Consider the following 71,735-nt stretch of genomic DNA (forward strand, 5'->3'; position numbering starts at 1 on the left):
GACACAAATACCGACCGAAATAGCCGTACCCTGTCAGCAATTGTGTCAGACGGTAGGTGAGAGAGCCAAATTTACGGCCAACCCACTCTTTCAGCACGTCTTCTATATACCGCCGCGAGAGCCTCAGCTTCCAGATCCCACGGTGGTACACCAGCAAGGACGCAGGCACCATCATAAGATAGCGTTCGATACGCCCGAGCTACTCTAAGCGCTAGGATTCGTTGCGGACGTCACAGTAAAGCCAAGCTGCGAGATCCCAGAGAGTCCACTCATATCGATGCACCGTAGAGTGCCATGGAGCGCACGACGTTTATGTATAGTCGTCGACATGCCCCATCAGGACCGCCAATATTTGTCAGGATCCGCCCGAGACTTCTAGCTGCAGCCACCAGTCTTGGGGCCAAGCGCTGATAATGTTCCAGGAACGTCAATCGACTGTCCAAGACGAGCCCCAAATATTTGATACAGGGCCCAATGACAATGGAGGTACCATCCACAACAATCTTACTATCCGGTTGTGAGCTCGCGTGTCTATGTACATTTTAAGGTAAACATTGGTGACAGATACAAGTACTTACATATTACTGATAAAAAATTTATTCCGTCATTTAGTCGAGCCCCGCCCCAACTGTTAGAAAAGTAACTTTGAGTTTTGAGAACCATTTTAATACAAATCTCAAATAAAACAAAAACAAGCTGAAAGTGTCGTTTAGATTTGTACAGTCTGAAACAATAATTATATTGCAATAATGATATCATCAATGTAATTACCAATTTCTTGAAAGTAGTCAGAATTTTTTATTGCCTTTTTTCAGTTTTATGCTACAGACGTTTGTAAAACAATATAAAAGATTATACACTTAAAATATATGAAAATAGAACTATTTAGGATTCGACAACTAAAACCTTAAATTTCTTCAGTTTAAATAATAATTTAAACCTTCACATAATTCAAAAAATGCTGAAAAACAAAATAGTTAGTTTTCGTAATTTAAAAAAATCCTTTGAACTTCATAACTTAGGTTCTTTAAAATGACAATAAAGTATATTTGTAAAAGCATAAGCACACGTGTTAATATAATATAGACCTTGTCTCTTCGGGTTCCAGCTCTGAAGAGTATTAATTACATAACAAAACTTATAGATGAAGTAATATCAGAGCGTATTAACAAAAGCGACATCTGTGGAGGACCACTCTAACTAGTAAGGACTAAGTCCAAAGGAATCGAATAATAAGCTGTGCTGTCATGGTTGTTGCTTTGTTGACAACCAGAAATAAATTAAAAAGAAGTTTGACAAAATGAATTAACTTTAAATCGGTTTGTAGTTGACTATATTCATCCCATACAAATAATTGTGAAATTAATTTTTACACTTTTTCTATCAACAGTGCTGCCATCTCTTGTTTACCTGAAAAAGTATTAGTTTCCTCAACGTCTGTAGATGGCACTATATTTTCTACAAATTCAGTTAGTAGGAGCGGTAGTTACATACCTACTTTAATTTCTTTAAAATTATAATAAATCTTATCACACGCTGAGTCATGTAATTTTGTTATCAATATATATTGATGTATTTACTATATCTTCTTTATATTTAAAATAATTTAAATATAAAATCTATTTAGCAAAGTGTTTGCTGATACCCTTTCATGACTCGCATGACTTAGTAAATAACTTACAGGATTGAGGATTTATATGTTGCTTTTGGCTTAACCGAGAGAGAACCCTTTGATGAAGTTGTGTGGTGTACATGTGATATTAATATATGGAATAGTTCAAAAAAATCAAAAATACCAATGACTATGAACATTTTAATATCAGTTTGGTGTAAAGGTTTTTACCAGGGAGAGTGACAGGGACAGGTTTAAAGAAAAATCAAACCCCTTGGCAAGATGTTTATTATAAGTAAAAAGAAAAATACAAAATACACTTTAGACTGTTATGAAAAGACCTCGTTCGTGCACCTTATATTGGATAATTTAAAGTGTTGATAGAGACACAGATACACACACAGACACCTCCACACCCACACACATATTCACACACGCACACACACATACTAACAAACACAGACACAGACACAACAAAAAGTTGTCTATAACTTAGTATAAATATATTAATAAATTCGTAATAAAGTATTTACCTATCATCTAAAAAATTAGTTTACTTTGTGTTGTCACCGCAACAAACACGTATTTACATTGTCTTACATTTGAGGAGGACGATGAGCTAGGATGAGCTAGGATGAGCTAGGATGATCTGGGATAAGCTTGTTGAGCACACGGAGCTTTATATTATATCATAACCCACCACCCACTCAGCATTATATAACAATCCCTCAGTTTAGTTGAATCTTTACTAAAGTGACATTCATTGTCGTAATTTTTTTTCTATACATAAGTAGCAAACTTATCTTCATACAAATTATCTTTGGCTCTATAGCTAAGTGTGTGAAACGCTTCAAATATGCAGAACACAAAATATACTTTCATTCAACCTAATACACCGGGATGTACTCAAGTCCTTAACTATAAATATTATTGTGGTATTTGGTTTAATTATTAATAGAGTGACCTAGATCAGCGAGCCTTGCCGGTCGGACGGCCGGGGCACCACGGTTCCCATCACCCACCATGACGGAGGGCCACTATGGAGGGCGACCGAGTCCCGAGCTCGAGTAGAGACCCGATCCAGCGGCGCCATCTAGCGTTGATAGCCTGAAACACAGTTTACACCAATAGATTCGTCGCTAAAGCACTCTTACTAAACACCGTCTCGAGCCCAGAGCAAACTTAGATAACGTAAGACGCGTGCAAATATGCGCCGTGCGATTATTAGACACATAACTAGGGAACGAAGAAAAGGATCGTTAAACAACAAGACATACTGAGAGACTTATCAAGACAGATATTATTGAGAGTGGCGCCCTCGTACCAGGTGGTAGGAGGCCGAAGGGGGTTGAGCTATCGTTAGTGGAAATGAAGCTGACGGCAGAGTCCCTTCATATACTCGTCGCAGTTAGAGGAATATCAAGGAATAGTGCTGGCAACTAGATGGCAGAAGTGGAGCCCATAAAGACGATTAATCATATACAGAAACAGTTAGGCGTTAGGTGAGAGGTGGAAGCGGTCGTGCGAGAGGGCATGCGGCGAGTGCGTGTGAGGGGTACTCACGGGAGGTCCCGCCGTGGGCCCGCGGGGATTGCGGGGGATGCGGGGGGCGCGGGCAACAGCAGCAGAGGCGCCGCGCCCTCCACGGCCGCGAACAGAGGAGGCAGCACCTTGTGCGAGTGTGCCTCCACTGCGCACAAGCACATACGTTATCATTCGCCAGCCCAGGCGCAGGCGGCCCACTCGCTGGCTAGGGGAGTCAACGTACCGGTCAGAGCACCGCGCGCTACGCCCGAGGCCCCGCCGCCGCCCATGCTCTTCGGCTTGCGCTTCCTCGTCTGGATGCCGTCCTTCTTCATGCTTAGCGGACGGTTGACCTGCGAGAACGTACACCTTTAAGTCGCAGTCGCTACCGATGGACGGGGAAGTCCTCGTAATCGAACGTCACGCAGTCCTATCATCCTTTAAACAAGCGTATCTACTCGCGAGGAGATAATTGATAAAAGATTATTTATCTCATTATGAATATGCGTGGTCGCGATGATAATTCTCTATCAGTCGGTAGCCCCGAGCGTTTTATCTCGAGAGATTAGATGAGACCCTGTGTTTTGATTTTTTATACAGGCCCAATATTTGCCGAGGAGTCCCCTGATAACTGCTGCACGGCTCCGATTAGATACCTGGCTTCCTCCGCGTCGTCTACTAATGACTCCACTACTACTACTGTAATCGATGCTCGACCGCGTGTTGTATTGATATCAACTATCTATTATAATATGTACTCAGTTGTAAACGGTGTGTTGCATATCATTTCATTCATTAACTTACGCGAGAGCTCCTGAATGACAAAAGATGTACTGAGATTAACAATTGTTGAATACGAAATTATTGCTAATGACTACTGAATGGTGCTTTAATCTACTCGAGGCGACTCACATTATGCAGCTTGTAGTAGAGGCCACACGCGTTACAGACGGGTTCGCCGTTGTTGTTTCTCCTCCAGAGAGTCGTGTTGGAGGTGCGGCAGTTGGCGCAGGTCACTCCGACACGACGGTTGCCGTTAGTAGGCTTTACGAGAAAATGTTATAATTGATTTTAACATATTACAATCATGCAAAAATTACACTAAAGACGTAATTATCTGATGAAATAGTCTTACGAGAGCCTGTTGTGGCTTCGTCTTTTGTCCTTTCAGTGGTGGTCGGTTGACGCCATTTATTCTGGTGTATAGCCCGCAGGCGTTGCACAAGTAATGACCGGTGCCGTCTCTTCTCCAGAGAGGAGTCGTGGCCGCCGCACAGTTCACGCACTCCTTCACCTCCCCCATACCAGCCATGCCTTGTCAAAGAAGGTACATTTTAAATATTGATTCTGTCGTTAAAATTAAACATTTATATTTTGAACAGTTTCTGACTGGGATCGAATCCATCATCTATATTAAGTATGTTGTGTGCTGGCCAGGGTTGAGGCGCGGCAGGGTAGCTCTCCACCAGCAGACCTCCCTCGTAACCCGACACCGGGACGTATTCCACTCCGCTGCCCTGTCCTAGATAGTGCTCGCCGCCCACTTTATACTGGACGGTATTCCCGTGAGTGTATAGTGTCACCTGGGATCATAAAAGATCGACTTCATATCCTCCACGAGATATAACTTATAGTCTGTTCTATTTTAATATATTTTTCTTTTCAGACTTTCATTAAAAAAATAGGTAAAGAAATCAGTATATATATATTGCAAAACATCTCTTTTGACTCGTGAAAAATCTGTAATGAGTTTCGTGTTATTTTATATATATTTTTCACGACACGACACGACCACTATCAAAAGTGAAAAAATATTTAGTTACAGTAGCGTTACCTGCTGTGAGTTTGGACTGGGCGGTGTCTCGTAGACCGTCTGTGACTGAGGAACCACGGACCCGTAGACGACGTGCGCCCTCGTGTTCAGAGACGAGGAGGAGAGCGTGGGGTCGCTGCGGTAGAGCAGCTGTCCCGGGGGCGAGTCGTCCCCCGTGGCGCCCCGCCCGCACTACCACCCGCGCCGTACAGAGTCAGCAGCTCTTTGCTGCCACCGTAAGCACCATACCCGGCCGCCGCGTACTGAGGACTCTGTCCCGCATACGTGTACCCGCTCGAGCTATGTACCGACGTCACCGGTTGTAGGCTGGCGTACGTCGTCGGCCGGGGCTCGGCTTCACCTCTCGATTCATACTTTACCTGATCGTTAATAACATTTTGTTAGTTTGATTCGATTAAGTGTTCAAGGATAGAGTGTAAAATCGTGATTGGGATGTCTAACCTGTTGATAGGCCACTCCGATCGACTGTTGATTACTCAAAGATGTCGTTTGAATCATTTCCAGCGCTGACGAGACGGCTACCTGATCTCCGAGCACGGCGGCATATTGTCTATTTTCCTGCGCGTTCGCTTCGTTTGATACGTATGCTTGCTGTAATTGTTCTTTTTCTTTTTGCAGATAAACTTCATGCGGATGTTCCTCGGGCTCTCCGTCCTGTGATACTATCACATGGTGAGGAGGTCCATACCGCAGGGACAGCCCTCGGCCATAAGCAGGCCGCGGAGGAGGTAGTCGTGAGTACTGCGGGGGTCGTTTATCTTGTGGGGCGGGAGATGGAGACTGTAAACCTCTGTAGGGCTCCTGTTTAAAAGCGAGATATCGTGCCGTTTCTGCCTCAGCCAGTCTTAACCTTTCTTCGTCGTAATGTGTGGCGCTCGAGCGTTGATCGACTTCCTCCATCTTGGACGGGTACTGCATCTGGTCATGATCCAGCGGCGGTTGTTCTGGAGGTTCGTCTTTGACTCCGTCGTCGCTTATATCCGTTGAATCTGTTATATGGCCCGCAGTAGTTATCGTTCTTTGAGCACGCCTCGATGTGATCACTGAGTGTGGCTCGGCCCCCGTTTCCGCTCCTGACGCTGATACGACTGTTGACAATCCTTCGCCATTTGTATTTGAGTCGTTGATGCTCATATCCGAACGTTCCTCATTTTTAACAAGTTGTAGGGCCTCTGCGTTCTCTCCTCTTTGTTCTTCGTTTCTTTGAATCATTGAAGATACATTTTCCATTTTAAATCTAGAACAAAGTGTCAGTTGAAGCAATATTTTTGTATTCAAGCGAGCTTATATAACTCCTAACTCAAATAATTCTACAATTAGAGCTCTAACATGCCCTATTTGGTTTCGGATTTGTCGGTTAAAATCAATAAGTGTCAATTGCCTTAACCAGACGCAGAGTAAATAAAACAAAAAGGCTTTGAACCGGAAGGCTCGCTTCGGAAATACAAATAGGGAACGAGGCAACGCGGCGCCGGCGCGACCGTTTCCTAGTATAAACGGATTTTCCTCGGTTAAGTCGAATTGTCAAAATATTAAATATAGCACATCAGTCAACAGGCTGCAGGGTGTGTGCTCGCGAGTTTGCTTTCGATCCGAACGACGTAACCGCGCACACACTGTCGTCTTCTATGAGCACATCATGATCAAACATCCACACAAACTTGGAGCTTCACTCGTTTACTGGTACTATTGTCTCATTAACAGAAAATGTTGAACTAAGAAATTTGATCTAATTCGTATAGGACTAGAGTACACATTGTGAGGATGAAGGCGAGGAAGCCGGCGCTGCGCTGGCGGAGCTCGAGGTACTTTATGGCGAGCTTGTTTACTCGACACACTGAGGCCGTGATAACCACACCGGGCCCTACATCATTGATAACGTTCGTATTAATAAAATATTTATTGTAGCTCATAGCTCGTCTGCTGTGTGCTCGCTCAGTCATTGAACCCAGAGGATGTGATGTCGCTAATTTAAATTTAAATATGAAGAAGGCGATTCTTAAAACCTCACACACGTATAATTCTGTAGATTTTTAAAATTGTTAAAAAAAAAACTGAATTTAAAGTTTTCGTTTTAATAAAAGTAATCTGACGAGAGTATAAAAAAAATATTTTCGATAAAACAATTTTCGACTGTGACATCCCGTTAGTTAAATCACTAGGACTGCTTTACTTTCGAGCACTATTTAATTTAAGCTAAACCCCCAAAAAATAAGAAAAATAAGGAGAACATCTTATTGACACAAATAGAATCTTATTACTCATGTACAGAAAAAATTGAGTTTTCATACCGAAACTGAAACGCAAGCGATCGATATAAAGAGAGCAACGGGGAGACGACCACAAATGAAAACGATGACGGCGGCCATCACGAGTGTCAGGAGGCAGGAGAAGTTACACGGATTGAGACATCGACGTTGGCAGTTGATGTTTGTTGGCTTAATGAAATTAACAAATGAATCACATCGACACAACACTCAAAACAGAAGGAGGCGTGCGTCGACTGTTCACTAACATGATGATACGTCGGACACTTAATATGCAGTAATATAAAGATAGGAAACATAACTTAATATTAACTTACAGCTGGTTCTGATCGTTCTGATTACTTTACTAATAATAATAATAATAATAAAAGGTTGGCCGGAGGGTCGCCGCTGAACATCGCCTCGTCGCCAGACCGTCACTATCACTCGCGGTATCTTCACATCGAGTGTTATCTAGTGCGGAGGAGAGAGGGAGGGGACTGGGCCCGGGGGGACCGGGGGACCCGGGGTCGGGGGCCGGGGGGTAGTGAGGAGGGCCCGCCGGGGTGAGCGTGTGTGCGTGACTGCGCTGCCAGCCCATTGGTCGAGAGAGTTCTCGTTTGCTGCCCTCGCAAAGCCCTCGCTACTGAGTCAATTATTCTTTCAGGGATCCGCTAGTACGGTAAGGAGGTATCGGGAGCTCCCTCAGTGATGACTTCACTTAACAATATGTCGTGTGAGATCTCATAACTATCTGTTAAACATTAAAACTTCTAAAACGTTATAATTCAGTACAAACGCTAGCAGAGTCTGCGTCTTCAGTTATCTCTTCTTATATTTGCTCATGAACTGCAAACATCTGTTACGTCTTCTCGGTTTGTAACACAGTAACGTAGCGCGTCTCCCGCACTCGCTGACCGTGTTATAGAATTCACAATATTCTATAATATTTGTGTGTGGACAGCTCCAGCCACGCGCGGTCCGTCGACTCTGTGACACTACCTACTGAAACGACGTAGAATAAAATAACCTCTTCGAGGTTTAAACACGGGAGTGATGAAACGAACAAACTCGAAGGATAGAAACTATATTAAAAATAAGAGAGTATTTATTATTAGCTCATTATATTTACGAATAGACACATAGGGGAACGTTTATAGTATTAACGAGGCAACTTCGTCACTCAATTCTACGGTAGCCTAAGTTCAGATTATCTCTTGATAGTCATTTTAGTTTTTGCGATGTGAGGCTTCTCTATTATGATATTTCTTTTCTCTTTTTGTTCAAATATCATAATCGTCAATAGCCTTCTTACAACATGGTCTCTGCGATTGTCTGAACCGTGATTTGATCTGTATTTGTGTATGTAATGTAAACAACTACTCAGTTTACGTTGTTGTAGTTTATTTTAAAGTACACACATTTTTGTGTTATTTTTATTCTTCAATAGATTTTGTATAACGTATTTTCTTCGTTAGTTTTTTCTTTCAGTTCAGCTCCTCTCTCAATATATTGTAGAGTCGGTTGGTCCCTGATCCACTGCTCCTTACAAACACCTTTCTACTATTCGGTCCACCAGTTATTCTGTCCTAGCTATATTCTAATCTATAGTTTAAATAACATAATGAGTGTTTCAAAAAGTCTTGAAGTTTCAAAATAGAGAATATTTTTTGTGAAACTAAAAACTTGTTTATGTAAATATACACATCCTTGTGATGAAGTCCAGTCATTAACGAGTATAATATTGATGATTTTATTCGTTCCCTGCGAGCTCTATTCAGAAGTACATATTGATATTCATATTGCAGGATTTATAAGTTCCTCAACTTGTTTACCCTATATGTATAGTAATTATTTCAAAGCCTTATTTCCCGGAACCAATATGTTTCTGTAGTCGTTCATGTTCATATTCCTGGGACTTCTGGGACTGAACCGAACGAAAACGAACATTCAAATCTACTATAATCTGGTGTTTTTTTCTAAAATTACAAAACCTTCCAAATTTCTCAACTCGATGGCAATGCTCGGCGAAATTTGTGATTTTGATTACGTCGTTATATATTGTTAAGTCTACACCTATATGTAACAAAATGCCGAGGTGTTTGTGTACACACACATACGTACTTATATATATACATATTTATAAGGTTATTGTTAGTGTTTGTTTTTCAAACTTAAAAAACCGGTAAAACCATAGAAAACGTTGTTTTATTAAAAGTGTTCCGAATGTAATGATTTAATTCCTTCTATAAAGCTGCCCTTCACCCGGACAAACCGCTCCTAGAAGCCGCAGTTCATAGACATGGACCTCTTCAGCTTCGAACATATTCATAAGCGAATTAACACAATTAATTATCATTCAAATTGATCCGAATTAAAAAGTGAGATTAGATCAAATAATTATTGTATTTATTTTTAAATAAATACCTAGAGATTTATACCGCAGATTATGAATTGTACGGTTATATTGAGATGGCAACTACAGCCGATATTCCTCAACGATTCTCATTGAATTGTATTTTTGTATCCCCTCCCACTGACGCTGTAAAAGCCAATGGAGCCAACAGCAAAAGACAAAACCAAAGTAAATATGTTGCTAATGTTTAGGAAGTTACTTCTTAATTACTCTAAAGGTTTGAGGTCTCTGAGGCCTGAAAGACTTTGTTCATGTAGTGTTGCTTTTACGAACTATACAACTGTGGTCGCTACCTCATGTTATTCCAACAATGTATTTGCAACATGTATAGCTCGGAAGTCATTCAAGCAACGTGACGTGATCTTTACAAGCTTATCAGCAAGTGTTCGATGTTCATAGTTCATCAAAATATTAAGTATTTATCGGTTTTTCCTCGACTTTATTAAATATTTACATTAAGTTTATTAAGATGCTAGAGGCTTCCGAGAGCTCACTCACACAACTCCTGCAACATATGTATATACGAACAATAACATTTATTTTTCTAAAAGATTTAATCTTTGTATTATTTTCTTTAACACAAATATTTGCTATAGTGTTCGTATAAATAATATATAACATTAAAGATATAAAAAGTAGTTACACATACACACACATGTAGACACACACACTTACACACATTATATATACATACATATCTATAAACTTCAGTGCCTATGCCTAGATATTATCAGTGGGATATATTTTGATCGATAAGAAGTATACTTACAAAAATATATTGCTGTTAATATATATATATACTAGTTTTGGTCTGCGACCTCGTTGTTTCAGACTTCGGAATTTGGCTTGGAGAGAAATATATACATATATAAAGTGTGTTAAAACATACATGCATGTATATGTTAACCATTCGGGACATCTGATTCTGATTCCCATTGACCTGAAACAGATCTTTCGCCTAAACCCGAGGGCGCTACATTAAGGATCCAGGATAAATTTTAGCCTTTATCCTATACCTTATTCTGATGTCTGAATTACATGATGAACATGTTTCATCAACATCAGTTTAGTAGTTTTTTTTCCAAAGAGCAACAAACATCCATACACGTTGACATTTTTTTGTATTTATTATATGAATAGGAATTATTTATTTAATTTTGCGAGCAAGACTCTTTTAATACAACCTTTTTACTCCACGTTCATCATCTTAACTCCTTTCAGTTGGATGTGGTGTTTAAAACGTCCCGAGTGATTCCACGGTACAACGATAGTTTTGTTTTTTATTATATTTTGTAGAGACACAAGCAACAATACATATTTATCGTTCGATTTGGTGAAACAATATTTTTTACGGTCCGTGATATGGCAGCGCTCGATGGTCGTGTAATGTTCGTCGGTTATCTTATCAGAGATTACTTGAGACATCGATCATCGTCCTATTTACTGTATCGGCAGTAAATGTATGTAGGTAAGGGACCAAAAGGACTAGCTAATGTCACTCACAAAGAAAATGCTCTCACAATACACATAGCTTGTACCACACACAAAATAATCCTTAAAACTTCTGGGACTTTAAGTTATAATATTTAGTTGATGATTGAAGTTCCAGGTGATACCTACACTAAGTCTAAAGACCCTTCAATATTTTCTGAACGCCCAGGATGTTCCCTAATATTTATACAACAGGTCTCCGTGTCACTGAGTTATATTGATAGTTTACAAAACATTAGGACTCACTTCGTTTACGTTACAGGTTGAGAAGAACCGGAAATATCACAAATAATAACATTCATAGTGTACCTTGTAAAAACGAATAAACTATTCTGCACGGAGTGATTTGTTGCTTTGCTCAGAACTGTTATGATTACAATCAACCCAATAAATCAAAAAGCGTCTAACTAATTAACAAAAACTCAAACACATGTTCTTAAAAATCTTAAACATGAACGATAAACTTTCTTTAATATTATTTACTTCTATAATAAACGTTACACGTCTGAAAGCCTGGGTTTCTGAAAAGATTTCCTCGTCAAAGACGTTTCTTTTATGTACCTATTATTAAGACAGCTTTTTTGTTCACAAGTCAAATAACTAAAACTATTTTCAATAATCTCAGCCCTCGCCTTAATGTTAATCAACGGGGTCTTTGTCAATTATTTCAGTTCATTGTAAATTGTTGTCTTTAACCAACTCTTCAAAGATGAATAATGCTAAAGTTGAAGTGAATCGACGTTTGTGAACGTGTTATGTCGAGTGTCTCTCGAACACAGGGACGGGAGAGCTAGTGAGTGTTAAAACAGCCGTCGTCAGAACTGACAGTTAAAACGTTTATCATGCAGAAAACTTAGGATATTATTGTAGTGACATTCGGTTACTTGACATACATAAAAGATAGTCGCCAAATCAAAATACATCATAAATAAATTCAGCCTTAAAAATATTAATAAGACTATTACGTCACCTAGAAGGAGTGTGAGAAGCCAGCAGGTGTGTTTGAGTTATCTTCGTGTGCTGCGTCCGATGATTGACATTTTGACGTTTGTCAATATGGGACGTGATAAACGGACGGACGAGTCATTTTGCAACTACATTTGCTGAATATCTGAAAATATTGCATTCATAGAACAATTCTTATAATACAAGTTCATACAACAGAACCACTAGAACAACATTACTCCTGGCTGTCATTCGCTTGGTTAAAAGCAATGATTTGTTGGTACCAAATGATTCAGGAACCACTCACTGACTCACTCACCCTCATTATGACAGAAGTCAACTCAAACACTCGAGTACGTAGTGGAAAAGTTTGTGAACGCGCTCACAAACAGCGACTTATACATTAGATATTTTGTGTGAAACGATGCTCTCCTAGATGAAGTAAACAATTTTTAAGAACTTTGTTCCGCAGGTTCTTTTTCGTTTTTTTTTATTGTAAGGAAAAAAAACTATAAATTTGATTAATATAAAACTATTATCTAAGCCAGATTGAATAAAACGTGTTCAAAAACAGACAAACACAACGTCACGAATCTTAATGTCTGCTTACTTAAAACAGTCGAAGTATTTTTGTAAAGTGTTTTAGATTCAGTGGAAGGACTCCTATCATAATTCTCTTATTAAGTTTTCAGGGGGCAACTTCCCCTCTCCGTGTGGAGTCGGCGTCCGTGCCACTCCTCTGTTATGCAAAACGTTATCTGTTTTATCTTAACTAGGTGTTAATGCGTGATTGCCTATCTTAGAGTTTGATAATCACACAAACTATAACAGATACAGTATCTCACTGAACAGCTGATGAACCTGTACGGTCATCAGTTTCTCCGATTTCTGATAGCGGCGCTGACTCACTGGACTGTATATGGTGGCTTCGAATGCCGAATAAAGAGAGGCGAACGCGTATGAGTAATGTTTTAGTAAGTAATTGTTCGTGAACGAATTCTGGTTGACGTGGCGCGAGGCCGTGTATGTGTGACATGGTGTGTTGGACCCATCGCTGGGTGTGCTACGAGTGACGCGATAAGGAAAACAAACAGGCCCGACGGGCTCTACGCAAATATTTGTAGGCATCGGCGTCGAGTGCACCAGACACCCTCCCCCACACCCTCCACCGGCTCGACCTACTCTCTGCGCGGCTGGATGTGTCGCACCCCAGCCTCGGCGTGCTATTAAGCCATATCTACGGTAGCTGAGATATCGCGATACCATCCCCGATATGGAGTAATTATCAGATAGAAGGCCCACAGATTTGATTACGAGAGTGCGTATCTTCGCCATTGACTCATTACCAGCGACACTCCGCTTGGAGATAGACCATCACCAGAGAGCAGACGACGCTTCTCTCTCTCGGATTTCGATTTCTGTGCATGTGCAGTGTCTGTAGTGTCGGTGATGTGCGTGGTGTCCGTGGTGTCAGTGGTGTCAGTGGTGTCGGAGAGTGGCGGTAGGCAGGCAGGTCGCATGTGATCCGATAAGTAGGTCCTAGAGTGAGGCGGCGCCGATCGTAATCCCCTCGCGATCTGATAACTTCGACACGTCCACGGATTATTGATGGACGACGTTCGACCTCGTCATCGTCTTATCACTTGTTTTTTTCGTCGAATATGTTCCGTAAAAAGCTAATAAAGTGCGAGAGGTGAGGTGCGAGGGGATCGGTCCCCGCGGCTCCGGGTTGCGGGCTGCGGGGTGCGGGGGTGGACACGTGACGCGATGAGCTCGATAAGACGCCATATTGTTTCAGCAGTACGTTCAAAACACCTTCCCCCCCTTCTGCCGACTACCCCTCAGCCTTTTCAAAGCTGAATCACGAATAGCGGTCGTGTTCAATTACTCATAAATAGCAGCTTAGTACCTACGGCAAATTTATTAACAGGTGAAACTATTTAGTAATAAAGAAGTGAATGTCAAACTCCCGCAGAAAGTCAAGATACTGATTTGTTACAAATTGATAAAAGTAGATCGGTTTACATAAAATACGAAGAAATGTCGAAATGAAGACTTTTCTCGTTCAATACCAAACTTTTCTTGTTCAGCACCGCTAGACACTAGAGAATGTGTATTCTGACAGTTTTACATATGACGTTCAACTTGTTTATAATTTAAGTTGTTTATATCCCTAGAGTTTAACTAGTACTGAGTGGGCCGACGGCCGCTCTCTCCTCACGGGTGTATTCCTAAGACATGTACAATCTAAAAACTATTTATTTTTAACAAATAAGATTTCTTCAATAGTTATTATACTATAATGAGATCTAAGATTTTCGCGAGTATTCATTCAAATGAAACCGCACCTCGTCTGCCCGTGATCACGGTTGCTGCAAAGTAACCGAAACGTCGGGGTTATGTAGTTTTTAAATAATAAAATCCGCGTAGTAAATCCGAATAATACTAGTTTCATTTATTACACTAATTTCAATTGTTTAAAGTCAGATCGGAAAAAAAATTAAAAACATATTTTTTTTATTAGGAGCATGAAGGTAAACCATAACCGTAACATCACGGATAAAACAAATCAAATAGAATAATGAATCTTTATTGAAGGTTCCCTATTCTTACGTAATGTCCATTTTGAAAATCCTTTAAATATAATTATATCTAATAATTAATGTAAACAATTTTCGTGCACATACGTTTCTGTCTGTTGATGAGATCATTATCTCTTTTGCGACCGAGTCTCGTCTAACCTGAATTTTACAAGATGTCGTTTGTGGAAAAGTAATTATTGTCAATTAAAATATCTTTATATTTGTCGTGGATTTTATATTTATTAATGTGAGTTCTATGGAGGTGTCCACGTGGTTATGTATGTATGATTTTCTTATTAATGGTAACTAGGGTGCCAAGTATCTGAAAGAGATTTTTAACTGTAGAGAGGTAACGGCTGTGAGAAGTGAATCTTAAGACTCTCGCAGAGATGCTTTCGATGAAATAAATCTATTAAAACATTTTTAACAAATAGAAAAATATATCAATGTATTACATAATAATAAGAGATTGAAAACGAAATAGACATGTATTTTATGGGACGGAACGGGGGAAAGTCGAACGAGCGAGCAGTCATACAGAACTATTAATATTATATATACATAATTGTATGTGTGTCTCAATATTCCTGAAACAAGATATTCTATTTCGAGCAGATTGACACCAGTCATTGTAAAAGATCGCTGCGTTAACAACCTGCCAGGAGAGACGAAAAGACGAAGAGCGCGGCCTCCCCTTGTGTTCAACACATGAACGGGGTTATTGTTGGAAAGTGAACTGTAGTCGTATATGAAATTCGATGAGCTCATACAGGAGCCGAGACACTCGACGCGCTCATTGTGATGTTATCATTATTAAAAATATTTAAATCTCTTCCCGTTTTATCTTATTCCTTAACATCACTTCCTTAAATAATAAGGAAATGATGTGATGTGTGTGCTGTAATAAACAATGAGACAAATTTTACATCGGTAGCCGTATGAGATGACGCGGGGCAGTTACTAAGGAAAATATCCTGCCACTCATTAAATTATTTTGAGATTTTTTTTTAACTGTCTATATTTTAAATATCAAAAATTATTACCGAAGATATTGAATAACTATGGCATACATTGTTATGTTTAAAAATAGAGACAAAGTGTCCTATTGAGTTTGCAAGAAAAATAACTAACTTCTTAAGTAAATTATTTACTTTTCTTATGATATAATCCTCAGTTTAGTTGACATCGTGAAAGATAAAACACAGTCAGGCCAACATGTTTAAATATTACGTTAGACTTTTGTATATTTTATAAAGAGAAAAACAGTTTCGAGAGAGCCGCCTTGTGTTTATTTGCAAAAAAAAAATCATATACAATTAAGTGTTAAAGTTCTAAAATGAACACTCGGACCTTAGTGATGAGGACCTTACTATCGCACCTTACTATCCGCACTTTTAAGTTTTACTATATATAAAATAGTTATATTAACAGAGGATGATAACATTCATAGCATTAGCGTCACGGTCCAAGATCTTTTATAACTTGTTGGAGTTCAACTTTGAGAAACAACCTGTGCAGAAGGGCTCAGACAAATGATCAGAAAAGCGTTTAGAAAAATACCTAATTAACATTGTGTTACTAACAGATTAGTTTTAATAGGCACATTCTTGGAGTTTCTTTTCCTCTAACTACGAGCATATAAAATACAATTAAAAAGTGTACTTCAACAGTAAAACAGTAAAAAATTATTATACTACTATTGGTGAATAAAATGAGTTATCTTTTACTAGTCGAAGAAATACTTGACCGTTCAAAGAAATTCTTATTAGAGGGGACTGGCGTCGAGGCTGCCATACTGTTGATTGTTCTGATGATGATGATTTGTACCAATAAGTAGACAAGGAAATGCAATTATTCCCCCTTAACAGTCCGAACACGCTCCTGTGTAACAAACAGACCTTTCATAGCTGATGTATCCTTTCACTGCGATCCTTTGATATCATATCGATATTCGCCTGTCGACCGCCAGCCCCGCCCTGCTGCACGTAACGCGCGTGTTTCTTTATTTTTCTTGTGATAAGATGATAACATATTGTAATCACTCGTTAACATCAAAACTCTATAACACAAATCATGTTTTTTTTTTAATTAACAACACATTCACCCTCTATATTTCTGTTTTCTTTTATTTTCTTATTCGTTACTATATAGATTTCATATAAGTAACATTGCTTGGTATAGTAATTTGGTTTTAAGATGTATTTGTTTTTTACTTTATTACGTTTACTTCATTCATATAAGTAAAAATTGAGAGAGAGATGATATGCCAACGCTTCCGTACCTGAAACACTTTCCACAGTCTGCTGAACAAGGAAGCACACACGAAGATTGTCTCACGTGGCTCATGCAATGAACTAAGTTAACATTATAATGTGGGAAGCTTTACAAATTAAAAAGTATCAACGCTCGGTAGGCGGTGTGATTAAATCAACTTGAAGTGGGTTCACTCATGTATGAGCGTATCTGACTAAGAAGCATTCGAGATGTCTTCTCCAGTTAGTGCCTGTTCGGTGTAATCAACAGTAAATGAAGTAACAGTAACATGTTTTTCGTGTTTATCCATTTACAGTCAGCTGACTTATTCATTGCTCTTAATAAATTAAAAATCTCGTTCATCTTTATGGAAGTAAGTGCGAGTGTGTCATAACATCTTAGCGAATTCATAATTCAGTGATGTTTTTACTTGAAACAGCTTATTAGTCAAATACTACTTGAAAGTGATTTTATCTTTGGTTTGAAGACTCCGGGGAAAATCACGAACAGAATTTCGAGGAAAACGTAATAAGGATGAGTCGTACCGAATGCGGACAGCGGCTCCTTCTGACCGTTGACGATGGTTACCTTGATTTTCTGCTTCTTAATACACACACAAACAGTACTCTTATATATTAAGCTCAGCGGATTTCTTAAATGATATTCGCATAGAATGTCTGTTACCACACACCTCCGCCGTGCCTCAAAAATAATTATTATGTATCATTTAATAGTTTTGCTTCTATGAGAGATCTGACTTCAACTGTGAAATTATATCGAAATATAATTTTTCTCTTATTTAACTCAAAGATTATTCAACTAAGCACTCCAGAGATAGAGGTCGCTCGTTGGTCATTACGACTGAACACTTATAATATTAACAAGCGTACATACTCGTACGTGTTTACAGTGCAAGGTATCAAGGTAGGGAAACACCGCTAGCGACGATCGGATATAATAAAAATGCCGACAACATTATCAATAGTTTGGTTTATTAAAAGTGTACTTTGATAGTATTCTTATGTTATATTATATTTACAAGATACAAGAGACGCGGCGCAGGTCGCGTGTCCCGTACCATTTGTTTATTATTATGAGAGGAACGCTCACCGCCACACACACACTTCCTCCGTGAGCAAAGTATTCACAATAAAATTAGTTTATATCTTTAACATGTCGAACTAATTAACATAACGATAAAATATTTATTCATATTTCTATAATATAATCATATATAAAATATATATTCGGCTTGTAGCACATTAGAGAGGCCTCAGATCTCCGTCGAGAGGAGCGAGTTCTGGGCCAAGACGGCCGCCTCGCCTCGCCCGTCTCCCAGCATCAGCTGATACCCCGTGGACTCGATACTTGTATATTCGGTGTCAGAAGTCCATCATTTTATTATACATATATAAGAGACGGAGACATGACGCTAGCCGGGCGGGTGCGTCCCTGGGGGTGTGGGGGCCTGGGGGCCTCTCGACCCTCGCAGACCAGAGAGAGTTTCGCTTATTATACAATGAAAGAATAATTTCATGAGATTCGATTATTATTTGGATGCGATCCCTCCCTCGGCCCACCGGCCCACAGCGGCGACACGGCTGCGACTCGCATTATATACAACAAACACATAACACAACGTGTAACAAACAATTCTTTGATAAAACTTATTCGTATCTTAACTTATAAATTCGTGGAATGCACTTACAAGTCATGGAGCTTAAGTGATAACATAAAAATATATTATGTAGTACAGTCTGGTTCGTGCAGCCTCTGCGGTGCTCTGACCTATACGATACATAGGCTGTATGACGTACATAAAGTAACGTTATATATATATGTATACATAGGAATGTAAAACTTCGGGTAGACCGAGGCACAGTGTTATATGATCTATATATTATTATTTGGTAACAGAAATGGTCAGCCGAGGGAGTGTCCGAGTGCGTCCGTCCGACCGACCCCGCCCGAGTGTGGGGAGTCTTTCGTCGAGCCCGAGCACTCCACCGCCTCACTCACTCACTCAACTTCACTGCTACAATCCGAACGCAGGCTCCGGAGCGTTCTAAATATTTTGCTTTAAATAATTTTCTATAAATGCTTGTACTCATATATTTATTCTTTATATATAAATTTGTCAGGAACAGCCTCCCGGCGGGTGGCGTATATTTGGTCAACTAGCAACTCCTCGGCTCTCACTCTCGCTACACTACATTAACTAATCTTATTCGACTGAGATTCTCAAGGCTGCGGCGGCTGCGGGTGCGCTCAGCTGCCGAGCGACACCACAGTCGGCCGCTCGAGGCGCTCCTGGGGCTCGACGCGGCGGTACTCGTCGTCGTAGTAGGCCTGCTGCTGCTGTTGGTGTTGCTGGTGTTGTTGCTGCTGCTGGTGCGCGTGGGCTGGCGCGGGCTCCTCCAGTTTCACAGTGTGCGGCTGCACGTAGTACCCCAGCGAACGGCCGCGAGCACCGCTCGACGAGGCGCCTATATCCACTGAAACGATACACACACATGTCAGTCTCTCCCTTTAACTTAAGGACTTCAACGGCTCGTTTCCTGTCTTCAGTCTGTACTCACATATGTTCTCTAACTCCGTCGTCCCTACGTTGAGAGTCGAGCGAACGGTGGTTTTACTTATATTGCGCTCCGTTTTCGTATTGTTCTTAGATTTTCGCTTTCTCGTCTGAAAATTATTTGGACATGTACAATACTCGTCTTAAACATATCTAGCTTCGGTGGTCGCGTCCCTGAGTCGTACCTGGATCGAATCCTTCTTCATGTTCTTCGGGCGGTTGATGCCGTGCAGTTTGAAGTACAACCCGCAAGCGTTGCACACGTTCTCCCCGAGCGGATTCCGACGCCATAAAGTAGTGATGGTGGTCTCACAGTTAGAACACACTCCCTGCCGCTTCGTACCCATCTGAACACACCACGTCAACTTAGTTCCGTGTACGTTTACAATTGTAAGTTGAATTCAGCAATGGCAAGCATGTTACAGTTTTCATAGTATGAAATTTTATGACTGTATGTACTATTCCTTTACAACATATTAGCTTTTGTTGAGCAGGTACATATAATGAAGCTCTCAGGAACAGTCACTATAAAATTTCTTACTATAAAAACATCTTATACTCAATATGATGCTTTATCGAATATATTTATGGTTTTGAAAATGGAATAGCAAAATGCAAGCATTTGAATAATCTCAATGTTAATTGATGATGAAGTGATTATGATTGATATGGGATTTAATGAAAACAGGTCATTGGGATATCAAGGATGAACACTACGACGGGTAACAAGAAGGAAGGAGGAGTCGACATAAATAGACTCAACACAAGAAAGAGACAGACAGGGGTTGTTCAGAGATATCACTCGCACGAACGAGAGTTCTGTCGGGTGCATGGAGGGCTCTAGGGATCGGGGGTTCGGGAGGGGCGGACGTACCCCTTTCTTCTGTTTGTAGTCAGGGGGAGTGGAGACGGCGAGCGCGGGCGCACAGATGGGCGAGGGCGCGGGCAAGGCGTGCATCGCGACGCCATTAAACTGGAAGCCCTTGTAGAAATCCGCGCCCGGCGGGGCCCCCTCTGCGGCCACTGCAACCAACAGTCAAGCGTCATCGTCACCGTCACGCTACGGAGCGCGCGAGGCGGACGCTCGGGCGCGGATTCCTCGCGGGCGCGGGGAGGGCGAGGGTCGCGGGGTGGTGGAGGGGGAGGGTCGGTCGAGCGGAGGTCGTGAGGGCGAGGCTGCGTACGTCGGGAGCGGGCGCCGGCGCCTGCGCCGCGTGCCGCTGACGTACCAGCCGCCGCGGGGGCTTCAGCGGCCGGTTCATGCCGTTCATCTTGGTGTAGAGACCGCAAGCGTTGCACAGGTAGTGTCCGGTGCCGTCTCGTCGCCACAGCGGCGTGTCGATGGCGCCGCAGTTCACGCACTCTCTGCCCTCCGTGAATACCTCCGCCATGTCGACTGCGCAACACACCATTAGCTCACACCTGAAGCCTAGCTCACTAGCCCGCGGCCCTCCGCGCAATTCCGTTGGCACCGAGCGTCCGATTTATTAATCACAGCGAGCGATAGCAAGCTCGCGAAACTCAGCGAGCATGTCATCAGAGTTCGATGCTATCATATAATTTTATAAACAAGTCAATCATTTTGCGTCTAGAAGATATACGTTACGACGAATTGTTTTTTTTTTTGTTAATTGATTCGATAAATACGACAATTTAAAGCTCCGTCAGCAAAGTCGCAGCCGATCGTCGAACCTCGTGAACCTTGACAATGGCCACAACGGCCGTTTGGTGAGTCAGGTCCGTCAAAGAGCGCTGAGTCGGCGTCCTGCCGTCGCGCGTGCCTCGCGACCCGCTCGTGACTAAATCCATGCTATTGTGTCTCCGGGTCAGTCGTACTCGCCGTACTCGCCGCTCTACTGGGAAATACACTACTTACGAGAATGCGCCATAGTTTCGTGTTCCATTATAATGTGCTATTGTTACGAGCCTCGTATCGGAGACTTGTAAATATTATTACGTTACGGTGCGAGTATGCGTATGTATGTCGAGGAAGCCTTCGTAACAGTTTCCTTTGTAAGCTGAGAGACTTAAGTCCCCGGAAGTTACAGAGTTGATTTTTATTTTAATTCACTTATTAGTATAAATTCAAATGCCGTGTATATATTGCGCATGTTCTGGCTCCGGGTCAGGCGCGTGTCACGTTACTCCACGTCTGGGGTAATGTTTTATGAGCATCATCGCTCGCTATAAACGACGAGAGGAGAGCCATGTGCGCTCGGATTGTGATTGTATCAAATGTCCTGTGGGAAGTTTAGATATGACGCTGATTATTATACAAACATAAACACTATACGAGTTTTAGGAAATTTAGGAACGAAGAACACCGTTCCACAAAAAGACGTTACTTTGTTAATGATTCATGCTACTTAATATTATTTATGTAAAGTAGTCATTGTATTCCTCATTAGTTATTGGCTTAAAGAACTAACAGAGTCAATGATTACATTTTATTTTTTCAAATGTTTCAATTCCATGGTCTCTATTAGTGGAATCCTTCTCAGTTATCTAGAATAGATGGTAGGAAGTGACGTCATGGTCCAAACTCGCCCTAATGATGTTTATTGTATCCTAACGAGGACTGTCCACTCCGGCTCTGTCTCCACGATAACGACACGCTGACAAATGGCTAACTTATGCTGACTTATCATTTAGAAGACGTAATTGCGGATAAAAATGCAACCAACAAATAAATATGTTACAACAGGCAGAATAATTATTGGGTTACGAACAAAAAATAATTAAAATCTTCTATTGTATTAAAAAAGCATCGATATTATAGAAACAATATAATGTCCACAGTTCCGTGGGACTAAGAACCGCACTGGGGTTACTTTTATGTTTATCAGTATATTTTTTTAGTTTTTAAACTTCATGTCCACATGGCCTCAATGTTTGACGACACAGTGTCCCGTGTGGCGAGAGTGTGCCTATGTAGAGGGTCTCGTAAAGTGGTCACCGGACGTTTGCCGGAGATGTTTGCGTGCGGCACGTGCCTTATCCGATGCCTTATATGGAATGCGATTTTAATGCGCTTAAAGGGAACGAGTTTATTTAGTGACATGACATCGTTTTTTGTCGGGACCTGCGACCTGCGACCTACGTAAACAAAGACAGACGACGCGGACACACGTCAAGGACAACGAAGATGAGCCGGCCCGAGCCTCGACCGTTGACGGGATACTTGCTATGGACATCTATATATATAAGATGATGATCTTTACATACAGGAATTTGTTCTCGTACTGACGGTCCACAACTGACTGACAGTTTAATGAAGTGAGCAACCCTAATGTCGAGTTCGTAATCTAATGATATATGAGTTGGTAATAAAACGAGAAGTCTCTCTATCACCAAAACAAACATATTTGGTAAATGTTTTTATTACGGTTATGAATTCGTCGCTTAAGTTGCAAAAAAGATTTTAAATGTTTATTAAATCACTCGAACACTAGAGAAACCTTTCAAAGAAAAGCCATTCATTATTTAATGGGTGACAAAACTGTAATAAAACCCATTCGGCCGCTGCGAGAACTGACGAAGGTTCAAGTGGCTGTGAAGTAAATGTGAAAAAATCTGTTTCAGCGACGTCGCGTCACACAGTCTTTAGTAGACAATGAAGAGCTGCGATCACTTATCACCGGCTGCTGGAGCTTTAAGACCGTATTAATAATATGTTCTGACAGCGGCGGAGGCGGGCTATCGCGGTCTGACCTCTCCCAAAAGTTATATCATACACGCACACACGCACACACGCACACAGCCACTATGTACGCTTGTTATCGGCGCATTTGGAATATCGCTCTATTGATCGTTTTGTGTGTTATAGTATTATTTTATCGGAGACATCTCTCGCTGCCGTTGTCGTGTCGTTTTTTTCTATTTTTATTGTTAACTACAGTAATGACACCACTCCTGTTACTTTTTCTGTGTACCTACAAAGTTTTTGAAGTGTTTTATTTACAAAGAGCGAGGACTCAATGTTCAGCGCTCGATATTGAATACTCAAACGTCAGTACGTGTGCCGACAACGGAGTGCCGAGCTAAAGTTATGTTTCTAAATATTTAGTAATTACTGCTCCGTTTATGACATGCTCGAAGTTTTCGCTCTCGTACTGCAGCTATGCCAGTATTGAGTGCCTACTTACGTGCTAAATGTGTCAGATGTTTCGCAACACAGCGTACAACATGTTAAAGTTAAAATATTATATAATGTATAGTACATCTCTTCAATATTAACTTATTATTTAAATAATGAAACCTCCTAATACAACATCACATCTTATACTCACTCGCTGAGAGGCTGGCGGCTGCGGAGAGGTGATTTCGTCGTCCACCGTTGAGACCCCACATGTCCTGGAACCATTCCATCATCACATCATCATCATCGTAGTGGTTTATTGATATCATTAACTAATTACTCCTTAACTATTTCTCGAGTTGATGACGTGCCCATTAATCTTTTATGAACACAAAAAGAAGTTATCTATTGAGTATTGTTACCCTAATACTATTATATTCTTTCGAATACTTATCTGCTTACATCCAACTTTTGTGCAATATTTGTTAAATCTTTTGAGAATCCCGTCGTGAGTCACGGGATCTATATATCTTAGAATTCTTTAGTTGTTAAACAAAGTTTCAAACGCTTAGTTCTTATTTTAACATAGTTTAAGAGCTTTACATATAATAGCGTGGCTTACATATGTAAATTGCGTCTAATATAGTCTCTTGACTGTTCTAAAAAGACACTGGAGAAGCAGTGTTTTAATAATCATGTACCCTACATCGGACCGTTTCGTAGTCACTGAAAGCGTCGTACGTTTTATTGTAATAGTTAGGAAAGTCAAGCTTCGATGATCACGGACTTGTTATCGGTGACATATTGCTCGGCGTTGTAACGACTGCTGCGTGTCGAATACTAAGTATCTCTTTAATTATACTAAAAATATGTTAAACGAACTCGTTTTTAATAATTTCAAGAATTATTTCACCGAAATCGACCTTTGGGTCTCGTTCATTTAGCCGCGGCTCGATGTTACATACTTTATTATATCTGGCACATGGCTGGATGTGTACAGTTCTTACAGATTGTCCATAGGCGTTGGAGGCGAGCGTGTTGGCACCATACACGATGGACGGCCGCGATGTGACGGCGGCGAAGGCCGGAGCGAACCGGCTGAAGGCGGGCAGAGCACCCGGAGACTCCGCCTCGCCAGCCTCGCTGTACTCCTCCATCACACCAGTTCCGCCATAGTTGGGAGAACCCCCTGTATCATACGTAAACACGTTACATAATCCTGACTATAGCTTGGCAGTAGACTGAGAAATGTCACTAAAGTGGTGGCGGAGGTGCATCTGAGGAATGCTAATAATTGAGTTTCAATGCTAATTGCTAATCTACATTGAGCTGAGATGTATCAGTGATGGTTACCGGCGCTGGAGCTCCACAGCTGCGTCTGTCCGATGTTGTCTCCGTTGAAGTACGGCGAGCTGGAGGTAGGGTAGGAGCACCGCGAGTACACGGAGTTACTACCACCTCCTCCTCCCCCACTGAAACATACACAGTTACAAATGACGCGCCCTCCTTAGAGCATACTCAACAAACTTAAAACGAAGAAAATACTCTTTAACGCTGAGTTGTACGATCATGTACCTCATATCTCGTATGAAACGTGATACCAGTGGACGTTTTAAGGTTGTATATTTTGCAACAGATATCCATCATAAAAGCTTCCGAGTTCCGCACATCATTCATAGGATGAGATGATTCACGTTGACAAAACACAAAGTTCGAAATGCAAAATAGGCTATCCGACCCGAACCGTGTTCGGAGTCAGCGTGTACGTAATGACTCATAAACAAAGCCTACTCGGTAACAACGAGTTTGGTAACTAGGAAATAAATAGTGATTAGGCTTTGACGAAGTATGGCCTAGAGAGAGCGAGCACCTACAATATGTTAAGGTGAAATGAGAAAAACTAATGTTTTCATAAAATAACAGGTCGTCTGTAGAGAAAGATTTAAATAACATAATATTGATCTAAATCAACCCACGTAACACTCGTCGTGTTCGGTGGAAGGCGTTACGTTAACTGTGGCATCGATTTAACTGAATGCTGTAAATTGGCTTAAAGAGATACAAAGGTGTATTGAAAACAAATATGGCCTTGATAATTTATGTATTTGTAAAGGAAAGTCTTCTATGAAGAGACACTGAAAGACTGATCATCCTAAAACATCTGCAAAAAAATTAATTATAGACGTTTACGAAAATAAAAAAAATATGTCTCACATTTAGAAAAATAAGGAATACTCTCGCAGACAAAGTTATAAAATAAAAATAATATTGTTGTGTTTGAAATGTAATCATGTAAAACACATCTGATTCTTAAAGAGCAAAATATTAAAATGTTATATGTTTACATATTATACACTAAGTAATGTCATCTACAAATAATATTTGTAATGCTATGTTTAAGTACAAGAAGCGCACGTCTAGTGGTCTGGAACATGTAGTTTCGGAAGTGCCAGTTATCTCTGGCTCCTCTCCTCTCCTCTCCCCTCCCCCCCCCCTCCAGCTCCGGCGCCCTCGTCCCGCTTGCATACATTAACGTGTATTTTAATAGTGTAATACTCCTTAGTCATTACCGAAGATCGAAACCCTTCTGTTTAGATTGGCGTTTCGTTTCTATTAAATTATGACCGATATTAAAGTTACTGAAAGTAAAGCGGATGTTTTTATTTACAAAGCACCAATGCTAATGAGTAAAATTCGCTAAGCAGTTACTTTATTTTACAGCCGACTAGGAGATCGTCGGTCGTTAACTTTATTCTCTTATAAATGAAAATAACTTTGTCGATGAACTGAAATTGTAAGATAACGTACGTCGTTAGCGTTTTGTTCGCTATCAGCACATCGAGAACCGAAGCTTAGTAAGTATTAGATATACTTGAAGAAGATATATGATTCGAATGGTACCCTCAGTCGAACCCGCATCCTAGTCACTAGCGTTACATGAAAAGTGAGAACGCCAAATACAGGTAATGTCGGGAGAGCGAGGACGACACCCGCAGCCGTTAATGTGGCACGTGCGCGTCTCCTGCGAGGTGAAGGGACCCGCAGCAAGACGCTCCGGTGAACTGAAGCCATCCTTGTATCCTCCAGCACGTGTCACACGGACGGTCACAGTAATTACCCTTTTCTATTGTTACACTAATAACAGTGTCACTGACCCGTCGCGTTGTTCCATAAACGAAATTTCAGAGGACCTAACTACCCCCATCCCCACCCCTTCCGCAGACTGTTAAAGCAATTTACATCGTCGCCAGCAATTAAATAGTTCTCAACTGTCATATCGCTTGCAGGTCTTTGTGTGTAATTGTGCGCGCGTCATTTTTAGTAGACTCACTTTGCTCTTCCCCGGACCCAACGTTAAGAGCCTATACAAATAACTCATTTGAGACACTTAAGTTGTCACTCGACACGGACCGAAAATAAAAAGTACAAATTTAGAAACGAACGGCTCTTAAAACGTGTAAAATAGCGCCTTCGAGATGACAAAAAACTGAGCTCTTCAAAAGTAAACACGACGCTAGCGCCTCACCTGGCTCGGATTCTTAAAGAGCGTAGATACTTCCTTCCCCTACACGGAGATAATTATCACTGATCATAGATGTTGTACGTTAGACATGTAACTGTTACCATAGCAATAAACAAACAATCATTTCATAATTAGCACGTTTTTCCTTGTATTTTCAGTTAAGGAACAACAGGCTTTGTGTATGTTTTAGAATTAATTAAATCGAGGAAAATTTTGTCTTATGACGAGATCTCACAAATTACATCTGCGATGAACGGATCTGCAGGTGATTAAAAATAGTAAGCAAACTAGTCACAAATGAAATATTTTTTACTTAACATTAAGAAAAAAATAACTATTATATATATTACGTTATTAAGGTTTTGATTTTATCTTTATGACAGATGAAAGAGATGTCACAAAACTTTCAGTGTCTAATTTTACACTGGTTTATTAAATATGATATTTTTCGATGATATCACATAGAGGCCGACCCTAGGACGCGACTCGATGGGTGTAGATGCAGTCCCAATACAAATAATATTCTGACACGACTTGCGGACATACATACATACATATATATCATGTTTGTCGCCTTTTCATATTATCATCGAGGCGAGTATTGTTTTAGTGTTAACAAACACAGCCTTTTTTTTCAATCTTCCGCTGTTCCGAGTCGTTTCTCATTATTTGCACAAACTGTTCCCCTCTCGGGCCGTTTGCTCAGCGTCTTAGCGCATTAGCTATAAATTAATCCCCATATTGACAAACAAATGTATTTAACGAGCGACAAAAAGAGGGTCCTTAGAAGTTCGACGTCGCGACCTGCTTTACCTGTACCTGGTTGATGTTTAGACTGTCTTGCATATAGCACAGGACGGAACATTCACATTCATTTTGTTCTCATCTTACTTGCATCGAACCATCTCATTGAATACTTATCAGGCAGGTTGTTGTTTCTGCTGACATCTTGTCACTTTATTACTGTATGTTTTTTGGTTGCTCTAGACTTGACTTCACTAAAAAATCGTAAGAATATAAGAAGTAAACCATAATGAAACTTGTTTTTTGTTTTCTAAACTTTTTTCTATTTCATTTATAAAAATCCTAAGGTTTTGTATGAACAAGTCCCGTAAACTAAGAATGAAAAATCGAATCGAATATACTGAAGTGTGTTCCTTTTACCAAGGGTAGTCAACAAAAAGTGGAGGGAAGTGTTCGCCACCACCAAATACTTGTTGGAGACAAAATATAATTTTCTGTTGCGCATTTCTGACTGTACAGTATACATAGATATGTTAAACGTACGCACGTGTTTTATAAACGTGGCAAATAAGTTTGTATTGATCAAAACCTATCTCCTTATGTTTCTTTTCATTTAATCAGTATTACATAATTATCTTCACATTTACGGGATCTATTATCGTGATTCATCCGGTCACATTAAACATGTTTGTATCTGCGAGGAATAGAGGGATTGAGAGTGACAGAGATCCGTCTCTTCACTAGCACCGCTATGATGTTTTTGGATGGAAACATGTTTTTTTGCAAACTAATCCATAATATATATCGACACGACAGATACTATGTATAATATACATGAAAAATAAAATCCACTCTCAAACAGACTACGGCACCTGTCACACTCGCTAGACAAAGATATCGCGTAGTCGTTTCCAAAACTAACGCGATGTCTCCGTCGATAGCGAACTTCAGATATTAAGAAACGAATTAAACGAATCATTGTTTCACTGAACATGAATCGTGAATCATTGATTAGCGTTGACCAAAAGAAAACCTGTATTGGATTCGGTGAAGAAAATCTCTATAGGATTTATATCGAGACGCCTTCAGACATTGGAGGAGTATTGCTGTGAGTTCCGATGGACCGCTGTCCGTGAAACGTTCGGAAACAGTTCTACATGATAACGTTCCAATGACAATAAAATTACAAAAATAAATGTCGCTCTGTAAACAATGGTCGTATTATTACTAACGGGCGGGCTGTCTCTGTGTGTGTGCAGTCATCAAAACACCGAGTGAGTCGTGAGCATGTGTGCGTGTTGCGTGTATAGAGGGGAGGGCGTCTGTGTGTGCGTGACTCCGCTAATTGCGCGATAACAACGCGACACCAAAATTGTGCTCCACATTAGTATTTTTAAATAAACGACCAGCGAAATGTACAAACGACCGACTCATCGGAACAGATTACTAAATGAAGAAGGAAACCTCCCAGACGGTGTTATGGGAACGAAACCGAACTATAATATAGGAATCGATTTGTTTTGTTTGAATCGAATCGTTTGAATCGAATTGTTACGAGTCACTAGAACTGGAATCGTATATATATATATATATATATATATATATATATATAGAATAGGCGTGTAGTATAAGCTGTAACAATAAATGAATCACATGTAAAAGTAAGTCAGACTTTTGACTTTACCCTTCGTTTCCGGACGCATAATATTATCGTCGTGAGCAGTCATCGCTAGGGCCGTTGAAGCGGTGAGCGACTGAGCACACTCTGTGTTGTAACTTAGTAGTTACGATACACAACATACATACATACATACATACATACATACATACATACATACACACATACACACCCACATACGTACACAGATCTCGTTACATACTATTGGTTGATTTTACAACAGTGAAGTAGTTCGAAGGGGTGTTACATTCGAAGGAGCGATCGGGTAACAGCGTCGTAACCAGCTTGTACTGTATCGTGATACGGATCTCTCTATCATCAAGCATATCGAGATGATATATTTGCTGACAGTGAGACGGTCTGAGAGGTGTGGTGCGAGCATTGTATCCCCGTGTGTGTCGCTGGAGCTGACGATATCGTCCTCACGGAAAACTACTGCCTGGTGTTCGGTGAAACGGCACGTGGGGATGGAGACGCGAGGAATGCGGCTTGCGACACACACGGCACGGCACGTACTGGCTGATAACATACACACGACACACATCACACACATCACACAATATATGAAGAACGGACAGTTGGATCTGACGGAGGTTAGGGAACGAGCGACATCTTTAAGGATGTTGACGATGCTGGAAACCTGGTGGTGGTGCCTTCAGCCAGGAAGTAAACGGTCAGGGACCAGCTCTTAATGAAAAGATGATGAAACATAGAAAACTATGTACAACAAGAACTAGTAGAAAATCAATGAAGTCTAGTTTGAAGTCCAGACGAGATATTAAAAATTATTATTAGGATTTAATTCTTTGTATTTGACTCTCAGGCGGCCGTCGCATTCCCTCCCTTCCTGACCGTTCCTTAACGTCACTGTCCTAAATGTTCTGGTCTCTGTCTCCGTGTGTTCCGTCACACGTGATGACGTCTTCTTCATCTTCTATCAGCTTACATAACTTTAGTTTACCATATTATATAATAACGTCTCATAGTTTTTGTCAACTTCCGTTTTATATTCAGATCCCTCTTATCTCAGCCTTTAAGTTTATTTCGTTGATTGTTGACGAATTTTTTAACGCCCATCTATGTTAAAAACCAAAATTAATTCTAAATTGCTCACAACAATGAATCTTCCTGAGAGTCTCCCCTCTCATCCAGGTACTAGTCCTTTCTATCAAACGAAGCTTACAATTGCCGGTGTTGAAACAGGGCCAAGCGTTGAGGATAAAGTCTGACACTATTAGTATAATAATAAAACAACAATAAACTTGAAGGAAAACAGCGACCGCGTCGCAGCTCACTGAGACTCGTGTTTGTTTTAATAAATGACATTCTAATTTTATAATATAATTAGGTACAAAGTAAATACACAGAGATAATGACAGCCGTCGACTCGCTTGTGTTCGAGTCTGACAATGTTCCCAAGAAGTGCTAATTAAACTTATGTTATTTTACTTCCAACAAATAACTATTTGTTTTCTTTTAATATTTTGCCCTCTCGTTTGTGATTGAAGTCACGCGTTACTATTGAAATTCATTAAATTATAATTGTCAGTAAGAGGAGACCGTTTCATCTGATGAACTGCTTTTGGGTAGTATAAATCTTCCCTTCTATCTTCGAGTAGGCGTCTGACGTATATATTTTTTTAAAGATATTATATGAATTATGTTAAACGAGACGCAGAATTATTAGAGCATACACCGAGTGGAACCCGTTACCATAGGCCCATAATGACGTGCACTCGTTGTAATACTCGCTGGAGATCGTATTCCGTTAGAAATATTGATTGAAATGGTCTCTTAAAATGTATTACAAAGTTATCGAGCCGACGTGTAGTGCGACCACGTCGGCCGCTGTCTTATGTTACATAGGAACAGGCAATAAGACTACTCACCCGTCAACGTGATGATGGTGTTCGTGCGTGTAGGGCGGCGGGGGCGGTGGAGGAGCGCCCGCGTACGTCTCGTAGTGAAGCGAGCGGTAGTCCTCCCGGCGCTCCGGGGACGGCGTCGGCCGGGGGCTGCGGCCGCGAAGGTAGGCTCCGTCCGTGGAGCCCCCCGCCGGCTTGAACAGGCTCTCCTCGAGGTGCGCGTAGGCCTGCATGTCGCGTGCGTGTGTCGCGTGCGGGTGAGCGTGCGCGGGCGCCGGCCGCAGCTCCTGGTAGCTGCGCGAGTGGGACGGAGACAGCTCCTCGCCGGGGGCGTAGCCGAAAGACGGCGGGGGCGGACTGTCCGCGCCGGCCGCGCTCGCCGCACTCACCGCGCCGCACTCCGCCTCGCCCTCTGAACACACACACGAGGATTCGTCACTGAGGAGCTCCCATTGGCCTCGACTCTCGATATGTTACGACAAACGACCGTCGCACTCCGGCGATACTATACGATCGAATTGGACTGACTGCGGTCGCCGGTGGCTTCAGTCAGTGATCGAGTTGTTCTTGAGGCCACGATTCTAACTACTAATGGGAAATTTAAATAATCAAAAGTGCGGTTTTAAACACATTATGGAGCGGTAACAGCCGCACTTTTGTTTATTTCGATTTAATGCCATACGATGGAGGCGGCGTGTCGTCGTATAGCGAGCGCCAATTGTGCGGAGGACGCACGGGGAGGTTATGAAGCGAGGAGTACGTACCTTTGATACAGTTGTTGTTCACCTCTCCAAATAGTGCATCCAATTCGAAGTTCTCAGTCTTCGGCCAGGCGGAGGGCCACGCGTCGTGCAACATTATCATTAACGAACAACACTACCCGCGACTCGCGAGGTGCGAACTGTGAGCGAGTGATGCGCGTGCGCTCGTGTCGGCGCTTGCCTCGGGACTGACTGGTCGCTGATGAAGTACGGACGACGCGCGACCCTCCCTCGGAGCCCTTCACACGGGGCCAGGGGACACGGGGACGGGGAACACTCCCCCTACCACCTCCACCACCACCCATATACTGTATGTATGTAAAATACGTCACGCAGAGTCTACTGGCGATCATGATATTTTGAACGATCGTATTATATAGGGATGAGGGGTGGAAAATATTAAAAAAATAGACGTGTGCTTTAAACGCTCGAGCGCTCAATATTGTGCTCACTTTATGCACTCAATACTGTTTCAAAAATGAATCTATTCAGTAAATGAAACTCAAAGATATGTTTCCAATAAGCGCCCTTCGTTAGCAATGCGTCGTTTACTAACGCAGAATTCATTCACAGCTGATCGCATACGAGCATAGATAAGCGGTATCAGAGAGCACGTGCAGCTGAGCGTAATGATGCGTTATCAGAACAAGGCGAGCGAACGGGGGGGGGGAGGGGCGGCTCCTGGAAGAAAGGAAGCTGGAACCGCACTAGTTTAAAGAGATGTGGCCTTGTGGCAGCGTCTTAACAGACACGTGATAACAACATCAGGATGAAAGAAATAAAAAAATATTTTACTATCGTTCAGGCCGTTTATAAAAACGAAACCATTTATTTAAATTTAATATGGTTACCGAGACAGTTGATTTGTTAACTAAACAAATAAGATACGAATGCTGTCCCAAAACGAGCAAAAAGAGTAATAAATCCGCAGGAGATAATCATAATATCTGTCATCAGTTTTGTTTTAGTCGAACAATATTTCCATGAACCGAGGAGTGCTCTATAAACATGTTAGTCGCGGGTCGCCTGCGCCCGAACGTCTCCCGGGAATCAATAAATTTTATCGCATTAGCAGCAGAGAATGTTGTAAATCTGCTCCCGGACAGTTTTTCTCATTTCCGAGTAACCCACGAATAAAAAAAGAGTGTGAGAGCTCTGAGGGCGCGGACGCCCCGTCGCGAGCGACCCCGAGTGTCTGATACGACCAGCACCCCAACAAAGCTCGGCCTTTGTTTAAAACCACGGATTACGTTAGACCGACCACAACTCTATACACAAACATACATCCGACAACGAGCTGTCAAATAAAATAACAATTGTTTAAAACAATGACAAAATAATAAGCCTTCGATCCCCAACGGGATGGAGTCGCACATGTCGCGGAGGCGAATGTTGTCAAACACGAAACAAAAAGTGTTCGGAGTGGTCCAGATGATGGTGGACCTGATGCAGGTGGTCCAGGCGCAGCGTCATGATGTAACCTCTGTAAGGTGAGCTCCAGCGATTGTGTTCGTCCTTGCCTCGGCGACGATAAGATAGAACGCGGAAGTGTTCCGACACGGTCTGCTCATATCACCGAAGCAACAATGAACTCGCCGATACTGCGCTGATAAATGTACTCGTAATATTCTCTAATCGACTCATACATAGAATCCACTTCATTCATTAAAATTCCTGACGTAGTTTCATCGTTGTGAAAATTTTCTACCATTTTCGTTTTTACATTTACAGGCTACATGTCGTATAAGATTATGTAATGGTTTCGGAAACGAGTAGACGCGTAAAGCTAAAGACGGCGACCCATTCAAGGGTTAATGTTTCTCGGGAATACATTGAATTGTATCAATGGAACAGAGCTAACCTCCAGAATACACTAATTAGTTGTTCGCGGAAGACGGTGGGAACCGGCTTCAGATATACTCTGAAGATTACCTGGCGGTGACTAACTCGCAGGCAACGACACCTTAATACTTTAATCGGTTATAATAATGCATATTGTTATTAAAGGGTTTCGCCCAAAAGCGTCGACCGAGCACCAGAGAGAACACTCAGCACGTTGTTGTTATCAGGTTACCTTCTACATATTGTCGATATCAAAACTATGTCTTGTACCGAGATCGACTTCGAAGCGAGACACAGAAATATCACTGGCATTTATCTCCAACTAATAATTATAAAGTAACAAAATTTGTAGAACTCCTGATCCGTGATATAATTCTGCTGTCGTAATGACCCTTCGGTATTAAACACTAATTAGGAAATTTTGTGCTTCATTAGAAAGGCAAATAATAATGGCTTATGACATGTTTGTCTTTCCGTCGGAAGTTGATAACAAAGCAGATGGATGGATAGATTTTTTCATGTTCAATACATGTATACGTCAATGAGTTTGACTTTTCAGTTTTAACGGTTTTTTGTGAACCTCGAACATAAATATAGAACGTGAATAACTTGTTAATTAGCTTGCGGTTCACAAACACACAGGAAGTAACGAACGAAATAGAACTTTAATAAGTTATTGTTACAATAAACGATGTATTTTTAAAACAAATATTGATAATGAGCTCATTTAATAATTCTTTAATGTTGTTTGTCTTAACACAACACAACACAACAGAAAACCAAGAACACATGTATGTACTATACGTGTTCATGTAGGTACTGGATTAGTCTCCAGAATGTGAAGTCTGATTTGTTTTAGTTTTGCTGTGTTTATTTAAAGGCCAAATAAATGCAGGAGCATAATATTGTATAATTCAATAGTCATCATATTTAGTATTAGTCCCTTCATCATTCAAAAATCTTTAGAGCCTTGGCTTGTGGTCTATACTCTATACTCTATAGTTATTGTAATTAATATTTATATTCGAACATTATTGACAGCTTAATTAAGTAAATCATTACAGATTGTTATTGTATATAAGTGTCTATTAGTATATTGTGTACATGTGTCGTCATCCCGTGCCATAAGTGATCCCCTCACATAACTTTCCGTCTTGCCGGTTCAGTCTGATCTCCTACTCCCTCATATCTCCAGCTGGTAATGACTAACCGGCCAGGAATGACTCCACGCTCAAACAGTATTACAAAGGGCGAGTTTCTCGCAAATATTTATAACATTATTCACCCTCGACCGTCTCCGACAATTTGTAAAGACCGAGGAAGGGGCCCGAGCCCTCCGCCCGCCCACATCCGCCCGCGTTCACATACACTAAGATAACAGTATGACCTTTAAACATAAAGACAGACCTCATTTGGAATTGTGATGTTCTTCTATAAGGAACGGGATTGTTGTGGAGGCAGGGAATCAGCACTGAAGAAATGTCAAGTACATATTCATGAAGAGAGTGAACACGCATTTCTCTTAACATAAACTATTTTCATTCTTTTTGCATATTTTTTGAGCTTTCGTCAAAAATTACTTAATGAGTTTGTTTATGAAACAAAACCAAAAGTTATCGATGGGTTACAACTGTGGTGGTTGATGGGGTAAATATCCTTCCGTGGCATCCAAAACTGTAAGATATTTTTTTATATTCCGCCTCTTTTTAATATTAAGTCATTCTACATGGGTCCAGTATGAAGGCAGTGTTCCGTACCTAAGAGGGAGGTGTAAGAGTGAGGTCTAAGAGGGAGGTCCACCTACATGAGCAGATATATGTACATATTTTCATCTCTCATCAGTCATCTCTGTAATGTAAAAAGTTTTATACGTTTTGTATGTCTGTATAGTTTAATTGTTCGTGGCTATATCTCGAGAACGGCCCCGTCTTTGTAATTTCAACTGTCATATTATTAGCCGGAGTACACGATAGTTGTGGAAAGTCTCAACAGATGTTAAATAATATGGCGAAAATTGTTAAGAATGTTTGTTGTAGTTGTGAATCTATTTTGGCTACATTAGAAATGAAAACCAAACAATTGAAAATGAATAGACTTGGTTGTTAAGAAACTCAAATGAGTTATTTAAAATAATAAAATCTCAGGCATGAAACTTCTTTAAATAAAATCATCGACAAAGTTTCGTAGACTAGACATTTAAAACACATTTATGTGGAGTTTTAAACATAAAATCAATAGGCATATTTTTTCTTTGTTTGTCTGTAGAGTATTTGTTTGTGGATAGCTCAGTAACTAATACAACAACAACATTTTTTTTCTATTATTCCAAACGCCGTCAGTTACCGCACTTACAATTTATCTTTCGCCGGGAATGATCGACGATTCCACATGTTACAAACTTAATAAATAAATAAGTTCAAAACATTAGAGTTCCGGTTTGAATTAACTGAGATTATAACTTGATAAATACCTATTTCTGAACTAAACAATAATAACTCCTTGTCGAGGACAAGAGGTAGATACTTGGGTAGCTATAGTTCAAAAATATGGTTAAGCTTGTTCTCAAAAGATTTCTGTGTCAGTTTAATATTATATGATGAAATTATTGAATCTGTGAGAGAAAATTTTAAGATTGTCAGCGAGGCTGTGTGTAAGTCCTCCGGGTACATATCGTATCGTTTGTTACTGGCTAGTGTCGTGTCTGTGTCGTCAGGGGGCGCTGCGCTCGGACGGGTTCCTAAATGACCAATATCATTACCGAACTCAAAGAATGTAACGGTTTTATAATAGCTTAATGTAATGTATTTGCCAATTTCATTAATAACTATACTTTAAATATCATCAACTACGCGGTTAAATAAACGATAAATATAAATTATAACTGCTGTCATACTCGTTCCTTAACTTATATATCTACATCATACATGGATATTGAACGGACACGGGACACGGGACACGGGACACGGGACACTAGACTAGGAATAGGGACACACCAGCCTGTGTATGTGTATGTGTATGTATGTGTATGTGGACGTCGACAGTTCAAATAAATAAGATATTAATATTTAGAGGCTCGGGCCGGAGGTCGCCCGCTGTTTATCAGTAAAGTAGCCCCCCCCTCTCCCCACTCTCTGCCCCCCTTCGCCCGCCGCGAGCTGCAGCGCCGGAGCTAATAACCAGTCGCCATGTTATAATGTATATAATACTGCGGTAGGACTCGGCCTCGGCGCTGTACCTACTGAACTATAAGTACTATATGGTGCAGTGGACTGCTCTATGATATATTAATACACGTTGCTCAAACAGTTAGAACATTAGTCGGATCAACACACGACTTTAAAAATACCAACGGAGGTGACTGGCGAGGACACCTCGTGAGAGGAGCCGCGGCGGCGTTCGGCGAGTCCCTGGCGCTGGCGGAGATTCTTATTACATACGCCTCTGATTATATTTTTTAAGAGGAATGTTTTCAAACGATTAATTAAAAATATAATTTAAATGTCAAAAGTGTTCGTGTTACGTAAAGCCGTAACCTCCGACCCCGTCGTAAACAAACCGTTATCTCGCTGCTACTTTTTAACGACTCCTCGACGGAACTCGTCTCAGATAACGTGATGCTGTGGGAGATGTTTCTCCAGCCGCCCTCCTTCACTAATACTCATCTTTACTATACGATACATATCGATCGATAATATATCGATATGTAACGAATGATAACTTAGTTTAATCGATAATAGTCGTACTATATCGATATGTAACGAATGATAACTTAGTTTAATCGATGAGGATCTATCGATTCAGATAATTTTATTATATTTTTAGTGTTTCATAGACCGTTCCAGAACAGAAGCAGAGTATCGATGATTGTTAGCTTCAGAGAAATACAAATGTAAAACTTACAGAACAGAATCTCGACTCGAATCATTATAATAAATAATAATAAACGTAACCATTTGAGCTCTCGATGACGTTGATTCAAAATATTTTTTAATCACACCAAGTCTCGTAGCAATCGTTTATCAATGGAAAGTTTTTAGAGACGTCTTAATATTTTAATTATGTTCACAAAGTAATTTTATTTATTGATGCGTTCGATGAGACAATACGTGAAGACTTTCTTCAAAAAATAATTCTCTCTAAATGAAGCAAACTTCGGAAAAACACTTTGAAAATAGATGATGCGATACTACATACGAAATATTAGTAGAAGTTCCAAGCCAGCATCAGAAGACGCTCAATATAAAGGAAGAGCTTAAATAAAGAAAGAGCTACTTGTGGAAACAGTGTGTGGATTGGGAGTTTGGGAAAGAGAATCCGGACAAGAAAGGAGACCAGAAAAATATGTTTATAGGAAAATTAGAAAAATATATCTCAAATAACATCTCAGTGACATGTCAGCATCTAAAGAAAACGGATTTGTTATAAGATTCTATCTGTTGTACTTTTAGAGAAATCGTATTTGAAAAAAATACATCAATCAGGAAGAACCCTCGAGGAGACTCCAAGTATTTTGTAATTTAACCGCAGGAATGTCATCAATATTCTTTTATAGGTCTCACTCATTGATTCTCAAATATAAACTTAGCGCCCGAAACAGACCAGGTTGGTTCTCATTTCAAAAGGCGGCCGCCTAATATGTTCGCGATGAGCCATGGTTGACAAACGAGTTATAGACAGATCGATCGTTTCTTTGTCTTTAATATCTGAACGACACTGACTTTAAATTAGACTCGATTCTAACCAATACACTCTGTATCCTACATTATTATAATGAATAATCTGGAACAGAAATGTGTTCAGTACTAACTTTTCAAAGTAAGTCAAAGGAAATCGGTCAAACGGAAGCGATCACACTGACGAGGTGAACTACTAGGTACGAGTTAACTATAACTAAATACATAGCTTGTGTGCGAAAGTTGCGTATACTAGGAAGATACTGAGAAAATATTAGTGTTACGTTAATAGAAACTAGTCTGAAAAACAATGAAACAGCTATGTGACTTTCATTGACACAAAATATTTATTAACTAATACGTTCTTTGGACAAAATAAGTTAGTTTATGATCACAAGAACTCATCGGGATTACTTCTCAATTCACTATATGTGTTCAATCTCTTGTTAAACACATGTAAAGATTTCCACTTCTAAGTCACCTCGGACATGTGAGTCAATAATGTGAGGGAGTGTCTGGAGTTGACACTAGTCCGAAACAATCAAACTATAGTCACAGTTTATCAGACGATAATAACGTCCGTCGTTTGAACTTAACATTTTCATGGTATAAATATCTTTTCAAAGTTATGTATTGGAAGACGTCTCTCGTTATAACTCAGTAAACTAAATTTAAACTTATCAAGAGTCATTCAAGCCGTCATATATTAACGCGTTATATTTTGTCTAACGGCTCCTTCGCTAACTGACTCCGTAATGTTATCCGCTCTTGATTAACGAATGCAATCTCATTGAGGCGTCTGGTCTGTAATCTATTTACCTATTTATATACACAGAACCGTTTATATATATTATTGAAACATTAAACGATCGCCTATAACTCCCGGAAACAGGACTGACCTGTCTCATCTCTGTCTGACGAGTCCTCAGCAAGGCGACAGATAGCTTCCATAGACAGATAGCATGACCCTATCAGCTCAGCCAGCTGGCGCGCGCTATGTGTCTGTATGTGTGTATGTAAGTTCCTCGTAAACTTGTCTGATGGTGTTCGTCGTTCCTCGTAAACTTGTAATGCGCACGTTCTTCTCCGGAATCCTCGTGATCGCGAGAGGCTTCGCCGCGGCGTCACGTAGAACGCTCGGAGCATCGCATATACATCGATTGAGAAATATTTCAACACACTTTATGTGAGTACAGTGTGTTGTATCAAGTAATAATTAGTGACTACAAGGTCACTAAAACGTCTGAACCACAGTCAACATACTGCTTGTTGATATGTTCAAGTAACAATAAATTCAGGTACTGTGTTGTAGTACCTACCCACTTTTATTTTATTTTTTATGACTTCCAGTATTTTATTGTGAACTTGGGCATAGACTTACATATATTATACAGTAACCACGTCGTTAGGTGTAGCTATGCCTGGGGTCTGCGGGGGCCGGGGGGGTCGGGTGGTGGTGGTGGGGAGGGGGAGTAGTGCGGTGGGGGTCAGCGCGGGCGCAGCGGGCGCTCTTATCGCTGTCACCGCGCTCCCCTCGCCCCCCCTCGCCCCGTGCGACCCGCTCCGTGTAACAACGGTAACGTGAATCAGGTCGACGGCTTTACATCTTTCAACTTACAACTAGACGACAATTTCAAATAGTTAATTATATTATACGAGAAGGTAGCGGCCGATGGTTACTTATCTATCGGCTGCATTGTTTCATTTTATATTTTACTTTACAGAATCCTTTAAATATCCCCGACAAAACCTTTTCACATGCGTAGATAACTATAACAGTCACCGCCTCCTATAAAATACTCTATAGACTTTTGTCAAAGACAATGTTTTTGACCTACACGTATATCCAAACAGTAGCTACATGATAGTGTTACCTTTTCTTCAATCAAATAAATAAGATGAATCGGAATCGGAGAGTGTCTCGAATGCGTCTCATGAATGAAATGTAACCGGAGAGGAGTGACCCCGGCGGATACCGGGAAATATGATCAAGACGTCCAAATGATCCGCTGTGAGAAATTCACGAACATAGACCAAACATCACACGACTGTGTCCAAGGAACACATATATATGTATGTATAATATAGGGTCGATTACCAAGGAAAATAGCAAGAGACGCTGGGCCGAGAAACATTTATTGGACATTAATTAGTCGAAACAAAAATTATTCATTTATTTTTATAATTTATTTGTGACTTTGTATTGTTCTTAAATAAATATTATTGAATAAGTTGGTATTGTATAAGGTAGGTTTATTTAGAACCTATATATATATATAATATGGAAGTCACTAAGTACCAAACCACATCGAAATCAGAAGAGAAGACGGCGACAAGTTAACAGGAAGAGGAGCGGAATGGTGTTTCTGTAAACTTCTTTTAATTATTTTGTTTGTTTTTATCAGAGTCAAAAATTTCGAGTGATACATAGTAATATTATCACTAGATTGACTCACTTTTTATAAGTTTATACATAGACACTTCAGCTTCAGAACCTTCCCACTTATAAAATTATTATCATTCTTTTAATGGAAAAAACTAGATCATGTCGGGAGGTCGAATGTGGTTTCGGTTGGAATTAAAACGTCGAACGTTGTTACAACGTGATGGCGGCTGGCGTTATCAGCGGCGGACGGAAACACTCGCGCTCGGCTCAGTGGAGAGGCGTTTACGTTGCAGAACAAAACACAAGACTCGTCACGTGGAACAACTCACCCGGCCGGCGCCGACCAGCGTCCTGGAGAGAGAATCACGGCCATGGTGACGGAAGTCTTATAAAAGTTTATGAGTTCTAGTGTGGAGGCTGAGGCGCAGGTGGCTGCCTAGGAAAGGGGTCACCGGCGGGGCTCCGGGGCTGCGGGGGCGACGGTCAACACTCGCTAACAATAACAAGGAAACTCGTAACAGCGCGCGGCTCGCGGCTCGCGGCCGCCACGCACGGCTCTCTACTGCCGCTCGCTGACTATGAGCGATTTCGCTTTATCTAATCGGCGGATGATAAAGCGCTGCGACTCCCGCGTGTACAGACACACAGGCTCGCGCTCCACACCCGGCGAGAGCTCCCCGCGAGAAGAAACGCACCCTCGGGACACAAGGGGAACCACCGGCGGAAGACAGAAGACACTCTGATGACCAGCTCCACATGAAGGAAATACGTTTCAGCGAATAGCAATAAAAGTAACAGTCGTGTGTGTTCGACGCTCGCATTATACATCTCACGGAGCCGACCGCAGCTATTGTGTCGCTCTCTAGCTTGAACCACTCGTTAGTAATAAACGGCGCCTACTCACACGAACAAAGAAAATGCAATGTTATACATACAACCTTCACCAATTACAAAACCCAAGGATCGCGTAACCTCATCACATGTATCGGTGGTCAGACCACGAGAAGCTTCGAAGACTGATCTTCAAGTGTTTCAGGCACCGACACGGGCGAGACCTGTCGAAGAAGAGGAGAAGGTTCACTCACCGAACTGGTAGTCGTTCTTTGCGGTAGCCATGGAGCAGCGCTGACAGGGACACGCAGCGGCTGGTGCAACACGAGGGCGAGGGCGGCGCGAGCTGGCGGCGAGGGTCACGAGGGAGGCGAGGGGGGAGAGGGAGGCGAGGGGCGCGCATGTCGCGGACAGCGGCGACAGCGAGCGCGCGCGGCGGAGGACGGCGCGCGAGTCCTCGCTCACTCGGACGCAGCCCGCGGCCCGCGCCGCCCAGCGCTGACGCAACCCGCGCCGCCCTCGCCCTCGCCCTCACCCTCGCCCGCTCCCCAAATACGACCTCCGACGACTTCAAAGGGGACGGCACCACGGCCACTGCTCGTTGTCTCCAACGGTCTACTTGAAGAGATCGATGATATAAGCGTAAACTTGCCGATTAAAATTCTATGTGTTAAGTAAACTGGTACTATTACTTTGCTAAAGGTTATTTGTAAAGTAATCATTTTAAAATTTAAAAAATAGCCCAAAGTTTGATGTCCACTAGTTTAAAGATATCCGTCGAGGAGCAAGCCCGTCCACTGTCCGTATTAATTCACACATTAGTTCGTTCAGCTCCTGTATGTTATAATGATAGTATTAAGGTGGATCCTTTGGTGGCCTTCCTTGGAAGTGATGGACATTTTCTTAGGGATTATATTTTAAATATCCTCATTTTAAAAATGTTCAGTTACCTACACCATTAGGTGCTTGACCTACCCAAGATTTTAATCATGGTAATCATAAAACTTCTTTACCATTTTAAAGTCTGCCTGTTCGCCTCTCTACACTTCCTCAACTCCCCTCTCCACCTGTTCATCTCTCTTCCTGTCCGCTTTTCCCCCTGTTTCTCTCTCTACACTTCCTCAACTCCCCTCTCCGTCTGTTCATCTCTCTTCCTATCCGCATTTAATGTTATGCACGTAAGTAAAAAAAATCATCTCGTTCATAGTTTAAACAGCCGTAAGTTTCCTCATCAGACTTGCATAGCAGTCATCTTTAAATATAGCCAACGTATAATTTTTCAATAACTATTAACTAAACATAGCATCTTCAAGATACTAATATATTAAACACAATAAAGGACACTTGTACCTGTTGCACATGTTTATTACATAAGATCGGTTAATATAATTTCATTATGATGAGGTTAATCTAAACGCTGAAACATCAAATAAAAAACCCCATTACATATGTATCTGAATATCACGGCTCTTAAATGATTTTAATATGAAAACATTTACTGAGTTTGGTTTCTAAACGTCCCTACCCGGACCTCTCTCTGGATCCTCTTCGTTCCAGTGTGAACTTCAGTCAAGTTTTATACCCCTAAGGTCTTTGTATCGATTCTTTAGAAATAGAAATCCTTAGGCTTCTTCCCTTCCTTGACACTCGTTGGCAGTACTCGTGAAATTTCACAGTTGTCACAAAGCAGACGTAAAAGTAAGTACAGAACATCTACGAGTACATTGCAAATTCAACTCGATAAAGAACAACTAGGTACCTACTAATTAAGAATTGTGAAAGTCATCAATTTCATTTCAATAAAGATCGTCTATTGCTAGAAGATGTAATAAATTATGTTTTATTTCCTTAACCCTATAGAAAAGTCATTGAAAAATCTATAAATTATAAAAGCGCGTTTTCAGTCTTAACAACAAAATTGTAAGGATTCTTGGAAATTAAGAGGAGAGGAGAGATATTGAAGTGTAACTTTTGTTTCACTTTTTCTTTATTTTAATAAATACAGTCATTCAGGTAAAATAAAAAATTGAGCACATCATTTATCCGAGTCACCGATCCCGATATACGAACCCGTCCGAACGCGTACACAATCGGCGACAATAAAAATGCTACACGGTCAGCTACAGTGAACCGACCCGAGCCAGGACGAACTCTGCCAGCCTTCTTTTCGAGTTCCTTTTAGTCTCGCGACCGGCTGTAATGCGACATATAACAGACAGACGAAAAAATTAAAATGTTATAACTGGAGGTTCACTTTAATAATAAGTGGATATTTCTACCGAGTAGCAATGTTACTAATGTGAGCAAACAAGTCACAAAGGAAATTAGGGACAGTATCTAGTAAGCCATAACGAAAAGATTAAGTTTTTTAACAACTTAAGTTCTCCAGCATCTCTTGTTTATGACTTATTAATAACGATCCAAGTAATTCTAAGGATGCAGTGTCAGGATCAAAGAAATTCAATTCTATTATACAATATTGTCAGATGAATCAGAGAGTTTTAAAATTACTACGTTTTGCCCGAAACTTCGGCCTATTGAACTTCTTGGGTTCGGAACGGAGCACAAATACACCGAATACAACTGCCACTCGAGCCGCTCTAATATCGAAAGTAACTGCAGTACAGAACCACTGATTATAGATGGCGGTGTGCTGCAAAATTGTTTCTTTAAAAACAATCAACTGTCTTCACATTTCGTAGTCTTGAATCTGTTAATGCTATGTTGTTTCGTAAATATTCCTTCGATGAATAAATAATTTAAAACAAGCGTAGATGTTAACGTGACGTGTCATCACAACGGTAGGTATCAAAGTTTATTTCATTATTTGGTCATTTAAACTTTAAAGAATACAACAAACACAACAGTTGAAGACAGAACTCCGGTTCTGAGAAAATTAATTTTTAAATGACAAATTCAATTATAGTAACTTTTTAATACAATATTAACTTTTCTTTATTTTTATTCTGTCAGTTCTATTAGAATATTTAAATTAGCCGGTTTTTATTTTATTGACCCTCGAACACCAACTGTGTATAACTAATTTACTAAAAACATTATAATTAAAATCTATCAAATTGTCCAACCTCTCTTGAGACTTTTGGTCGCTTACAGACTTCTAGTTTCCACTTACTAAACATGGTCTGTGTGAAGATATTCCTATTCTGGAAATCTGTGAATAGAACCTGTAACTAAGCTTGTAATAAGTACCGAAATAAGTAAAAACGCAAATTACTTAAAGGACAGAATCTTTATTAACTTCTTTCATTTCAGCTTTTGTCTATCAATATAATTAATGAATACCTACAATAAAACTAATCAATATTGCAACTAAACTAACATTAATGTTCTGATTATTCCCAAAGTTCCAAAATCAAAATACGCAAGTTCATATAAAATCGGAGTTCGTGATGTGATGACTTAAATGATTAATTAGTTTTGTGACTAGACTGGGGTTCAAGCAACAAGCCGGATAATCATCACACATCACAGATCACAAGACATCAAGAAATCCATAAACATGCCAAGGCGTAGTTAAATAATACAATAACTCAAGAAACGAACGTGCCACAAGAACCTTTTCCTATGTACAAAGAATTCAAAAGTGGCAAAGTTGAGTAGCTAATTTTGAATACTACCATCTATTGGTCATAATGTACAAATGAACAATTAGTTGACGGACGACCAGTGGTACCACAGTACAATGAAAGTACAATGAAAGACTTTTAATCAAAATCTATTCTATCTATTAACTTGTTTTTACTTGAAAGAACAATAAACGTCTATACATCCTTTCAAACCTGCATTTATACTTTTAATAGGATTTTATAATACAAGCAATGTCATTGCAGAGTCATCTGTGTTCCCAAGCTACAAATAAAAGACACCAAACCTAACATTCCATCTCTTCAACTAAACGGCCAATGTAATTAATTAGTTCGAGGTTAGATAGATGGCGCTATTTGTAAGAAAATTCAAAACAATTTTATGTAACAATAAGTTAAGATAGATTATAAAAATAAAATATTTCTGACATATAAGAAATATTTTATAATATAATATATATGTATCGAACTCGTTTCATTATTTTACAATAAATTACATTTAAAACAGAAACTTCATTTTTGACAAGATATTTTAGATGTAGATGACTGCATATTATGTACTTGGTTGTGTATATAATCTCATGATCTATTTAAGATCAGTCAGTTTTTAAGAGTGGTTGTAGACAGACGAGAAACGCAGTCTTAACATAAGTTACCAGTAGATATGTCTCAAGATATAAGTAAATCACCAACTCTGGAGGTGCGAGCAATGAATCGTGATGATATGGTTACCGTACACCGCCTCATACATGTGAGTTTTGTTTACAGTTGCGTTCTTTACAGTATACTATCAATTACCAACTGCAACGTCGAGTGGCATGTGCTAACGTTAATGTTTAAAATGTAAAACACCAAGTAGACTACCTCAGCGGTCCACAAAGTAAGACCTTTAGATGTCAAAGGTTTTCCTCTTATACTTATTAATGATTGTGCTCATATTATTGATAAGTATTTTTTATTTGTACTAAAGTTTATATTTCGAAATAAAATCATTTCTCTATTCTGAACGTATTTTCAAACTATTCTCTACCAAAAAAATGCGTTTTTCTGTCATTTCAATAAAGTTTTCAGGTTTTTGATTTATTATAGTTTTAACATAAATAATATTAATAACACTTATTATAAATCATTATCATGCAGAAATTCTTAACTGATATACATATTCTATAACCAAGTAGTGTTTCTAGTTTGAGCTACTAATTAATCATTCCTGAGGTAACTGTGTACCTATGTGGCTTGTATTTGTGAGGAGACACTCTGATTAGATACTTTGACTTAGTCATTTGATTATAGCTTGCTTTATTTGTTGACGGTTTATGAAGTGCAGTTATTGTAATCATTATCAATTGTTTTTGCTTCCATCTTTGAGTCCATTTAATTGATTTGTATAACTGTCACTTGTTCCATTGAAGATATGTTTTGAGTCCTGTTATGTTAATATTTGTTACACTTGTCTTATACTACATAGTTCATATGTCCTTTGGATATGTTGCATATTCTATCAGAAATATTACATTATATTGTAACACTTTATACTATAAATAATTATGCTCATGAATAATGATCACATGATGTGTTTGAGTTTTAAATACATGAGGTAGTTGTATAATTTTAATGTTTTAAATTCTCTTCAGATATCAATATGCTTTAAGCCATTATTTTATACCTGTCAGGGATCTATGTACAATTTGGTGATGTTTCATATTTTTAATATATTCTCTAACTTTTACAAAGTCAAATAGAAAAATATAATAATGTCTTATAGATACTGAATTAGTGCCTACTGCCATCTATGCTATCTTTATAATGTTATGTTATGTAATTTATGTGAAATGTATAAACATCATCAGAATAATCAAATGAACTAATGATTGCTCTGAAATTAAAATATTGCTGTCATTCCTGTAGTTGGAGGGATTCATGTCAAGTAAATTAATATTGTTATAAAGTAGTAAGAAAACTGCAAACAAGCATCATACGTATTGAAAACCTCCAGGACTTGAACACTGTTATGTTATGATAATTAATATTATATTTAGAAACGGTATATTCACTTGTTTCATTCAAAATGTCTAGGAACTGGCAAAGTTCGAGGGTGTCCCTGATGGTCCGCAGCTCAGCGTGCAGGGTGAGACACTGAGTTGCTCTTGACACATCAGTCATCACATCATAATGTCGGTTGTATAAAGAACTTGTTTCTCCTTTTATTATCGTAGATGAAGTTTTAAACGAAAAAGTCTCGGCCCATCATAACTTTAGGTTTCATTAATACATATTTATGTGCAAGTTGTTATCAAACAGCTTATTGCAAGCTACTCGATAACTATTTATCAAATATATTATAATATACAAATCTACTAGAGAGAGAGTTTCTCACAGTCGACTGTTAAGAGCAGTTTCTTCTTTAAAGTATTAATTTTAACAATGTTATTTCTCTAATCTTCTTTTTTTTTCACTTAAAAGAACATATTTATTGTGTGTTATATGAAATAGATATGTTTTTTTGATAGTTGTGATAAGTTCAATTTTTTTTGTTTCTCTGTGGATGATCCCGTACATATTTATGTTAATAGAGATCTGCAGTTGTTCTCTCAGTGCGACCGACCGACAGACAGATTGTGGATTTACATTAAATGTTATAATTCCTACTTATAAGACACTGGGATTAAAAACATACCGCGAACTCTTCATTTAATGTAAAAGTACTCACCAAAGTTTTAAGCTACAAGGATTTTTTAAAGAACTATTCCATGGATGCCGCGTGTTAACTTTTTCGATATGTCATATAATGCGGATTCTCTTCTTGCACTTTCCTCCCAGTCGTAGTGTCTCTTAAGGAGCAGAACTTTAAGCAGTGTTTGCCTTTCATTGCCGCAGATCTAATAGAGGACGGGTTCGAGTGTTCCTCGCCGTGGTTCTTCGGCCTGGTGGCGTGTCGGGGCGAGCGTATCGTGGGCTACGCTCTTTGTAACCGCGCCTACTCCTCCTGGACGCGGCGCGCCTTCTACCTTGAGGACCTGTTCGTGCTCCCCGAAGAGAGACGGAACGGCGTCGCCACAATCATGATACAGGAGCTGTGCAAGGTCGGATAGGGTGACTACAGACGGACACGCGCGCTGGCACGAGACTCACTTCAATGGTTTGATCTGACGCTCAGATGGCGGTGAGGGAGGGAGTCCACCGCGTGGACTGGCACGTGCTGGAGGACAACGAGATGGCGCTCAGGTTCTACGGTAAGTTAGGAGCCGTAGACATGAGGCGGAGCGAGGGGCGGGCGGCGCTCAGACTGCACAGGGACCGGATAGAGGCCGTGGCGCGGGGAGACTTGCTCTAGCGCCGCACACACGAGGGTCGTTGTTGGCACCGACTACAACACCACAAACATTATAGTTTCATATCATCATTGATTTACTCTCCACTCGTTGAAAGAAATGCTTGTATTGAATTATCTTCAAAGATAACTTTCAGTATGACTAACGACCGCAGCCGTCTCCGCTCGCTTCTGTTATGTCCTTTATATAAATATCTGAATATTCAGTGTCATTGTTCATTACCAGAATGCTCAATTCCTTCGAAATGGTCTTTTAGTGTCCTTTCTCGGATACAAATTGTTTTAATTAACGATGTCATTTAATTGACAATGATTGTAAATATGGTCCTCATTAATATTTTCTACATTTTTAAATATACGCCTAAGACTACAAACTACTAACTTCAATAACTAATGTGTGGTATGTGTTATAGTTACGTATTACACGAGCTACTTATTTATAACCATATATTTTTATATTATTTTGACAATATTTAATAAAGTTTAAACCATATCTGTTTTTTTATTAATCTTCAAGACTACGACTATCTTAAATTGTATTTTGTATTTTTTTTAAACGCACAATGTTTTCACATATATTACGTTTGGTGGCAGCAAAGGATGCAAGAAAAATCTGTTTAACTTATAAAACTATGTTCAAGACACAATTAAGACTTATAACTTACTACATCCTTAATAGCGGCCCGAAGTCAGCGGTCGACTCCAGACTCAATATATGTTAAAACCCATTTCCCAATCCCACCCATGACTCAGCCTCAGCATTTGGTACTTAACACCAATGATGCACTATAAAGGTTATGCCTACCTAACACCTCCCCCAGTAGAACAGCGACTATTGAAGACCTTGATCGTAAATTGCGCTGTGAGAAGATCTGATTCATCTCTCTGAGTTTCAGGGACGACGAGGATGTCTTGCTGCGGATTTTTAATCTCGTTGGTTTGTTTCTCGACATGTTTTTATATGTCCGGTTATATCTTTGCCAATGACTGTATATGTACCGAATAGAAGCGTATGCAATGGGATCGTATGATAAAGGCTACTATCGTTTTCCTTGCTGAAGTGTCCTGATGAATGTAGCATTATAACTTCGCTATGGATTGTAGATTGTTTAAATAAATTTAGTTTAAGTTAAATATTTGGTGTGCCGCTGAACTGCCTGTGTTTACTTTAGAAATCTTCAAGGTTTAAACCATCGTTAAGGTTTGAGATGGTAAAATTGATTGCTTGCGTGGATTATTTGTAGGGAATTACAGTGAAATAGTTTCCTTGCAGCATTTTATAGACGTCTTAACTCCCAGGCAAGCATACTACAGTTGGAGTTAGGAAACTGATGGTGTAGTATTGTAATTGGTCGTGGAACTTCTCATAAGCTGGTGTAAGTAGAGATGTGACGACTGGTTTGCGTTCAGGAAATTATTGCTACGTAGGAATGAGGGCTGTTATGCAGTCGGGCGATGTTGGCCTGTGCACGGTGTGTGTCTCTACACATAGATACCCTTTAGTGGAATCTGGCCATTCTGTTTCTATGTAGGTACTCGAAGTATTTCAGTACCTACACTGTGGGAACAAATGGTCAGTTAGGTCTATGTGTAGTGCGTCTCGCGGTTAGATGTGTCCGGTAATAACGGCACTGGTCAGCATTTGGTAAAACTGTAATCTGCTGTTTGATTATGGAGAATATTATGTAATTTTACAAATTCAGCAAATAGTAGATTTGTGAACTCAATACAGTTATCTGACACTAAAATAATATAAGATATCAAACGATAAGTACCTACACAATTTGAATAATGTCTTAACTGTATTTAATGCATCAACAATCGTCCAAAATATTATAGTTAATAAATGAACAATTTAGAAAAGCTTTCACGGTGGAGGGACAGAACAGAATAGTGGTCTTGAAGGATTGTGCTCGTACTTGCCTTGACCGCACACGTTGCATTAATTAATAATTTTAGTCATATCTTCTTTCACCTTTGGCCCAGTAATACCTATGCGATAAAGCCGGGTAGCGCTCATTGATGGCTCGTTGATTGATTTTACCGACGTGATATTTGTTATTTATTAATCTCCTTGGTTCTTAGCAAGCATTATGTTCAAAGCAGAATTATTAAAACTTTTGTTTTATTATGGAAATACTCGTGGTCTTTACTAACGGGGTATTTATAAGTGAGCCAGTCTTAATCTGGGGACGAACATTTCCTTTAATAGCTTGAATGACATCTTGTTCGAGCTTATTTTCTGACACTGGAACTGTTGTAAGTGTGTTTGTTTCGAAAGATTTTGCAACGGTTTATTCTCCTTTAACATGGTTTACAATAGTGAAAACTAATGGTTTTGGGAATTTAATCAAGGGTTTATCTGAAAATGAGACTTCTACAATGGGATATTCACTATCGGTGTGAACGGTTACGGGGTTACAGCTGCCCTCAACCTCTGAGACGGTCCTGGTTAGGGAACCGTCTTCAGGTGCAGTCACCGCTACGAACTTATTTCTTCGTTGTGGATTACTATACGGCATAAGGCATCCTCATTGGTATTGATTATTTCTTGTTTGTAAGCTACTGAGAAATCGTAGTCTAATCATTTTAGTCAGCATCTTGTAAGTTTCGAATTTGTTCCCTAAAGATTCATAACCGGAACGGAAAATAAGCTATTATAATGAGCTTATTTTCCGTTATAAATTAAATTTTTTTGTCGTATAAATAAAACTAAAGTATTCGGATACTACGCGTTTTTTATTATTTTACAACTAAACAATACCAACGTTTTGGTTCCTTTCCAGAAAACGTGATCTCGTTAGTCAGTTTTGTTATTTGACATCTACCGCCATAGATTTCTTAATTTGCTAGCGTATCGCTTTGGACACACCTACAGTAGCTCTTGGGATCTGGCAGTGTTGTTATGGACACGTGGACCTGTGGTTTGTCGATTGTGTGTTCACACATTGCTGACTTCGAAGCGCCTATTTTTTTCCTGAAGCCCGAGACATGTATACATGTCTCGGGCTTCAGAAAAAAAAAGTATACTTTACTCACCGGTGGGTGGTTCTTGCGATGCTGGCGAGGCACGCGCAGATTATATGTGGTGAGAGCATATTTAACTTTACTGATTCATTCAAGGTTCAATTCACTAAAGAACTAGATTTATAAAATAAAACTTTAGCTTTACTTGATATTCTTGTCATAAGGAATCCAGCAAACCCTGTAAATATTGTTAATCTATTTTATTATTGTAATATATAAAAATTTTCATGATTTTAATGAATCTATTTTCGATCCAACGGCACGCTTGGATTTCAACCTGCGTGTGATAGGTACATTACGGAAGGGTGCATCACAAATACAATTATCCAAATGACAGAGGCATGTTGACTGAACTCAGTGTTTGTTTTAATAACTGACTAAAAAACCGAAACGGTCACTCAGAACGCCTTGCACTTAACTTCTTCTCCGTGTATGACTGTAATGCGACATGTGATAAATGAATAAGAAAAATTTGACGTAGAAGTTTCATTTTAAATTATCTGCAGTTACACCTAATAGTGTTATAAGATTTACTGGTGTCCAATTTGTCTAAAGAATTATTTAAATTATTTTCTTTTCCACGTAATAAAATTGAATAACTATGAATTTCTAGATAGTGAACTGAACTGTGACCCAGATACATCATACGAGGTCAAAAGATACAAACTCATGAAGATACATTAAAGAGCTGAACAAAGCTCAATAATGTATATTAGGAATGTATATAGTAATATTGGGTCACGGTCACGCCAGGTCGGTTCGGAGTTACTTTCTTAAACTGGTATACTTAAAAGGGTTTCTAACAACTACTATAAACTTTTTACACGGAACTTTAGACTGCTTTAAGCCTCATTTTATTAGCTTTTTTTATGTTGTGCTCTGGACAAAGTACGAATGAGATCTTATAGAAGGTCTTGAACCGACGTGTTCCATCATCGATGTGTCCCAGAGGTGTCCCTGACAGCGCAGACGCGACCCTCCCCCCGCCTCTCTTTTCACTGGAGCCTTATGGTTTCAGTCCGTCAGTCCGTCAGTCTGTGGTCCATGTCGACGGTGCTCGAGGTCGTCACACGTCTTTCTCGCGCCTTGTCCGAGCTCGATCGTGTCAGCGTCTGTGCCGGCGGGTCATCCTACTTTGACACCATCGTTTCCGGACCTACAACACTGTCCATCGATCGTCCCAGTTCCCGGTGGTCGGTGGCCCGTGACGGCGCCTCGGAGACAGTCTTATTTTACTCTGTGAGAGTACGCATTGTTTTATGTCGAATTGGTCTCTATGAAACATGTTACACGTAAAAGTTTACATATGAAAAAAAAGCAAAATGTTAGATAGGGCTATCTACCCCGTGAGTAATTTAAGATTAAATGAAAAGATTCGAGACATTGTTTTGACCGTCATCCTTAATTACTATAGACGTTTCTTGTTCGCATTTGCCTTTTCATTAACTTAAAAACTATATTACTGAATGCCTCATTAAGTTATTAAAAAGCTTTTGTCCGGTTTACAGTTTCATTTGCTTCCAGTAATAATAATTGACAGGTGTGGGTCGTGGGTCAATCATCGTTATAAAATAAATAAACAATTTATGAACACATCAACAACAGATCCATCATTTTAAATATTACTTATCATTGGGTATTTCAATATGTATCACATTAGCAGTATATATAGTAACTAAAGCGAAGGAAACCTTTTGCTTAAAAGATGTCGTTCGAGGAAAAAACTTTAAAGTAGATCAGTAGGTGAATATAAAACCATGTTTGAAGAAGTTTAATTAAAATATAGGATATTTAGAGAAGCGCTCGTGTGACCGAGTCTCTGTGTGATCAAGTTATTAACGCACTAGAGAGCTGTCGTTTGATCGGACGCGATCAAGCGAGCGAGTGCGGCGGAGCGCGAGCGGCGGCCGGTCCATGCCGGGGGCCTTGTGACGTCACGAAACGCGCGCCCGCGAACACACACGGGCGGGCGCGCTCGGACTGATGCTGCAGCCTCTCCTGCTGGCGCTGGCCACAGCTCGGCCTCTCGACACCGACCACACCAACGACACACAGCGGCTCTTGATAGTGGCACGACAAGCTTGTCACGCCGACGACCCTACCCTCTACTCTGCGGACCTGTTCTCCGCTCATCTCACACAGTATGCGCCGTCTCAGCTCCGGACTCGTCCTTTCCGTCTTCTTAATTACGAAGGTGAGTAATAGAACTTTTGAAACTTTTATCAGGAATAATATGACAGTCTAAAGTGACGTCTTCTCTCAGAGACCTGCGGCCCTCGCTGGTCCGAGGCGGTCCTGGTGGACGTGTTGCGGTCGGTGGGCGCGGGCGGGTCCGTGGTGGGCGCGGGTCGTGTGGGCGGTCGTGTGTGTGGTGGCGTGTCCCCGGCCCTGCTGTCTCTCGGACGGCCTCTCCCTGGGTCGTGCTCTGAGTCCCCGGCTCGTGCCGCGGCCGTCTCTCTCTTGGCTCGATCTCTGGGCTGGCGGCGCGTCTCTCTGCTCGTGACCGGAGTCCTCGACGAATGCTCAGCCGCTCTTCTTCGGGTCCAAGAGTCTCTCGTTACGTCCGGTGTCCTCGTGAAACGCGCACTTCCTCGACACCTCGAGGACTCTTTCTCGATCCGTCCCCACGGTGAGTTACTGAAACCTCGAATATATGTCTATTTTATATGAGATGTCTGACTGATATCGTTTACTTAACCCTTCTTAATGTTTCCCCTTCAACAACAAACTACTAGTACTATCATTCGTGTCCGTGCGAGGGTTTTTCGGACTTATATATCTCGCTGCCTGCTGGCATGTCATATATCATATTATAAGTCTCATAGATATTGACGTGTTTATTTGCACGTTGAATCTGATCTCGAGTCCGACAATGATTCAAGATATTTCATTATAAATGTGTACGATACAATGAAACATTACTCACTTTGATTCAGCCTGTACATTACAAGAGCTTCAGTTTGAGTACGTACTTCATCTTTACTTTAGCCTCGAGGTTGAATCATTAAGGTTAATAAAAATAGTAACCAAATTTTATTTGTTGCCTTCAGACGTAATGTATTTAAAAAAAGTCGTAAAAACAACAGATTTATTTATTTACAAACAAATGGGAAACACTGCGAACATAAGAGCTTTTAACAATATTTTTAATATTTAGATGTATTAAACAACAGAAATACAAGTTGACCTGTTCCGTGAACGCAGGTAATGTCGACTTTCGTCCTACTTTTCTCACAGCTCAATGAGGCCGCTGCGTCGCAGATCCGTTGCTTATCCTCTTTAATACGATCCATAACACTTTAACAGAAGACTTCACCTTATATGCATTACATATTATATAAATGTCACAAATTTTTACATGAAAGGTTTTAGTCAATTCAACATTCAAAAAGATATCAAGAATAAATGCTCGAGGTCTCGTCTTTCAAAACGCGTGTAGATGATGTGCCACGCGTCGGCAGTTCTTCTGTTCTTGAGACCATGTTAAACATTGGTTCTATACAGATTTTGATAGCAAGCAAGTGTATCAATTGACATAACATATATTTTTTCTAGATAAATAAAAAAGTTACGAAATAAATTAAAAACTTTATTTTCAATAATTATGGATAACAGTAGTAAAACCTCGCGAGAGGTGTTATATCATAGAAATTATGTAATAGATAACTTTATAAGAAGAAGAAAAGATAGTAAATGATATTTTATCTTATCAGAACCTCAAATAAATGAGGATTTTTTTTTGCTTTCAATTTATTTTTGATATTTTAGTGATGGCTAAACACTACGGATCACTCGATCGCTTTTCGAGTAATTCTTATCAATCCCATTTGAATATATATATATATAATATGGGATTAGTATAAGTGAATAAGAATATTGAATAATAATGACGTCACAAATGTAACTAAATGTATGTTGGTCGCACAAACTGAACTCGTTTCTAATGTTTCAGCGCTAGCGGTTGAAGTTATCTGCCTCAAAATTGAATAGCAACCTTTCACCCCAACAAAGGACACGCGTTGAAAGTTAAATAAAAGCCTGTAATAAAACTATTTTCAATCCGTTCCGACTTTTAATGATTTATTATTAAATAAAGTGGAATAGAAATGTTTCAAACAATTAATTTCTCCTAATATTTCTAAAATATTAAAAAATGCCTTTGTTTATTTTACCTTGTATACGTGAATTATTAGGTGAGGTGCGGTTAGTAACAAAACATAAATACAGATTAAAATTTAAATTTTATTTGAATGTTTAAAAAAATATCTTTGTACGAGTTACATCCCCTGATGTCCATATCGAGGGAGAGCATTAAAAAATTTTGGGTTTAGGATGACTTGACGTATCACTGAAAAAGATAACATATTTTTCAGTGTAATAATTTCTTCTTCTAAATTAACGTTCGTGATTACACCCGAACACATAGTTACAGGCATACATACATGCAGACATACATTGCAAGTTTAAAACAAAATCTCTGATATCTCTGACCTAAACTGTCTGTGTCCAGTAACTTAAAGTTCCAATTTCTTTACGTTTTTCAGCTCTCATTATCTGTGGTTCGGCGATGACGGCCGCGATACTATCAAGAAATGTGAATAAAATTCAGATACTTATCTTAAATGTAATAGATCCTGAAGTAGAGACCTCTTTGAAAGGTAATGGAACGAAAACTATCGACAAGCAATCGGCTAATGTTACAGGCAAAGAGAGATCAATGTATCAGAAGTTTCATTTCGGCGAACTTTCTAAAGACAGCCTTAATGTTATCAGAGAGAAGCCATTACTCCTGCTGAGTGACAGGCAGTTCGAAGTTCAGCACCTGGCCAAGGATAATTATGATGAAATAATTAGGGCCCTTTTAAACTTCAGGGAAGCGGAGATTACCAGAATGGAAAAATACCATCATGTTTTTCATTTATATAGTAGCATAACTAAGGAAAACGATTTGTTCTGGAAGCAAAGAGCAACACTTAATATTACAACTGAGAGATTGTTAGATAATTATACGTCACACTCCACACTCGTGAATATAGACGCCCTGAAAGAAACCGAACTCGAGGAATTTAAACTAGAGGGCGCATTTGACGAAACGGTCGACGCGAAGGTCTCCAGCGGTACGGACGCAGCCTTACACATGACGGTGTTCACGTTGTTCGTCACCTGTATCTTGATCCTCATCCTCACCTTCGTCGTAACATGCCTCAAACGGGTGTTTGTCAACCGTATGCCGAAACGTTCTCGTGCAGTTCCGGTTCTTGCTTCCACCGACTTCCAGTTTCCATCCGATGAGGGACGACGTGTGGGCGAGGGCATGGAGACGATGCTCACGTGGCTTCAACAGCTGCACGAATTCGGAAGCTCGGAACCGGAGCGACCCGACTTACTGAAACGGCCCGAACCCTTGGGGCAGTCCGCACCCTCTTCTACGTGCAGCATTACACGTCTTCCACTGGACAATCGTACCAGATATAAGGTAACATTTACGAACTTTTTCCCTAATGTAAAATATAGAGTTTCCAATATCATTCGCTGTTCTTTAGGGCGACCCAGTTCATATGAAATATTTACCTGCGGCTTCACTCGAGTTGCGTCGCAAATCAATAGACGTTTTACTCACGATGCAGAGCCTTCGTCACGAAAACGTAAACTCCTTCATAGGTCAGTAACATGTAACAGGAGATATTTGTGTGAGATATAAAAATAATTAAACTTTTTTTTTCGTCACTAAGGATGTTTGACGGACACAAGACCAGCTCTCGTGTTCGAAGCTTGTGGGAGAGGTTCTCTAGAAGACGTCCTCATGGCTGACGATATCCGGTTGGATTGGACGTTCCGCCTGTCGCTGCTAACGGACCTGGTGCGAGGGATGCGCTACCTCCACTCATCGCCGCTGCGTGTTCATGGTCGACTTACTTCACGTAACTGTGTAGTCGACTCCCGATGGGTGTTGCGTGTCACCGATTATGGGATTCCATCGTTCACAAAGACGCAGTCACTGCCGCACCCTCCGCGTACCGCACGAGGTTCGTTTGTTTTTAAGACGATCGAATGTAATTGAATTGACATATTCATTCATTCTATTTTTGTAATGTATTTATTATAGAGCTGCTGTGGACGGCGCCGGAGCTTCTTCGTGAAGCCGATTCAGGTAACGTCATCTGCGGAACGCAGCCGGCCGATGTGTTCTCTTTCGCTATAATCATGCAGGAGGTTATTGTCCGTGGAGAGCCTTACTGTATGCTTCCTTTTACGCCGGAAGGTAACATTATAACAATCACTGTGTAATAGATGTCTTTTTATTTTTTTGATGCCACCGTACGAAATTAAATTTACAGAAATAATAGAAAAGTTGACTCATCCCCCGCCTCTTATAAGACCGTCCGTGTCCATGAGCGCTGCTCCCCCGGAGGCAGTGAGTGTGGCACGTCAGTGCTGGAGCGAACAGCCTCATCTACGACCAGACTTCATACAACTCTACGAGGTGTTCCGACACATGCATCGAGGACGGTAAGGGGAACTGTTCTCGTATGTCACTTCAGTGTACTTATTCATAAATATTATGCTTTTTATTTCAGAAAAGTCAACATTGTAGATTCTATGTTCGAAATGTTAGAGAAATACAGCAATAATTTAGAGGAATTGATAAAGGAACGAACCGAGCAGCTGGACATGGAGAAAAAGAAAACGGAGCAGCTCCTGAACAGGATGTTGCCCAGGTTTATATAAAACAGACTTTATCATCACTTTGACTGTCTCTGATGTGGTAACGTCGTTTATCCTTCTGTGGACTTTTATACATTTAAATATAAACATAGACTTTAAAGGTTTGGAAACTTTAACATTAAGATGAGAGCAACAAGAAAACAAACTAAACTGAAACATTGGACTACCATACGACAAAAACATAACATCTGCTAACTGTAATGGTGGCCTCTGATATGATTATTGGCAAACATATCTTCAAATAGTTATGAAAAAATGTTGGGTTTCCAACTTCTAATATTGCGGTTTTATGAAATTATAAATAAATTGTAATTAATTTTTTCCCGGTCGCCTTATATTACAAACCTCTTTTTTTTAAGTAAAAAATGTAATTGTATCAAGTCCGAAATTGTTTTCAGAACAGTAGCCGAGCGATTAATTTTGGGTCTCCGAGTGGAGCCGGAAGAGTTCGAGGAAGTATCCATCTACTTCAGCGACATCGTGGGTTTCACATCAATAGCAGCGCGCTCCACTCCCGTCCAGGTCGTTGACCTGCTCAATGACCTGTACACCACCTTCGATGCTACTATAGAAATGTACCGAGTCTACAAGGTCAACCCTGTTCCAATATATAATAGTTTTAAGATAACTGGAAGAATATCCATCAACTAAGTAAATTATTTTTTAAAACAGGTGGAAACGATCGGTGACGCGTACATGGTGGTGGGCGGGCTGCCGATCCGCTCCAGCGACCACGCAGAGAGCGTGGCGACCATGGCGTTACATTTATTACACTTGGCGGGACAATTTCGAATTCGACATCTGCCAGCGTCTCCTCTACATCTCCGGATAGGGCTCCACACGGGCGCTTGTTGTGCGGGAGTGGTGGGACTCACTATGCCACGGTATTGTTTGTTTGGTGACACGGTCAACACAGCTTCCCGCATGGAATCCACAGGTAAATACTGAATCTTCTTATCTTTTTATTCTTAATTGAAATACATCTAATATCATTCCAATTACATACTATTAAACGTAATACCAGGAGCGGCTTGGCGAATCCAGATCTCGTCGGCGACGGCAGAGAAACTCGCAGCGGCCGGCGGCTACAGGCTTCGCTCCCGAGGACTCACGCAGATTAAAGGCAAAGGCGTCATGCACACCTTCTGGTTACTCGGAAAAGAAGGCTTTGAAAAAACTCTGCCGACGCCACCGCCGTTGAAGTAAATGTTTACATCCTCTGTGATAACAAACAATATCCGAAATTGGAACAGACTTGCAGTCACGCTCACGACTAAATTTACAGATCGGAAGAAGTTCTCTTTGAAGCAGAGAGCGAGAACGACTGTGACACTAACGAGGCGCCACTGAGCGAGGGACACACCACCAGCCTCACACAATCCGTGGAGCGACAACGTTCCGATCCATCTCCGACAGTCGACAGATTTTGTAAAACGACTTTGCGTTTCTTAATTGCATTATTCATTATTCAAAGTAAGGTGTAGTACGAAAGGCTCCTCTCATCCCACAGCATGGCGAAGGTCTGGTGCGGTCTCCGCGGAGAGCAGCCCGCCAGGACCGACCTCATTGCGAAATCGATACTTACGTTCATCCGTGTCCACTGTGGCAGGCTTGGTCGATACACCGCGCCTATCGGATCGGTAGGATCCGTCGAATGTGTTGCCTTTCAATAGTAGCCAAAAATACTCTAAGGCTTCCGTTGTACAGGTGGACTACATCAGGATCGCGCGTGCTGCGGCGTCAGTGGTCGCTGGAGCGCGGGGACGAGCCTCGTTACCGGACCCGGCGCGACCTCTCCACTCCCGACGCGTCCGCTCGCTGACCGCCGCCACCGACCCCGTTCAACCCCTCACCAAACTTCCCCGACAATAAATATCGTGTTCCATTACGACCTCCTTCCTTCGTAGCGACTAGATGACTATTGTGATTGTGGTTTCGTAAGAGTTAGATCGTGTCTATAAATATTTTTATTAAGAGATTTTCTCCGATTTAAATGTTCTTTTATTTCGGACAAATTGTGTATTTTTTAATCTTTTAATTACAAATAAAACTTTTATCTTTATCGTGTTCGTTATTTAAATCGACAGGTATGTTCATCTCTTTTTATCATAAAGGTCGACAGAAATCAGTGTGCGAACAATGTTTATAGCAGCAAACATTGAAGTGTTCTATTTGACCTTTCTGTTGAAAGTCTGGAGCATTAATGTGTCGCATAATACCAGAATATATTCCCCTCTGTTCAAGATATTCGTGAGGGTATGATCTGCTTTGTTTAAGCTGATATATTCCAATAGTTAAATTTCGTAGTTCATCCCTTGTGAATCGTGGAAAACCTAGAAGATCAAATTCACTTAACAGAGTCCATATCGCTCCTTTTCTTGCTCAGACACTTTTTTTCTTCAACTGTTCGTTGTAAGCAATTGGGCATCTTCACTACAACAAGATAGAATTTTTTAAAATGAAAGTTTGAAAGAACGTTTGGAATTGCAAAAAAATCGACATATTTGAGAAGACGAAGAAGAAATCGACAAATTTTAAAAGGGAGAAGAGTAAGACCTGTTACTTTTTTTTTTTACTTACTTTATTAGAATAAACTAGGAACCAGCCTCAGCTTCGCATCGGCTCTTTACAAAAAATAAAATAGCCTATTTAATTTTGAGAATTATTAAACTTATATTATGATAACTTTCAAATGGTATGCTCGATTTAAATGATTCAAAAAGTAATTTACAGATACCGATGTAGGCTTGAAAACGAAATAATTTATTTTGATAAGACCTAATACCGTATTTATGTAAATAGCTTTCCAATGAACACTTTAGGAATGCCATTTTTTTTTTTTTTTTTGTAAATTGGATATAGTATGTTATCGTTAAGGTATAAATATATGCCACCGCGGACTTTTCTGGAGACCTATATAAGATACACAATTCCGCCATATATTATTTTAAGGCAGCGTTTTCGTTAAAAGTTCTCAGACGCACATGTTTTCCCGACATCTTCAACAAATATCGTTAATATACACACAAGTAAATACAAAAACTTACCAAATTATATCCTAAAACTTTCCTCGATGACGGCGTTGTATAGTAAGTGCTTCTATTGTTACCTCTTTTGAAGCGGAAAGTGATGTCGGTGTTGTTGAATCTGTGAAGCTCCGGGTTTTGGCGCAGGAGGGTACTCACCAGATCCTCCAGTGCCATGTCGGAGCTGACTCCCTTCAACAAGGTCATGGGTTTGAGCTATCTAGCTGGTTCGGCTGTCACTGGCGCGTCTGGTTTGATTTGAAGCTTAGTGAGAGCGTCGTCGCATTGCGCCTGGGTGTCAAACTCCACTCTGATCTTCGCCGGAGCATAGGTGCAATCTCTGAAGGAGATGCCCTTTTTGAAGGCCTCAACGGCCTCCTGTCTCGTTTTGGTGGAAAGTTTAGTCGCGTTTTGGTGGATGGTATGGCGGGTGACTGGGATGGGTTTGAGCTGGGTGGGAGCGGGAGGTGTGCGCCTGATGGGCTGTGCCGGGCAACTGGCTTGTTGTGCGTAGGTGGGGTTTGGGGTTGGGTTCGAGGCAGAAGCTGGAAGATTGCGGGGAGCAATAGCGTTGCGGGTCTTGGCCGGGGCGGCGGCGGCGGCGGCGGCCGCTACGGTGGCAGCGAGGGTGGCGGAGGCAGGCTGGGCTTGCGCAGGGCGGGAATGCAGAGCCTTGAGCTCCTTGAGCTCGGCTTGCACGCTCGCGATAGATCGGGCGAGCTGTTGCACCGATGTTATTATGGCGTCCTCTGCAGGCGCCGTGTTCGGGGAGTCAGTGGGGGAGTCGGCTTCCTGATCTCCTCCGCCGCCTGCACGATGTGTGTTTTGGCCGCGGAGGTAACGCTCTTATTTTCGACGACCGTCGTGATGATGGTCGCCGCGAGTGCTGTGACGACGCTGTGCAGCGATCCAGCATCAGTCACGTCCTCGGCCAAGTCCGGGAGGGGCTTGGGGTTGGAAGGGGGGGCCATACTGGCGCCCGCAATGTCTTTTAATGACAATATCACTAGTCACTCATGTTTTTTAAACTTAAACTAAAATACTATGTTGAGGGGGAGGGGTAGATTTTCAGAGGGGAAGAAATAGTCTATGTAGATAGGGATTGGAAAACTGGGAACTATGGCGAAAGAATTACTTAAAAATGTTAATAAATAGTCGTGTAGTGACGGCAGATTAGAATACAGGTGTCACTACCCCCTTCTCTTCCCGCGGCTGTCGTAAGAGCCGACTAAGGGAGTATACATTTTACAGAGACCGGGCAGCAGCGGTCTCTGAAAACCGAACATCATTCAACTGCGATCGCCAACCCGCCTGCCCAGCGTGGCGATTATGGGCAAGTCATCCAATGGGTACGACAAAAAAGCCACGGCCCCCAGTTCTCGGCGGTCCCGCTATTCTTGGTCATGGTGGCGACCATGGTAACGGCGGGACGGGGGGTGTGAAGAATCTCCGGGCTACGGGAGGCCACCAAAATAAACTGACCCTGGCGACGTACAACGGACGCACGTTACGGCTTGACGAGCATCTGGCGCAACTCGAGGAGGAACTTGGGAAGATTAGGTGGCACATACTAGGGTTAAGTGAAGTCCGAAGATCGGGGGAGGACACCGTAACTCTTGAATCGGGCCACCTAATGTACTTTCGCGAGGGAGACCAACAATCCCAAGGTGGCGTGGGGTTTTTGGTAAATAAGTCCCTATCCGATAGCGTTGTGGAAATGTCTAGTGTATCGAACAGGGTAGCGTACCTCATACTAAAGCTCACCGAGAGATACAGCCTCAAGGTGGTGCAAGTGTACGCTCCGACCTCGACACACTCGGATGGTGAAGTGGAAGAAATGTTCGATGATATATCGAAGGCCCTCCACTACACTACTAAGACTCACTACAACGTTGTTATGGGAGACTTTAACGCTAAAGTGGGAGTACGGACTTGCAACGAATCGGTAGTAGGATCCCACGGATTTGGAAGTAGGAATCATAGGGGGCAAATGCTCGTTAACTTCCTGGAACGAGAGGGTCTCTTCTTGATGAACTCGTTCTTCAAGAAACAGCCCCAAAGGAAGTGGACGTGGCAAAGCCCCGATACTATGACTAAAAATGAGATCGATTTCATCATGACGGACAAGAAACACATATTCAGAGACGTCTCCGTGATCAACAGGTTTAATACCGGTAGTGATCACCGACTGGTACGAGGCTCTCTGAATATCAACTTTAAGGCTGAACGTGTCCGTCTGATGAAATCCAGGCTCCGACCTACCCTGCTCCATTCCATAATAAGATCCGAAACGTTCCAGTCAAATCTGGAGAACCGATTCACTGCCGTGGAAACCACAACGGACGTAAACCAAAACCTCGAGAATGTGGTTCGGATCCTCAGGGAAGAGGGTACGAGTTTCAGTGCAACGCAGCGTAGAGGCAGGAAGTCCAAACTTTCTGAGGAGACTCTAGGGCTAATGAAGGAACGACGTGAAAACCCACCCGTCACTTCGTCGGAAAGGCGGATTCTAAACCAAAAGATCCGTAGACACGTACGACACGATCTCCGGTGCTCTAAAACTCTTTCGATTGAGAGAGCAATCGAGCAGAACCGGGGGTCAAAAGTGTTCGTACAATCTCTTGGAAGAAGCCACCTGACGAAGTTGACTACTGCAAGTGGAGAAGTCGTTGCTTCAATGCCGGCAGTCCTTTCAGAAGTGGAAGACTTCTATAGCCGGCTCTACGCATCGCAGACATCTCGGCCTGATCCCGTGTGTGAGGATCCTAGAGCCACTTTAACACGCCACTTTTCCGAAGACCTGCCAGAAGTCAGTATTGGCGAAATTGAGATCGCTCTTGGGCAGCTTAAAAATGGAAAAGCCCCTGGAGAGGACGGCATAACAACAGAATTGTTGAATGCCGGAGCTAAACCCGTACTGAGGGAGCTCCAAAAGCTGTTCAATTCTGTCCTCTTCGAAGGGAGAACTCCGGAGGCGTGGAGTAGGAGTGTGGTCATCCTGTTCTTCAAAAAGGGAGACAAATCCCTGCTGAAGAACTATCGACCCATTTCCCTGCTAAGCCACGTATATAAGCTGTTTTCAAGAGTGATCACAAATCGTCTTGCGCGAAGACTCGACGAATTCCAACCACCGGAATAGGCTGGGTTTCGGAGCGGTACCATAGACCACATTCACACGGTGCGGCAGATTATACAGAAGACCGAAGAGTATAATCAGCCCCTTTGTCTAGCATTCGTGGACTATGAGAAAGCTTTTGACTCGATTGAAACTTGGTCTGTTCTGGAGTCCCTGCAACGTTGCCAAGTTGATTGGCGGTATATCCAAGTGATAAGATGTCTCTACGAAGCCGCCACCATGTCCGTCCAAGTACAGAATCAGCAAACAAGTCCCATACCGTTGCATCGAGGAGTGAGACAGGGGGACGTTATCTCCCCGAAACTGTTCACAAATGCAATGGAGGATATGTTTAAGACGCTGCGCTGGAAAGGACGAGGTATTAACATTAATGGCGAACACATCTCTCACTTGCGATTTGCAGACGACATCGTCATTATGGCAGAAACGCTGCAGGACCTACAACAGATGCTTGATGACCTGGCTGACTCTTTTATACGCATCGGCCTACGGATGAACTTGGACAAAACCAAGGTCATGTTCAATGAACATGTTCTACCGGAACCGATTGCAGTCCATGGTATCGTTCTCGAAGTTGTTCAAAAATATGTCTATCTGGGGCAAGTATTGCAGTTGGGTAGAAACACGAGGTGAGGACGAGGTGAGTAGAAGAGTTCAGCTGGGTTGGGCAGCGTTTGGGAAGTTACGCCGAGTCTTAACATCGTCGATCCCACAATGCCTAAAGACGAAAGTCTTCAATCAGTGCGTCCTACCCGTAATGACTTACGGAGCCGAAACGTGGACACTAACGGTACGGCTAGTTCACCAACTCAAAGTCGCTCAGCGAGCTATAGAAAGGGCTATGCTCGGAGTTTCTCTGAGGGATCGCATCAGAAATGAGGTGATTCGGCAGAGAACCAAGGTCATCGACATAGCCCACCGGATTAGCAAGCTGAAGTGGCAGTGGGCTGGCCATATTAGCCGCAGAACCGACAACCGTTGGGGTAAACGAGTTCTTGAGTGGAGACCGCGTCTCGGCAAATGTAGTGTAGGACGTCCTCAGGCAAGGTGGAGTGACGATTTGCGCAAGATGGCTGGCAGGAGCTGGATGCGAGTAGCCGAAAATAGATCTCAGTGGCGTGCAATTGGAGAGGCCTATGTCCAGCAGTGGACCAGTATGGGCTGATGATGATGATGATGATGATGATGTTAATAAATATCATATATATGGAATTTAATAGATTTTTATAAAAACGGAATTACGTAAATAAAATTGAAAATTTACTTTTTTTTTATATATATTATTTTTATTTTTTTATTTGACGTGCTAGGAAAGTGTTTAATGTCTTAAATGGGAGAGGGTATGGAAAAAATGATTTTAGAGACGGGTTTAGGTGTGAGGGAAAGTAGGAAAATTTTTTTACAGCGGAAAATGTACAAAAACATTGATTTTGTTAAAATTAAAACTGTGTGTCACTAAAGTCTTAATAACTTTGATTGTAGTAGTCCGATAATTATGTAATTTGCACTAAATTATAGATATATTCATGAGGAAGATAATTATAATAAGTCCAAGCGAAATAAACAGAATGACTTTTTATATAGATTTGAAGTTAGCTAGAGTCGTTAATGTTATTGAAAACTTAGAATCAAAATATAAAAAAAACTATTAGAGATAAAATTAATAACTAAACGCTAAAATACTAAGTAAACTGTCCTTAACACTATGAAAATTCAAAATTCGGAAAAGCTATTTTCCGAATTTTCCGACACGTGGTGATTTATGTTTTTTCTGTTTTTTGAGTGAAAATCTCACGGAAAATTTGTGTTGTATACCTCAAAAGAAGCGTCTCACCGAGCCCAATCTAATGATATAATAAAAACACAGGGTGATCGCTTTACATTTTGAGGTATTTGCACTAGAGTGTCACTGTCACTGCGAGTTTTATAGTTAAAACACTGTTTTATAGTTAAAACACTGCCGAAATTTTCCGTGCCCCACACTTTCTGTTTTTTTTTTTTCGGATTCGTCAAAACGTTCTCTACAAGATGGTGTAATTTTTATTTTTATGTCACTGACGGGAAAAAAAATCCGACCACGCCCTAAATCACTTCGATGGAAATATCTCCGGGAAATAAATAAATAAATAAATAAAAAATAAAAAGCCTTTTATTTCTTGTTACAAATACAAATATAGTTTGAATATAGGTTTACAATTCAAAAGAAAAAAAAAGAAAATAAAAGAAAGAGTAAATATAGAAACATTTGCATGCATTAATTAATTAGGTGCTTTATTCTTTTAAGTGATTTTATATTCTATGGGTACAAGAACCCCTCTCAACGGAGGTTAAAGGCCTCCTCCAAATATGACCATTTGTCTCTGTCTTCAGCTTCTCGCATCCAGTGTGTGCCTGCTATTTTTATGACATCGTCTGTCCATCGCGTATTTGGCCTACCTCATCTTCTGGCCCGATGGTCCTAGCCATGACGTTGTCGTTTTGGTCCAGCGATTATCTTTGAGTCTGGCTATGTATCCAGCCCATGGCCATTTTAGCTTCTGTGAATAACTGAGTGCCTCGATAACTTTAGTTTTCTGTCTTATGGCGGTATGGCGGATTTTTTGTACCTTTTTGATTTTCAGGATGCTTCTCTCCGTACTTCTTTGCCTTGCCTTGCCTTCTTTGTCGTAGATATTTTTTTTTAGGACTTGTATGTATTCCAAAGGTACTTCTTGTGATATTAGAGCTTCCCAGATCGATGAGTGGAGTAAAGTATAGAAAGCCTTTTGGTAGTCATTAAGAACTATATAGAGTGGTTTGTTGAACTCTAGGAATTTTTCTATAAGCATTTCTAGCGAGTGTATGTAATCGACTGTGGAGAAGCCTCGACGAAAGCCCGCCTTTTCGAAAAGTTAAAATTTTTCTGTTGTTGCTTTTAACATTTTTTCTAATAATGACGAGAAAAGTTTATATTATCTGGATCTCCTTTTTTTGTTTTGTAGAGCAGAATGATTTCCGATTCAGACCATTGGCGTGGAGAGTTTGTACTGGTCAGTATCATGTTGACCAGTCGTGTGAGGGATGTAACAAGACTCGTCAATCCTTAGTGCGTGCTGATATAATTTGCTTTGTCTCTGTGTTTGCGTTATTTGTTAGCCCTTGTGTTCTTTTTAGGCTGATATCAATTGCATTAGCTATTTTATCGTAGCAAGCCTAAACGGTGTCTCTATCATTCCCGTGGTCTAGCAAGTCTGTTGACAAGTTGTTCAACGATTCAATATAGGCTTGAACTTCTTTTCCGTTTTTTATCCGAGGCTTGGGGCATCGGAGTGATGGTTTCATTTGGTTTGGGTTGACCAATTTTGGCGTTAAAATCGGCCACGACGACTATGTTATTTCCTGAGAGTCTTATGACATTGTCAACGGTACTGTAGAAAAGCTCTAGTTCTTCTTCTTTTTTTATTTCAATTCTTCGTATTTTATTTCCATTGTGGAAACTTTTCCTCCAACGTGTAATTTATATATTTTTTTTCGTTACTTTGTCTGCTTTTTTTTTTTTGAATTTTTCTTAGCTTATTCATAACTTCTTCCATGATGTATTAGTTACAAATACGGTATTAAAGAGCCCAAGTTATTATATTTTTTTTATCTTTTGTTGTGATACTTGTGCTGCCTTCTTGTGGTATTCGGTCGTCATAGTTGCAACAAGGTTGTTTGAAGTACGATCGATCGATGGTATGCTTTAGTGGTGCAGCTACTCGTTACTAGATGACGATAGTTGTTCCAAGTTTGATATTGTAGCTACTTAGCGCTAGATGGCATAAGTTGAAGGAAATGTATTTACTATGCGAAATGAGTCATCTAACAATTTATAGCATTTATTTATTTATTTATTATTATTATTTTTTTCTTTGAACTTTTCTAAGCTTATTCATAACTTCTTCCATGATGTATTGGATACAAATACGGTATTAAAGTGCCCTAGTTATATATTTTTTTTATCTTTTGTTGTGATACTTGTGCTGCCCTCTTGTGGTATTCGGTTATAGTTGCAACAAGGTTGTTTGAAGTACAATCGATCGACGGTGTGGTTTAGTGGTGCAGCTACTCGTTACTAGATGACGCTAGTTGTTCTAAGTTTGATATTGTAGCTACTTATTGGTAGATGGCGTAAGTTGTCGGAAAGGTATCTTTACTATAAGTAATGAGTCATCCAGCAATTAATTGTTTTTTTTTTCCTATTTTAAGCAAAGTTCACTAAGTTCTTGCGGTGGGCGAATTTCGTACTGTAATGTCTATACATTGTAGTGTAGTAATTATGTCCGGGGATGGGGAATGGGGCCGGAACATTACAAGGTAGGTAGGTAGGTAGGTAGGTAGGTAGGTTTTTTTTTTTTTAACTAAATATATTGGCTACGGGTAAATAAATTTTTGTACACATAGGGTAAATAAAACAAACACGGTAATAGTAAAATAATAAGACACATGAACATAAAAATGTTGATTAAATTTGGAGACACGGCTAAAACTAAGCGATGAGCTGATGAGGAGCCCGAGGGTCTTGGAGGACTTTTGCGATTTGATACAGCGATCCTCCAGCTCCCAAGTGCAAAGGGTGATAATAAGGGTGATAGAAGAATGAAACTTATGCTTACTTAATATCTAAGAGTCTGAGCCGACAAAGATTAATAAAAAAGAAGTAAAAGTATAAGGAGACAATTAATAATTATAGCTAAGGGTGAGGTAAAATGTAAACAAAATTTCTTATGTCTAATAACTACAGCTGATATTAAATAAAAATAAAGGAGAAGGGAAAGTTACAACAATTCGATAAATCTTAGTGCTAATTATAAGATAACATAACATAACATAACATAACATAACATTTAAAAACGTAACATAACATTTAAAGTAATATATGCGTTTGTCAAAAGTGTATGTACATGTATAACAAAAGGAAACAAAGAAAGATTATTTACAGTAATTGGTTATGGCTGCTGGTGCACGTCCAGTGACAGCCAAAGTGTAACGATTTGTATTTACATGTTAATAATTAGATTTATACATAATTTACAGTTGAGATGGAGCAAGAAAGAAACGGGAAAGAATTTACATTGAGTTTAGGTGTTGTTAAAGGCTTTGAGGTGGTTGATAGTATATTCGGAAAATTTAATAAAAGATATGGTTGCTTCTTTGTCCTCTAGAAGGGAGGCCATGTTGAACGGAGAGACCCCGGCGTGGCTGCAGATAATCTGGTGGTCGGATCTCGGGGCGATGAACCGCGGGCAGTCTTCGAGCACGTGACCCATTGACTGCACCGTGGTGCCATCGCACGGACAGACAGCATCCTCCGTGACCTTAACCCTGTGTAAATATTGTTTTGTGTAGGCGTGTCCTGTAAGTGTCTGGGTAAGTGTGAATGTGTTGTGAGCAAGTGAGTGTAATTTAATGATGTGTTTAATTGTAGGGAGGTGTTGTTTAGTGTGTTGTCCTTGTGGCTCGCTCTCGTATCGAGACTGCCAGACTGAGGCGTGGAGTGATCGTGTATAGTGTTTTATAAAGGTGATAGGAAATTGTGTGTAGTCCGGGGCTTTGTAAAGCTTAGCCGCCCGCTTGGCAGCGGTGTCTGCAACCTCATTCCCCACTATGCCCACGTGGGCCTTGACCTACGCGAACTCGATGGACCCGGACGTGTGGTGTACTGTCGAGTGTATTTTCGCAACCAAGGGGTGTGTGTTACTGCGGTTCTGGATGGCGAGAATGGCAGCGCTGCTATCTGAATAAATAACCGTGCGTGTATGTTGGTTGGAAGAGGCCCATTCGCAAGCTTTGAGGATGGCTAGAAGTTCAGCCTGGAAAACAGTACAATTGTTGTGGAGCTTGAACTTCTTACTGACAGGATTGCGTCCTCGATCATAACTGACGAAGGCCGCCCCGGCCGTACCATCCTCAAGTTTGCTCCCATCGGTGAAGGTGTGGGTGGTGTTAGGGTGAGCTCTTGACTGGAATTCGTGTGTGTGTGTGTGTATTCGTGTGTGAGTCGTATGTATGTCTGTGGGGTGGATGAAGGAGAAGATGTGAAGGAGTTGGAGACTCCAATGTGATGTGAGCCGGAAGTAGTGGGGACGAGCCGGTGAGGCGCGTAGCTTCGACCCGGTTCGCCTCTTTGACCTTAAGATCCAGGGGGGTGAACAGGGCGAGTGCGAGAGCAGCAGAGGTGGACGCTGTCCTGAATCCTCTGATGGCCTTTAGGGCGAAGGCTCTCTGCATAGACAGGAGTTTCTTCCTCACGCACTTCTTATCGGCCACGTGTCCCCACACTCCGGCTGCGTATGTAATGATAGGCTGGATCACCTGCAAGTATATAATGCGTATGTTTTCTGGGTGGGCCCCCCATATATGTCTGCAGAAGAAGGAGAGTCTGTTGAAAATTTTTGTGGCTTTGTAGACAATGTGGTTGATGTGTTCGCGAAAGTTAAGTTTATCATCCAGAATCACACCAAGGAACTTGATGCTCTTCTGGAAGTGAATTGTGTGCGAGTCCATGGTGATGAGTATTTGTTTGGCTTTGGCAATGAATGCTAAAGCCTGTGTCTTGGCGGGGCTAAAAGAGAGCTTGACTCCTTTGCCCCAGTCGGTGATTGTATGAAGTGCAGAGTTAATGTTAACCTGCAAATCAGACGCAGTTTTCGCTGATGCAACCAGCAAAACATCATCCGCGAAGGCCTGGAGTCGACAGCCCGGAGGCAGCTCGATTTCCAGGAGCTCATCGAGGATAATATTCCATAGGTGAGGGCCACAGGTAGAACCCTAGATACAGCCCTTGGACATGGTCTTAGACACCCTGGAGCCGGAATGGTCAAGCATGACTGTGCGGTTTTCTGTGTAGCTGTAAATGAGTCCGTAGATGTTTAGTGGACAGCCGATATGCCTGAGTCTGTGGAAAAGGGCAGGCCACCAAGCGTTATGGAAGGCGGCCTTTATGTCTAGAGAGACGGCAACTGTGAGTACTTTGTCAATCTGAGTTGGTTGGTTGGTTGGTTGGT

At 40.8% G+C, this 71,735-nt stretch overlaps 4 protein-coding genes and 1 long non-coding RNA gene across 11 annotated transcripts; 3 read left to right on the top strand and 2 right to left on the bottom strand.

Annotated features, from left to right (window-relative positions):
• Nucleotides 1-1,884: 1,884 nt before the first annotated feature.
• LOC116768994 (uncharacterized) lies at nucleotides 1,885-7,449 on the bottom strand. The gene is given in 10 exon segments (XM_061526777.1): nucleotides 1,885-2,719; nucleotides 3,176-3,302; nucleotides 3,381-3,489; nucleotides 4,049-4,180; nucleotides 4,272-4,450; nucleotides 4,527-4,719; nucleotides 4,971-5,125; nucleotides 5,128-5,329; nucleotides 5,412-6,207; nucleotides 7,262-7,449. Coding segments are annotated over 9 exon segments (1,956 nt in total). The 5' UTR covers nucleotides 6,201-6,207; nucleotides 7,262-7,449; the 3' UTR covers nucleotides 1,885-2,649.
• Nucleotides 7,450-12,927: 5,478 nt separating this feature from the next.
• Nucleotides 12,928-15,481, top strand: LOC116770006 (uncharacterized). The gene is made up of 2 exons (XR_004353502.2): nucleotides 12,928-13,998; nucleotides 15,266-15,481. It is a non-coding gene; the product is annotated as an uncharacterized LOC116770006 (long non-coding RNA).
• Nucleotides 15,482-17,875: 2,394 nt separating this feature from the next.
• Nucleotides 17,876-42,420, bottom strand: LOC116769777 (transcription factor BCFI-like). 6 transcript variants are annotated; one of them, XM_032661074.2, is made up of 10 exons: nucleotides 41,358-41,582; nucleotides 32,131-32,435; nucleotides 31,391-31,778; nucleotides 24,910-25,028; nucleotides 24,564-24,745; nucleotides 23,768-23,831; nucleotides 20,708-20,874; nucleotides 19,664-19,825; nucleotides 19,483-19,588; nucleotides 17,876-19,398 (listed from the first exon to the last, which is right to left on the bottom strand). In XM_032661074.2, the coding sequence occupies exons 2-10, from the start codon at nucleotides 32,228-32,230 to the stop codon at nucleotides 19,172-19,174; spliced, it is 1,515 nt and encodes a 504-aa protein (XP_032516965.1). In that variant the 5' UTR covers nucleotides 32,231-32,435; nucleotides 41,358-41,582; the 3' UTR covers nucleotides 17,876-19,171. The 6 variants fall into 6 exon arrangements, with proteins under 6 accessions (XP_032516965.1, XP_032516891.1, XP_032517035.1 ...); XM_032661000.2 differs by having other exon boundaries at nucleotides 20,663-20,874; XM_032661144.2 differs by lacking the exon at nucleotides 20,708-20,874 and adding an exon at nucleotides 20,353-20,501 and having other exon boundaries at nucleotides 41,358-41,581.
• A 3,576-nt stretch (nucleotides 42,421-45,996) lies between these two features.
• Nucleotides 45,997-49,288, top strand: LOC116768102 (thialysine N-epsilon-acetyltransferase-like). The gene is made up of 4 exons (XM_032658743.2): nucleotides 45,997-46,215; nucleotides 47,541-47,592; nucleotides 48,342-48,547; nucleotides 48,622-49,288. The coding sequence occupies exons 1-4, from the start codon at nucleotides 46,129-46,131 to the stop codon at nucleotides 48,796-48,798; spliced, it is 522 nt and encodes a 173-aa protein (XP_032514634.2). The 5' UTR covers nucleotides 45,997-46,128; the 3' UTR covers nucleotides 48,799-49,288.
• A 2,976-nt stretch (nucleotides 49,289-52,264) lies between these two features.
• Nucleotides 52,265-60,610, top strand: LOC116779783 (guanylate cyclase 2D). Of its 2 annotated transcripts, none has more exons than XM_032674220.2 (15): nucleotides 52,265-53,067; nucleotides 53,670-54,016; nucleotides 54,086-54,451; nucleotides 56,367-57,298; nucleotides 57,366-57,483; nucleotides 57,555-57,848; nucleotides 57,929-58,084; nucleotides 58,161-58,332; nucleotides 58,401-58,541; nucleotides 58,947-59,139; nucleotides 59,221-59,485; nucleotides 59,573-59,750; nucleotides 59,834-59,976; nucleotides 60,059-60,188; nucleotides 60,256-60,610. In XM_032674220.2, exons 2-15 carry the CDS (start codon nucleotides 53,806-53,808, stop codon nucleotides 60,368-60,370), a joined length of 3,414 nt encoding a protein of 1,137 aa, XP_032530111.2. In that variant the 5' UTR covers nucleotides 52,265-53,067; nucleotides 53,670-53,805; the 3' UTR covers nucleotides 60,371-60,610. The 2 variants fall into 2 exon arrangements, with proteins under 2 accessions (XP_032530111.2, XP_032530119.2); XM_032674228.2 differs by having other exon boundaries at nucleotides 52,265-53,061.
• Nucleotides 60,611-71,735: the final 11,125 nt, after the last annotated feature.

This window comes from Danaus plexippus (assembly GCF_018135715.1).
Source record: "Danaus plexippus chromosome 3 unlocalized genomic scaffold, MEX_DaPlex mxdp_25, whole genome shotgun sequence".
In the NCBI taxonomy this organism is placed as follows: domain Eukaryota; kingdom Metazoa; phylum Arthropoda; class Insecta; order Lepidoptera; family Nymphalidae; genus Danaus; species Danaus plexippus.

Bases quoted from the DNA above. Each gene is read 5' to 3' on its own strand.
- LOC116779783 (XM_032674220.2), top strand. From the start codon at position 53,806: ATGCTGCAGCCTCTCCTGCTGGCGCTGGCCACAGCTCGGCCTCTCGAC. The intron at 54,017-54,085 runs GTGAGTAATAGA...GTCTTCTCTCAG, and splicing joins CCGTCTTCTTAATTACGAAG to AGACCTGCGGCCCTCGCTGG. The intron at 59,486-59,572 runs GTAAATACTGAA...ACGTAATACCAG, and splicing joins TTCCCGCATGGAATCCACAG to GAGCGGCTTGGCGAATCCAG.
- LOC116768102 (XM_032658743.2), top strand. From the start codon at position 46,129: ATGTCTCAAGATATAAGTAAATCACCAACTCTGGAGGTGCGAGCAATG. The intron at 47,593-48,341 runs GTGAGACACTGA...TCATTGCCGCAG, and splicing joins TCCGCAGCTCAGCGTGCAGG to ATCTAATAGAGGACGGGTTC. The intron at 48,548-48,621 runs GTCGGATAGGGT...TCTGACGCTCAG, and splicing joins TGATACAGGAGCTGTGCAAG to ATGGCGGTGAGGGAGGGAGT.
- LOC116769777 (XM_032661000.2), bottom strand. From the start codon at position 32,230: ATGATAATGTTGCACGACGCGTGGCCCTCCGCCTGGCCGAAGACTGAG. The intron at 19,826-20,662 runs GTACGCAGCCTC...TGGTGTGTTCAG, and splicing joins CGCCGGCGCCCGCTCCCGAC to ATGGGTACGAAGCGGCAGGG. The intron at 19,399-19,482 runs GTGAGTACAGAC...GTATCGTTTCAG, and splicing joins GACGGAGTTAGAGAACATAT to TGGATATAGGCGCCTCGTCG.